The 72089-nt window shown below is 41.6% G+C and overlaps 1 protein-coding gene across 1 annotated transcript; it reads right to left on the bottom strand.

The window, feature by feature from the left end:
* Positions 1-33473: 33473 nt before the first annotated feature.
* Positions 33474-57590, bottom strand: ZNF365 (zinc finger protein 365). Its single transcript, XM_036265466.1, has 5 exons — positions 57345-57590; positions 54643-55398; positions 42413-42593; positions 35126-35163; positions 33474-34414 (listed from the first exon to the last, which is right to left on the bottom strand). Exons 2-5 carry the CDS (start codon positions 55383-55385, stop codon positions 34153-34155), a joined length of 1224 nt encoding a protein of 407 aa, XP_036121359.1. The 5' UTR covers positions 55386-55398; positions 57345-57590; the 3' UTR covers positions 33474-34152.
* Positions 57591-72089: the final 14499 nt, after the last annotated feature.

Raw genomic sequence — 72089 nt, 5'->3', positions numbered from 1 at the left:
CCGATTCCGCACACAGATAATTAAAGAATGCAGTTTGATTGCTCATCGTCTGTTCGAGCTGTGCGTCAGTGTATGGGATTTACACTCTGGCTGTGGGCCATCTCTGAGCTTTCAGTCTAGCAGGGACCTTTTCCTTTTCTCTCTCTACTTGGGGTCCTAGCTCTTTAAATTCTATCCTTATTGGCAGGCTGTTGTCATGGAGAAAAATAACTTTAAGTAGCTCTTTGAAAAGCTTTGAGTTGCTGTTCCCTGCTATTTAAAGATCCCCCAGTAAAGCAAAAAGTACACTCTGCTTCCATGTAAGGCTCTGCCACTCCAAGACGAGAGTGCCACCGAGGCTCGGTTCCACGTGCTCAGAGAAGAACAAGACATGTCCCAAGCACCTGGGGGTCACATTTACTAAGCGTGCCCCCCACCCCACCCCCACCCCCCGCTTGGGAAGGCAAAAGAAAATCAGAAATCAGAACTCCACTATCTGAAGTCTTTGGACAACCAAGCTCCCGAGCTGAAGTAAGTGAGAGAGGCCAAATCTCATAATCCCCGCTTACTCGCCTCCCACGTGGAGAGTTTGCTCTGCGTGTCGTGGGAACTAATTGCAGTAATCCATTTTCTTGACACCTCCTAGTCAAATACTAAGTATCTGAAATTTCTATTTTTTTTTTTCCAGTCCTCACCCAAGGATATTCCTCCGCTGCTATTCAGATAGAATGGAAGGGAGAGAGGGATTGAGAGAGAGACATCCACCTGAGAGAGAGACATGGATTGGCCTGGGATCCTACCTGCCACCCAGGGTACGTGCCCCCAACCCAGAATCGAACCCGAGACCCTTGGGTCCAAGGGCTGAGCCAAACAGGCCAGAGCTAAAACTTTCATTTTAATTCACAAAGGTTTACTAGACACTTAAAATATGTCTAGCTCCTAGTGGGACACTACAGGGATACTGAGGTGCAGAACAAAGTCTCAAGAGAACAAGATTTGAGAGATAAGACAACTCAAATAAACAGATGAAGCATCAAGTGATACAGAATATCAGTGATCCCCAGCTTTACCTGATGATTGGACTCAATCATGAAGCTATTTAAAAACACATATTCCTAGGCCTTTGCACCTCACCTCCTGAATCAGAAACTCTGGGGGCGGGGCGGTTCTGCCCCAGGTGCATGTCTGGTTCTGTAAGACCTCTGACATGAATAGCCTCTGTCGGATCCTCAGTGTTCTCATCTGTGAGACAGGCCTTCTAGATGGCCTTTGTTCTCTGACACACTATGATTTTATTATTTAAAGTGCCAATAAGTATGGTTTAGGTAATACTCAATGTAAAAAGTCAAAGAGGGCTTCGTGGACAATGTGGAACTTGGAGTAGCAAAAAATAAAATCCAAGATGTGCACAGCGGCTCCTGGCAGGGCCTTGAGACTCAGACATCCTTGGATTTGTATCTCAGTTCTGCAACATCTTGGCTAGATGACCTGAGCCATGTAACCGAACCCTCTAATTATCAATTTCTTATCTGTAAAATGGTGGTAATCCTAATGCCTACTTCTTGGAGTTGTTAGTAAGATTCAAAGAGACAGTGCATGCAAGCATACAGTCTCCGCTCAGTGGTTACTATGAGCAGCATTCACCTGGAGCACAAGGTCTTGGGCAAATGCATACAGGCTGTAAGGAGCAAGGCATGTTGGGCCAAGGGAAAGAAACTGGCTTAACTCTGATGGGAGGAGAGAGAAGTCTGGATTGCGCAGCTGGGGTTAGATTCTCCAGTTTATTGTGCAAACCACTAGCCTAAAGACCTCTTCACTCCCTCCAGGCAGACGCTCCTCACTTCCTTGTAACCATACACCATTAAAACAAATCCCTCAACATCAGCTATTTAAGCAAGAGCTTTCTCTCGTCCTGCACAGAAAGAATCCAGATGGTGCCTCCTCGTACAGTTGATCTGGTTATGCCAGGGTGGAACACCCGCAGAATAACCTACTCCAGCAGGGCAGGAAGGCACAAGCCTCTTCTAACCATGGCTTTGAAGGACGAGGGGCTATGTCTGGCATGGAGATGACTTGGCCGTTCACTGGGGTCAGAGAGGCTGGGTGACAACAGAGCACCACTTGGAAGAGGAGTCTGCTCAGCCCCGTGTTCACTGTGGATGAGGTCTCTTCCTGTCTGGAAAGTGAACTCATTCCTCACTGAACCCGTGGCCAAATCTGGTTATGCCCAGGTTCTAGGGAGGGCGGGGTTTATGGACAAAAGTATAGAGAGGTAGTTAGGGATATTTAAGGAGTGGGGAACTAGAAAGTTTTGTCTTCATTTCTAAGTGCCCGAGTATTTCAAAGGAAATCTCATTCTTGGCTTCAATGTATTACATTTGAGACCAAGTGAATCATTCAGAGTTTGTCTTCTTGATTATCAAAGAGAATATGTTGCTCCCTTGAAAAAGTGGATTTTTTACTTTATAAATGAAATATTCCACCTCATTAAATCAACATTGGGTTTGAAAGGATGACTTTAGAGATTGGCTGAGTCTGAGAGATTGTTCCGTCTTTGCATCATTCATTCATCCAGTCTACTATTTACTGAGTGTCTAATATATACGGAGGACTTTGCTAGGTTTGGGGCAGTGATTCACAAGTGAGTGAAATCATGGGTTCCTGGGCCGCCGCTCACAGACTTTCTGTGGTTCTGGAATGGGGCCCAGAATGTGGATTTTCAGCAAAGATCTAATTGATGCTGAATGATCAGACTACGCTCTTAGAAAAATTTGCATAGAGGATACAAAAAATGAATAGGGCAATACGTCTGCTTCAAATTCCCTTCGAGGAGCCAAACACATTTTCCTATGTCCAACTTTCGTCCCTCCTCTCCCCCCTTTCATCCACCCCATTGTCTGTACACTGTACAAGGCACAGAGCTGGCCCTGTGGTAGATAGAAACATGGAAAAGAAAGACCTCTGCCTTGTAAAAGCGTGCATTGACGAAGCTCAAAGAATTAAACAGAGCATAAGCTACCCTGTGACGTGTGTACATCTTACATGACAGACCCACGAGGGGCAAGTTCCTTGTCCCAGTTCAACAGTCCCTTAAATCAGCACATGAGATTAATTTCAAGTTGACTTGGTGGGTGTGGGAGAAAGTGGGGAGGGGATAGGAAAAAACATGTAGATCGCACATGTGTATTTAGCCACTTCCTCTGTTTCAAGCACTGGGCCACGTTCTCGGGAGGAATATAAAAACTAAAAGTGACATGAGGTTTTTAGGGGGGATTATTATTCAGACTGTGTTGGTTGGGATCCGTTTGGTTCCTGGGAATAGTATAACAGATTAATAGTGGTGTGAATAATAGAGGCATTAAAGTAAGTGGCACAACAAGAGGCTGGAGGACGACGGTTCCCGCGCTGGTTCGGCAGCTCCACATGGTCAAGGGCACTGGGTTGGCATCTCTGAGTCTCTTGCCTTTCGATTTTGTTCACAAGACGGTTGTGCAGATCCAGACAGTACATTTTCCGTAACCTCGTCCAAAGCAAGGGCAAGGGAAGAGGCGCAGCCATGAGAGGGCCTCCACTCATACCTGTTCCCTTTGTCATGGAGAATATCTTCCTCATCACATACCAGTATCATCTCACTGGCTAGAACTGGCTCACTGGTCTCATCCTTAGCTGCAAGTCAGCCTGGGAAAAGGGTTGTTGGGTAACCAGTCAACACTTGTTTTTCAACAGAGATGAAATGATTATAAAATCCTAAGAACATATTATTTAACCAGTTACTCAATTGCATGAGTACTTCTGGAATAAAGTTAAAAAAAAAAAGGAATACACATGGCAGGCAGGGGAATTTAAAGAGAGACCCATTAGAAAATAAAAGATGAAACAGACTTAAATTGATGGAGAATAAAGAGTGAAGGTCTTTCAGGTAAAAAAGAAAAATTGGTAATGGTATTAAATGATCTGTGATATCAATAGCACCAAGGTTATAGTCTTACTAATATCTATATCAACCTTAGGATCCTTTTTTTTTTTAATGCTAGATTATTTTTACTTTAAATACATAATTATCTTTGTGTTCAATGTACGTGCGCGATATTTCTTAAGAAGTGCTCCAACTATTTAGACCAAATGGATGCAAGTTAGCCAGTTGCATTACAGAAGTTTCCATTTAGTAATGCGGAATGGAAAGAGACAGGCATATTCTTCCCATTCAAAGCCTTTCTTAGTGAAGTTTTGTGAGAGTCGGTGAGAGGTGTACTGAGGAGGTATGCTGGCGGTGGACATCAGCTGTCGGTGACATTCCAAGATTTGAAGACACCAAAGTATGAGTTAAGGGAACTGCAAGTGGGGGTTGTAATGTGTCTGAAATCTGCCAGTTAGATGGGGAATAGCAACGCCTTTGGTACAGTAATACTTGATCTAAGGTAGTCTCTCTTTTCAAACTCGGGTTATTTTATATCTCACCCTCATGTTTCTTTCCTTTATCAGTCTTGTTCAAGCTCACAATTATTTATTTATGTGCTTGCTTACCTGGTTTTTGTCATCCTCCCCCCCTACAATAAAACCTCCCTGAGGACAGATACATTCTTGTTAACTGATGTATCCCCAGTGCTGGTCACAGGGCCTGTAGACTCTCAGTGTTTATTAAGTAAATGCAGGCTGGATAGATGTTCCTATCTGTTAACTTATTTTCTAGACACTTACTTGACATCTACAAAACAGTCTAGCACTAGCTGTCCTTCCGTCAGGTTCACGTTGTGTATCACAACAGGAATGCCACTGGGTGTGGAGCATGTTCAGCAAACAGAATACATCAAACCAGACATCACCACGCAATCAATAAAAGAAGAATCATTAGTCCAGTACCTACCAAAGTAAGCCAGTGGTTTGGCTGGCATTGAGGGAGCTGATTCATTATCAGCTGTCGCCCCCTAGTGGTAAGGATTAGACTTATCAGGGCTCCACATTTCAGCTTCATTTCAAAAGCAAGTCAGTCTTTTGCAGAAAAATGCCTTTACTACCAAGTTCTCAAACTTTGAATTACATCTCTCTCTGTCTCTCTGTCTCTGTCTCTGTCTCTCTCTCTCTCTGTGTCTCTCTCTCTCTCTCTCTCTCTCTCTCTTTCTCTCTCTCTCTGTTACACACACGTACTATGAGTTGTATTTGTTAACTTACTGGAAAATGTAGCTAGAGATGAAAATTACTTGCTTAAAATTCCCTTTGAACCTTGTTTGCTTCAGTCATTTCAATTGCTTTGGAACCCTTTTCTAAGAAAGATTTTTAAATAGCTATTTATCTTCAAAGTGTCTTAGAGAAGAATATTAATTTTCTATTTAAACATTGGCATGGCAAGAAATAGATCTTCCAGAAAGAAAGAAAACCATGACAAAGTTACCCTAAAGCTTAATATAGATCAACTTTTTAAAGATGAATTCCAGAAAACTACATGTTTTTTTAAAAAATGTTAAATTCAGCCAAACCGCTACTTACAAATCATTAGTTGCAAAACAGCCGGTTGCTTAACTGCATTCAACATTTCCCTACCTCCACCCAGGCCTAGCCCCCAAAACACCCACAGAAACCTATATTTGCATCTATGGGTATAGATGGAGGAAGGCTTTTAAAAATAAACCATCCAAAATAATCTCTAATTCTGAAAGCAGTATGAGAGCAGAGAACACATTTTTTTTCATACATACATTTCAGTGTGGTGTTTGAGTCTTGCTCTTAGCTAAGGAGAGTTTATAGTGAGTTTATAAGATAATTTAAAGTGAGAATATCATCTGCTTATAAAACTTGTTTGAAATGCTAAGTGTGTGTGTGTGAGCAACATTTTTGAGCATCAATTATGTACCATGCATTGAACTTGGCATATAACCTTCCTAACAGACCTATGAAATAGACACAATTATTATTACCATTTTACAGATTAGCCTGTCAGAGATAGTACTTCCCTGGCACAAGGTGATACTTGTGGATACTAATTTTATTGGATTCCAATTAGCTATCCTTTTAGCAGTGACATTTTCAGTTAATTGGTACTACTGAATAAGTAGGAACCTAGTAATTGCAATGACTTTGGTCATCGAGGGTGCTAGGCAGGATCAAAGGCTTCAGGAAATATTTATCTCCTATTGACTGAAAATGAATAAAAATTGTTCTGCCTTAAGAAGTAGGGAACCTAATTAATGCCTTAAGAGTTATAGGGCATCAACATCATTCTTGTTAATGTTACATATTTTATATGCTATTATTGATAACCTGAATATTCTAGAACTTTGTTTAACTAAATCTCAACTATTGCTTGTTTTGTGCTACTTGTTTTTGTTTTCTCTAAATGAAAAGTCTAGTGCCCTGGGCTACCTTTTCAATCACAAACAAATATAATTTAATTAAGGATTTTAGTTACATTAGTACCAGTTAGGCAATATTTTATCCTATTAAATTTGTGTGGCCATTGGAACTTTCCCATCTGTCTAGAAGAACGTCTTCATGGTCTGGAAAATTGCCGCTTGCCTGGTGGGACGGCAAGTAAATGCTAATTGTAGTATCTTCTCTAATACACCAGATGGCGGTGGCTCATTTAGATGTATATACATGAACATCACAAAGATGTTCAGACTAGTGTATCAGTTAGGCTGGTAAAAAAGAAAAGTTAGTCTTAAAGTATTACAGTATAGAAAACTGAACACCAAAAAAAAAAAGCATAAAATGCCATAGAGATGTTAGAATGGGTAACTTGTTTTGTACCAATGCTAAAAAATCATTTTGATACCAATCATCTTTCGTTGAACATTTCAGAATGGCATCCTATCTGAGCACGTCATGAACACACTAGGCTTATGGGAAACAAGAAAGGGTAGACTGAGTCAATATGTTTTAAATGGAATGTATTTGTTTTCTTGCAATGGAAAGATTCAAGCATTTCCCAGAGTCTGGATGGAAATGTGGTTATAAAAAGGTCCATGGTAAATATAAACAAATAAATAACTCCCATGCTAGTTAATGGAATGGATAAAAATTGGGACTGACTTTATTTCTGGTGTCCAAATCATTCCAAAATTCTTTGATTGGGCACACACCATTTTCCCATAGTCTTTGTCAGGTGAGGTTCAAAGTCAACAGCACCTCCATATTTCTAGCTTCTGTGATCCCTTAATTTTTTTTAAAAAAATGGGCTGCTAAGATCCCTCAGCGTTTAGGCTGGCGAACCTTACACAATTTCAGATCTCTAACCTTATTTCAGCACTTAAATCCTAGCAAGCAACAAATGCAAAAGGAATAAGGCATCTATGAGGCAAAAGTAAGAAAGCTTCATTGGGAGTAACATTCTGAAGGTTAAGTTCATCGGTAAAAGTTACCTGCAGACACTAGGAAACCTGGGCTCTGGTCTCACCATTACCTGGGTGGCTCCTCTGTTCGCTCTGGACCTCAGTTAGTTCACCCACCAGACACATAGGCACACTTGTCTCATGTCCAATAGTCCTTCCCACATCTCCTTAGCAGGGCCGGTAGGTAGTTCCACACCTCACTCCCTTCCCCCCAGTCATTCGTTAAGACCTTTTATCTATTGTTTTTCCGTTATACCGATTACCACCCTCTGACACGGCCTTATTTATTCATTCACTTACTCACTGTCTATCTCCCGTTTGCAGGAGATGGGGGAAGACTCTTCCTCTACCCTCTGAGGTTCTACACCCGGGGTCCTAGAAATTAAACTGACAAGACACAGATTCACAGGAGAAAGTGGTTGGTTTCATATGCACGTGAAAGGGCCTCGAGAAGCGAAGTGAAAATCTCAAAGAAGCAGTTAGACCCAGGGGCTTGTATACCTTTTAACTGAGATCAGTAAATCTATGGATAGTGACAGGAAGGAAAGGGGACTTAGGCGTTAAGGGGCAGTAATTGCAGGAAATAGGGATACGGGGGAAACTAACAGAAGATAAGGATTATTTCAGTCAAGTTTGTCTGTTCAGCTTCATCTCGGTGCAGCTGTCTCTCAGGTGATAAAGGCTGTTTTGCTCCTCCTGGTACAGGTGAGGGGAGAGGCGATGCCTTCACAGAGGAAGTTTTATACCCTGCCTTTAGACAGATGAGGGAGGGTAGAGAGCTTTTACCTGAATCTGCTGTTTCTTAATTCAGCTCAAAATAATCTTTAGGCCAAAGTGGCACATTTTGGGGGAGTATATTCTGACCTCCTTTCATCGTCTAGAGACAAACTCTAATATCCACAATGCACGCAGAGCTGTCTCGTTCACCGCTCTAGCCAGAGGAGCCACGACAGTGTCCGCTGCAGGGGAGGACTCAGTAAGAAACGATGAGTACACGAAAGAATACATTTAGGATTTATGCATTTTTGCTCCCCCCTCCCCCCCCCAAAAAAATTCTTTCTCCAATGTCTTTTGTTAGCAGACAAGTTGTGAAAACAAGAGTCTATCCGAGGATGGGCTCTGCAATGCTGACACGAATTTTGTTCTGATTTCTGGTCTACCTCCTTGCTTGGGAGATTAACGTCCCATTCTGCCATCCCTGGGCTGAGGCGGACCCTCCTGCTCAATGTGGGGCCAGTTCAGGGCAGTTTTCTGGCAGAGAAAGTCATTGCCTGCTTTCGGTGTTGGCCCCGATTGCGGACATTCCTGACGCCTCCATTCCATTTGCTTCGAATCTTGTTAATATCTCAGAGAAAATTCAAGGAGACTTGAGCTATTTAAGCCTCAGGGCGAGTTTTCGTCAGGCTTCTCGGAAGAGGAGGCCTTCATTTAGAGCAGGAACCACACACCGTCCTTAGGCATCCAAGGCTCAGGGTACCCAAGACCATCTTCAGATGCATACGTCAGTGGCAGACCAGCCCCACCAGTACCTCTCTGCCCACAACGTAACTTGATTTGCTTTCCTTTTGATTCCCGTCTCCCCAATTTGGAGGGAGGAAAAGAAAAAGGTTTGGTGTTTTGAAGGATCATTTGAGCATCTTAAAACTAAACATATCTTACTCATCATCTACTACATGTTTCCCGAACTTGTCGGAACATAAGAATCACCCAAGGTGCTGGTTAAAAAAACAATTCTCAGGCCTCACCCGCTGATTTGGATTCAATAGCCTGGGATGAGGCCAGGGTTACCTATATTTTTAACAGATGCCACAGGGGATCCTCATGTTCAAGCAAGTTTAAAACACCGATCTGATCCAACTCTTTCAATTATCAAATGAAGAAACTGAGGCTTAGAAAGGCCTGGATGGTCACCTGGGTCACATGGCTCAAGAATCTGCATGTTCCTTGACCTGGATTCTTACTCTTATGCCAACCTGCCTCATGTAAATCTCCATCCCCTTAAAAAAAAAAAAATTAAAACCCACTCACCAGAACTGAGCACCCAGAAAAGCTCCCTCAGTCTTTCCAATGAAAATGTTGGCTAACTTCTTTCAATAGTCTCTCCTTGTGAAACATCTTCTTTATTTTCTAAAAAATAAATAAATAAATAAATAAATAAATAAATAAATAAATAAATAAATAAAATTCATAATGTGTGTGTGGTCCAGATTGACATCCAGGCTTTAAAAGCCTGCAAATGACATCTCGGGACATTCTCTGGACTGGTCTTATGGCTCTGGAGCCAGTCATCATGTCTGAAACCCTAACCTAGATCCTCATCAAGTATCACTTGGCTTATGTGGTGAGTCAAGAATCCAGTGAGGTAGGTGTTTAGAGCAGTTTTTTCATCATCAGGAACTAAAAACAATTACTAATCTGCTTTCACTAATATAGTCCATCTGTGCATGAGCAATTTGTGTGTTTCTTTCCAAAGGACATCATATTCTCCATATACCTAAATGCTTAATACTCCCAATCAAAGAGACAGAAATATCCAGCCAACCCCAGTTCTTATAAAACAGAGCTGAAAGCAGGTGCTTCGGTTGACTTTAGATGACTCAGCCTGCCTTGATGGCCAAAGTTGGTGAGTCATCTGTCTACTGTCTGAGGAAATTCATTTCAGGAACCCTGTTTCCAGAGACCTCCAAAAGCTCACTAAACTCATTAATTAGCAACTCATTGGTTATATTTGAATTGTCCAACACTTTTCCTTCAATCTCAGGTTTTATTCCTCCTCAAAGACATACAAGATGAACTTAGAAATATCAAGCAGTAGTTCCTAATAAGGAACATCCCACATCTAGGGTAAACTTGTACTTACTTTTGGTTTGATTTTCCTGGCATTCTGGACTTTTAGGGGAAACCCAAGATTGGAGTGGCTTTGCTTGGGGACAGAGCCTTACATGTGCTGAACCTCATGGTGAATGAAAAGTGAGTAGAAATAAATGTTTAGTTTGGGTTTACTGGGGCAGTGCTCAGTGTAATCTTAGAACTTAAAATATTTTGGGACTAAAAATTTTTTATACTATTTGGGATAAAGAAGTTATGTTTTCTATCTAGATTCTCTTCAATCTTACTGATATGTTTGAAAGTCTTTCAGGCCCTGAACTTGATCTTAATTGTTTGTTATAAAATTACCTATCTCCTGTCATCATAGTAGTAAGAGTTGCTATTGTTTATTGAGCATTTACTTTTTACCCAGCATTGGGTTAAGTTGAAAATATTAAGGTACTAGTTTGCTCACAGTGGTCTAAAATGACAGTGGTCTTTTAAGGAATTTTGAAATATTAATTCATTGTGTAAGTGAGGGATTTAGAAAGAGAACCCAGAAAATGTTAATGGTCAATCTTTCTGTACTAGACTTATGGATACCAAGGCACCAATTTCAGTGAAATTCTTTCTTGAAATCAGACTCCAAGTTACTCAAATCATAGGAGCAACACTGACCAACCATCATCCCTAAGATTACTCCTCACTATGGAAGATTCTGAAGGTTGAGTCTAATAGAGTATTGATGGACTCAATTTCCTCCTGGAGCTGATGAGCACTTATCTGAGGTCAAATGACATGAAAAATGTTCTCCTAAAATATCTCCTATTTTCCCCTCAGCACCCATCAGTGCTAATCTGGGCAAAGGGTGGACTCCGCCAACACAACCCATTTCAGAGACCATGGCTTCCAGCTTTGACTAACATCCTCTCATGAACAATAGTACCGGAAGCCCTGAGTGGCAAACAAATCACAGAAAACCATTCTAAAAGATAGTTTTAAGATTTTATAACACTTTCTTTTTACAGATGGGAAAGCTGAGATCAGAAGTGATTGAATGAAGATCAAGTGTATATTTGTGACCAGCCATAACCCGACCTTACGTCTCCCATTCTTTCCTCTCTATCAAATCTCTCTCTTTTTTTAAGTGCTATCTTTGGATCTCAATATCATTATTGGAGTCTCTGTTTGCACTGGGTATTTTTTAAAACAACAACAACAACAAAAACAAAGGCTACTTAAGCCTCTAGTTAAAATGGCAGAATGGAAAATTTAAATGGTTATTTTTAGGAAATCCTCCTTAAAATATTGCCCAATTTTACCTCATTCTTATATCCAGAAGCTCATTTTATGTTTTGCTTTGTTCTTATCATTGAAAGATGATTTTTTTGCACATACCCTTTGACCTAGAGCATTATTATAGACATACACTCCCGAAAGTATACTGGGATCTACATTGTGGCAATGATTAGGACCATTAAAAAAAACAAAATATATTCATCAGCTGAAGACTAGTTAAAAAATTACTTGAGAGACAAATGTGGACTATGTTGCTGTTAAAAAAAAAAAAAAAAAAAGGATCCCTTTCAGGATATGTTGTAAGGCGAATCAAGGACATACAAGGTGACCCCATGTGTGTGTTTTTAAGTGTGTGTATATATACACACACACACACACACACACACACACCTTTTTATATATATACATCATATATATATATATATATATATACACATCTTTTTTATATATACATCATCAAGTAATAGGGTGAATAGTGGAAAGAAAGATGTATATATATATGTATATATAATATTCACACTATTACTTGATGATATTGATGATAATTTCATAAGTAATAACACAGATCAAGTGGGGGGAAGGCCATTGTGTGTTTCTAAATCTGGGGCTGTTAGCCAAAATCAACAGATCTGACCTATTTGTGAAAAGAAGTCAGTCTTCCCAGGCAGAACTGCTGGAATTACACCCGGGGAAACGTGATAGAGACAGATGGTAAAACACCTGACTTTCACCAACTGTTTTGGTTTTCCCCTTTGGCCAAACACATTTCGAGCCATTTAAAAGGGAAACACTATAATCACACCTACATGGTAAATTAAAACAGCAGGAAAATGATAGGATTATACTCTTAATCCTTATGACCACCTCCTTAGAAGACGGGTGTGACAGCCACTCATTCAGGAGTACACCTGAGGCCACACCTTGTTTGTCATATTACATCTTGTTTGTCAGATACCTTGTGCTTGGTGTTACAGCAGAAAGAAAAATAACCGAAGACATTCCACCCAACAAGCTAGCCAGGTTAGCCGAGCCTTTGCATAAGGCCTGGAAACTTGGCCCATGTCTCTTTCTCCTTCCTATTTTGGCAGCTTGTATTTTGGTGATGACTGATGAATGATTCTTTATAAAGTATCACCAAGCTAGCATTTCCTGTCTTCTCTGTAGAGTTCTAGTTTTATGGCAAAAAAAAAAATTTAAGGTGAAAAATCTCACAAGGGTCCATCCCATTATATTCATATTATATTATTAATCTTAAAATGAAGGAATCTTGCATCCTCCTCTTTTTAGGAAGATGGGAATCCATGGAAATACAATCTTTCAAAGTCTTTCTCAAAATCAATTTCGGGGCTCTAAAACAAGAGTCTTAAATATGTCTTACTATTTGATCTAATAATTTTACATGTGTAGTTCCGTTCTAACCACCTAATCAAAGACGTAGACAAGATTTAGGTACAAGGATGTTCTTCAAATTATTATTATCATAGTGGAATCATGTTTACCTTGCATAGTAAAAGTTAAATCAGCTACAGCACATTCAGAAGATACATAGTACAGTGTCATTGAGAACAGTATGACAGGGAAGGGGACTAGGAAATGTTGGCAATGCAATTTTAAATAGGGGAGGCTCATAAAAAAGTACAGTTTCAGCAAAAGTCACAACAAGTAAGGTCAGCCAAAAAGAAATCTGGAGAAAGGGAAATTGAGGCAGAGGGAACATGAGTGTAAAGGCATTTGGCTGGACTATGTCTGCCTCCCCTTTTAAAACTATTTATTGAGAATTTGTAGTTGGCACTCTGTGGACTGCCCGTTCAGGTGCACATTTTTCTCTTCGGTTGTCTTTTTTTTTCTTATTGAATTATAAGGGTTCTTAGCATGTTAAAGAAATTAGCCCTTGCCTCATTTATATTGTGAGTCTCTAGTCATAGGTATGTCATATTTCGACATGATTGGTGTATAAAAGTCTTAAATATTATGTAACCTAGGTTTTGCATTTTATTTAGAAAGACTATTCCCATTCCAAGAATAAAGTACAATGTTGTCGTTTTTTTCCTTTTAATTTTATGGATTAAGAAAATGACATTTAGAACTTTGATCCATCTGGGATGCTTTTTTATAATAAATGAGGTTGGGTTCTCGAGATTAAAAAACATCCAAAGGGTGGATTTCTAGATGTGATAAGCAGGCAGGTCGGATTGAAATTAGTTGGAAAAGATCCTGCGAGAGTCAACATTCACAGATGCCAACAGCCACTCTCCGGAGTCTCCTTCCCCAAAGTGCTTCTGTGGCATCCAGTTCCACAGGATGACCACAGGTATTCCACCAAAAAATTTTCCATGTTAAAATACATTTGAAAAACTTGGGATGATTATTTTTAATTATAGAACAATTGGGACCCTTTAATATGTTAATATCATTTGGAGTCTCTAATAAGAGCATTTGTGGCAATAAAACCCTCGTTTCCGAAGGTATCTCAGGAACCAATGTTTCTATCTGAAGCAGTGTTTCCTAGACTTGGTGACGTCAGAAATACCTAGAGAGATTTTTATAACACTGACTACTGAATCTCATTCCTGAGCAACTGAATCAAAATCAGTGAGGATAATATGCGGGGATTTTTGAAGCTCTCATTGGCTGGTGTTTTGAAATCAGTATTGCAGACCAGCCTCTATCAAACAAGTTTCCACTAGAGAATTAACCATACAAATAATTATTTTAATGACCATTTTCTCAGTTTTCCCAAGGATGAAACAGCTACTACTGTTCTTGATGCATAAGAGGAAAGTTAATTCATTGCATACAATGAAGGTATTAATGGTTTATTTCTCTCCCAAAACCCAGGTTGAGAAGAGCTGATCTATAATATCATGCAATAGTTGCAATACAACTATATATGGTGCTTATCCGCACCCCCATCAATCCCTTTATATCATACCATCTCTTCATCTCATATCCCTTACAAACAGAACAATAGATGTTGAATTTGGTAGCATGGATGGGTAATGGGATCAACATTAAATTAAGCGTCATTGAACAGGCAAACTCACCTATAAGCTTTTAAATTAATAGAGTTCTCAGAAATTTGGCCAGATCAATTTTTTTTGTTCTTTCTACATATAATAATGTTTGAATGGTCTGTTAGAAAAACTCATTAATGAGACAAAGTCGTTTGTAATAAGATCTGATTTTTTTCTTATCCTAACCTCATGCCCTTATCTTGTTTGCAATTCTTTCCTCCCACCGGTGTTCAAAAGAAAGCATAATACACTTCAGAGTCCATAAACTTCAATGCATTGTGCAAAACTAAGTGCATTGAATTTTAAGATTAAGAATTATTTTAATAATTTGAATAACCTAATGTGTCATCATAGTGCCAAATACTATGCTTACTATTATAAATATTTCTCTTTCCAAATCAATAGGTTTGTAAGCTCAGAGAGTGCAGTCTATTATATCCTAATTGGATTCACAGAGCTGTGATCTCTTTGTAACCCTAATCCCTATTACAAACTGGAAAAATCATCATTAAATTTGATTTACACATTCCTTTTGGGTAGTGTCACCTACACTTCCCTAACGGCAAAGATTTTCTATCAAAATCTCTTTCTGAACTAAGAATTCTAGACATTTAGAATAACCAAGATGAGTATATCTTACATCCTAGTTGGTTAGTATAAAAGTTAACACTTTCATTCCTAGCTATCAAAACAAACTCTCTGTCAAAGCCTAAATCATTAAAAACCACAATTCCCAAGGCAGACTCTGAAAAGCACTACTCTTGAGAAATGCTCTGTGAAGAAGGGGGTCTTAGGGTCAAATAAGTTTAGGAAATGCTGAAATTCAACATATACCTTAGTATCTTAGCTCTTTAAGAACTCCTGCAGTTTTTCTAGTTGAAATTTTTTAAACTCATGAGATGAGAAATTCTTTTTGAGTATCTTATTTAGTGACATCCTGAGCTTGGCTAGTATTAATGGAACATCTACTATATATGTTAGTCTCACAATAAATTCATTTAACATCACAATAAGTTTCTTCCTAGCTGTTGCCAATGTACTGTGTGAAGAAACCATTCATGAACCAAGTCCAAATATTTCCTCATCAAACAACTAGTCACAAGGAACTCCTTAGGAGACCAGAGGTGTGAGTTGAGAAAGAGATGGCAACCGCAGGTACAGGTGAATGGGAGTCTGAGCCATCTGTTTATGCAACTTTGTCATCAACACTTGCTGGATTTCAATTTCATGGACAGCTCTCTCTCTTTCTTGTGATCATGGAGTGCTCAATGAACACCCAATTTTATTGTTTGATGGATGAAGAAGCACCTAACTCATAATGGACTATTTAAGTTGCATGTTCATGTGGTGATCTCTTTCAGTATTTAATCTGTACTAGGTCCCAGAACAAAGCTAAGAATTATTTCATAAATGGAGACTGATTATTTTCAGAAGGGCATGGCTTTGTTTTAAAATCCTAGGGATCTGCCTTCTGATTCTCCTATTGGGATATCTCAAAGCTCCAAACAGCATCACCAGCTGCCAGGTCTGTTGGGTCATAAGGCTCAAACAGCAGTAGTCCCAAATTGCACAGTCGTCTGGATTAGCAGCAGAGCCTGTTTTATTCTAGGCCCATTCAAAGCTGGCAAACTTATACATCATTACCTAGTGCTGGGTCAGAGCAGCACACTCAAATATGTGTATGTTGCCTTTAAAATCCAAAGAAACCCAAATGTACCTTCCTAATGATAAGGGTGTAAGGTACAGCAATGTGTCATCCATTTCTCAGGAGATATCACATTTGCCAGGCCACTCAACCCTAACAAATTTCACCAAGATGTCATGCCTTGAATTTTATGCAGTTTCTCCCACCCTCAGCATGCAAATATCTTACCAAAGAATCTAAAGTACCTGTTACTTCCTACTTACCTGGTCCAATCAGCCTGAGTCCTGTAGAGTGGTAAGACAACCTTGGTTTCTGTGGACTAGATTATTGCTAAAAACCAGAATGTTGACATAACTCTGAAAGAAGATAATGAAAGTATATGGCTGTCCTGGTAGATAAAAGCAAACTGCTTCTGATGTGTTGGGCTATTCAGAACAGAGGGGGAAAGGGAACCCATACCTATAATATCTGCAGTTGTGACTGCAACAATCCACTGTCATTTTAGATTCAGCTATATCCTACTAGGACCAAACACATGAGTTAATGTTGATATGAAATAAATCAATAGTCCCGCAGCTTTCAAGGGTCAATGGTGGCACTGATCTTTGCAATTGCCTTACGGATGTAGTATGAACTACTGTTTACTGTTTGGGGGAAGCAATTCTAAGAACTTCTACTTGGCCTTTCCTATCATAAAAGCCTTTACTCCAATGGCATGGAAGCCAATAGGGAATGTTGCCAGCAGCTGATTAAATCTATTTCAATCATGCTTTCACAGATTAGCACAGTATGGTTTTGCAGATCTACTAGACCAACTGTAATAGGGATTTAGGTTAAAATTCCACTTTCCACCTGATTTCCAAAGTCCCTACTATAACTGGTGGACCTCAATGGCCTTTTGGGTCCTCAGGGATTTGTATCAGCTCAAGCCAAGTGAGAAGTAATTCCTGAAATTTTGGGGAATTTACTTTACCTACTGTGGATTAACTCTGGCAAATGGGCACAGATTCTTCTTTCAAAGGTTAGGCGACAGATTTACAGGGTTGCAAGATCCTTCATCAAGCTGACTAGATATCCATTCATTCACAAGGCCCTGTGAGCTGGCCCAGGTTGGCAATTACAGATGACAGACAGCATGACAGCTGATGATTTAGGTCTCGGTTACCAAACAAAATGGAGACCTATCTATTTCAGTGCAAGGGACAAGATAAGCAATTAGGTGCTACCAATGATCTCAGTAGGTTTAACCATTCTGCTTACTGTTCTGGGCCTACCACTCCCACAGTAACCACACTTACTCTGTCTCAGAATTAAGTGCTGCCACTTGACTACCACATCAGGATCCTGTCATCTTCACTATAACTGAAGAGCCCTTTTCCATGACAACAGTTCCTACCATCATCTCTGAACTGCGCAGGATAGCCATTGCAGAGTTCTGCAAGGATCACCAAAGGTTTTCTCATTGCCGTGCCCAGTGCCATGTGCAATAGCTCTCTCTGAGAGAATACAGTGACAGAATGGAGAACAGCACACACATAGGGTATCCACTCCAATCAAGATCCCCATTGTGCTAAGCCTTGAGATTCCTTTTTCTACGTTACATCAAAAACATCCTAGCAACTCAACTTTATTTAATGTAGGCCACCATTGAGTCCAGTTTCTGTCAACTAATAAATTGCAAAGCTACCTCCAGTTGCTTGGGTTAACCCAATGAATTCAGAATTTCTGTTAAATATCTCACGAGAAAATGTTGGCCTGTTCCTAACTGGTCTAGCACATTTACAATCCATCCCACACATATTCTCCCAAGATCCTGCCAATGTAGATCAGCCATATCATGTAAGACAGTGTAGCTGGGGGTGGGGCTTAAGAAAAAACAGTAATACCCTGGCCAGTGTGGCTCAGTTGGTTGGAGTGCTGTCCTGTAAACTAAAAGGTCTCAGATTTGATTCCAGTTCAGGGCAAATACCCAGTTTTCAGGTACTATCCCAGGTTGATCCTTGGTCAGGGTATATATGGGAGGCAACCAGTTGATGTTTCTTTCTCACATTGATGTTTCTCTCTCTCTCTCTCTCTCTCTCTCTCTCTCTCTCTCTCTCTCTCCCCCCCTCACTCCCTCCCTCCCTCTCCTTTTCTCTCTCTCCAAAATCAATAAAAGCTATCCTCAAATAAGGATTAACAAAAAGAAAGAAAAAAGACAGTTACTGCTTAAGGCAATGTCATAATAGAGTCTTCAAGCAAGGGGAAATCAGCATCTTCCAACAAGAAAGGAGGAGGGCTCAGTGGGACTTGAGGCATTTAGCTTTACCATGGTCACTTAAATTTACCTATTCCAATTCTCAGGGTCTCAATCAATGCTCTAATATCGCAAAAGATATCTCTTCTTACACTGTAATTCAGCAGCCTGCAGAATCAAACTCTGTAGTTTTAAGATATATTAACAGCATAATTGTAAGAAATAATATATTCTTTTAGCAGTCATAATGATTATTTTCAACCATGCCTTAACCCAAGAATTTAAAGCCCTAAGCTTATAAATTTAGTAAGAATTTGCTATCATCTTTTTATTATTATTCCTACCAGAACAATCAATTGTAGCAGTCACTTGGTTTCCCAAAGACTTCCCCTCAATAAATATTCTGTGCCTAGCAGAAATAAATGAAAATAGATAAATATATATATTTGCTACTGTATGTCATGAACCACCACTATCAGTTATCAATCCTTTTAAATGAAAGAAGCCCGGATTCCCGTCTTTGAGAGTTTGTTTCCCAGAACTGCTTCTGGTACAAATTGCTTTATCAGTCAGCGCTGAGTGAGAAAAACAGAAACCACTCTAGAAGGGATTAAGTGCCTACAAAACTTAATTAGGCGACTAGGTTCTCATAAAACCGCTGGAAGAGCTGGAAGAGAGAAAATTGGGGAAGGCCATCATTTGTTTTCAAGTTCATGGCCAACTTGTAAAAATCAAGATACTACTTCTACAGTCTAGCCCAAGACCCCCAAAACCTGCCAGTGACAGAAAAGATTGTCAAGTATTCTATTCGCTTTCCTTTATTGCTCGTCTTCCTTGCAGCTATGTGAGGTCATGGAAATGTGAGAAGCTATGTGCATCATTTCTGGGTGAAGAAATAGAAATTCCACATGCACTTCTCTAGTCTCTCAATTTCTGTGGCATGGTTTTCTAGAGGATACAAGTTCCAGTTTATGCAGTTGCAAAGACAGTGGAAGGTCCATCAGCCTGGATTCTTAAATAACTATGGGAAGCAGAGAATTCTATTAACCTGTGGAAGACATTAAGTATTTAAAAGGGAAAAAAAAATCATTTTTGTGTTAAGCCACTTAGATTTTAGGGTTAGTTTATTGCTGACTAATATAGACGCTATGGTCACAGCTGCCTATATATAGCACTGAAGTAACAGATTGCAGGAAATCTGGAGGTTACTGCAAAATTCCGTATCTACCAAAATGAATGTATCTGCCTGTTGTTGAAAAAAAAAAAAGAAGAAGAATAGACTCTGTTTCTCTCTGCCTTCCAAATCATATGTGTGCCTTTCTTTGGCAGATCTAAACTGGGACTCAATTTGCAGAGGATTCTGAAAAACATGCTTTCAAGGCTTCTAGACCTTGCTATAGGGGGTTAACAAGGAAGGTGGCAAAACAATGCCATGTTGTGGAAAAAAAGAAACCCTCATGCACTGTTGGTGAGACTGTAAACTGGTGTAGCCACTATAGATAGAAGTATGGAGATTTCTCAAAAAATTAAAAAAAGAATTACTGTATGATCTAGTAATCCCACTTCTGGGTCTTTACCCCAAAAAATAAAAAATACAAATTCAAAAAGATATGCACTCCTATGTTCATGGTAGCATTATCTACTATTTTGTTCATCTATCTTTTACTACAGGGAGGGGTGTCTCAGCCAAGAACCAAGAAGGGTAGAAGGAAAATTCTTTTTCTCCCTATAATAGATCTGATAAATATGAGCAAAGTCCCAACATTTTTATGAAGATGAGCTGATTTTCACTTTTTTTCACTTTCTATGGCAACCCTTTAGAGGTAAAGTCTTCAGGAAAGAAAGCATGTTTTAGTTGAATCAAACATAGCATTAGCAAAGAAATGAGAATGGACATCTTTGTTCATGTATCGAGCAGGTTCTATTTATGAAACGCTATTGAATGTTTTACCCACTGGAATCATTACTGGTATTTTAAAAAATGCCGAATGGGGCACAGAGCACTAAAATAATTTACTACAAGCACTTCAGACAGGATGCACAGTAATAATCAGCATTAGGCTGAAGTATGAATAAACATTTCAATGACACATAATGAGGGGAAAGAATGGTATGTTTAGTTAAAGTAGATTCAAGAAGTTGATGACTAATGTTGGAAATTTTAAGAAAAAATATAAGTAGTCATTTGGTAAAGTAAGTACATTTATTGAGGTTGATTCTCTTGAGTAAAAATGCATATTTCAATATTATTTCCAATAACTCTTTGGCTCACAAAATAGGTCTATTAAATCTCAAATCTTCTGAAATTCTTTGAGCTATAGAGGGACACTGACTTCAAGGGTTCTTATCATTGATTTAGAGAAGCACATCACATACAGTTATTACCTCATGCTATATAATCAGGTCTGCTCAACTCTAACTCTCTCTCTCTCGCCTCTCTCTCTCTCATAAAATTTCAGTGTGAATAGAAAAAGGTTATTTTGAGCTGCAAGTTGTCACCTAATGTTTCAGGATCCGTGACCTCTCGAAAATCTATAATCCATTATTTTTTCTATTTCCTGTAATCAAGAGAATGGAAGTAATAGGCTCTCTCATCAAGATACCAGACATGTATTATTTTGGATTCAGTATTATAAAAACATGAAAATATTTTATATGAAAATAATTCTTTAGAGAATTAATACCTAGAGAAAAATGCTTCCCTTTCTCTTGTTAAAAGAACGTTACTTGAGTAGAAATAATCATTCTTCTGCCAAAAGTCATTTCCTGCATTTGGCTTGCTGTGTGTTGAGCTTATACTATTTTAGTTTTATAGTAATTTTTTTTTTTCTGTAGTCTTCTGTTTGGTCACATGGAAGCCTAAGACACTTGACCTGTGTTGGGAACCTGTCCTGGGGGAGAGATTGAGAGATTTACACAGCTCAGAGCTGGGTGAGTCAAGAAATAGCACCCATAATGAAACCAAAATGAAAAATCAGAGAAATTGTGTGATCAACATAGTAGTCCAAAAGGCAAGATAAGAGAATCCAATTCCAAGTAGAAAGGAGTAATTTGAGGCTGGCCAATGCTTCCTTCAAGAACTACAAACACTAGACATAATATAGAATCACTTGTATAAAGGTATCAGACAGCTGCTGAATCAAAGAGGACAAGAATGGCTAAATTTCTCAACAGGAGAGAACTTCAGCTCTCAGGCAATAACATCACTTTTTCCCTTGGGGCATATACAGATGCTAAAAGATTGGAAATCTGAAATTTTTCCAGACTGCTGTGGGAAAGAAAAACCAATAGAGATTTTAATGGTCTTAGAGGGCTTTAGAGATGTAATTAAAGGCTTGAGAGACCTCAAATACACAACCTCTCAAGACATGTGCCAATTTCTGAAACTGTGAGGGCAGGTGATTAAAAAGCTAAGCAGAAAACTTCTGAGACACAAAATCACGTTTTTTTCATAGAAGAATGTTACTAGGGAAATAAAGAGTTGGACTTGCATGCTAAGCCAAAAGCCTCTGAAAATCAGACAGATGTCCACTGTTTCATAATGCTGAAGAAACAAAGATTAGATCTTCCCAGGAAGAGGGAGACCAATGAACATACTAGTCATTCAGTTGAAAACCCTGAAGGACAACACTATAGTCACAGAAAGAAATCAGAGGTAGACTTAACCTTACCAAAAGTAAAAGTCAGCCTCAACTCAGTTCATTCCATGATTTGTTTAAGATGATTGGTTCCACTTTCATTTGCCTAGCAAAGGAAGGATAAACCCACTATGAATGGGGCGTGGGGAGTATCTTTTTGGAGTTACATACTTTTTATACACAATGACCAGCACTCAATAAAAATTTTATAGATATGCTATGAGTCATGTCAATAAAAATCTCAAGGGAAAAAAACATTATATAGAAATAGAACCACAGGGGACATGGATATTGGAGTTAGCAGACAAGGGCTTTAAAATAACTGATCAATACATTCAAGAACAGAGAACATCAACTTTAAAATGAAGAATTTCTTGGGAAATTATGATCTGTAAGAAGGAATCAAGTGAAAATGGTGGAATTTAAAAATATAACATCTTCTATTATGGGTTTAATAGCTATTAGACACAGAAGACAGGATTAACGGACTGGAAGAATAGTCAATAGAAAATATCCAAACTGAAGCACAGAGAACAGAGGAATAGAAAATACAGGAGAAAAAGCACAAGAGGTATGTGGGACACAGTGAAAGGTATAACACACATAATACGAGCCCCGGAAGGACAGGAGAGAATGAGGCAGAAGAAATATTTGAAGTTGTAATAGCCAAGAATTATCCAAATTTGAAGGGTGGTATCAACACACAAACTCATGAAACTCTGCCACAGATTTAAGAAATAACCATATGCAACACAAATAAAAAGAAAGCCACACTTAGGCACATTGTGACAAAACTGCTGAAAACCAAATGGCAAGGCAAGGGAGAGACTCCAGATACATAGCAAAAGACCAGAAACCAGGCAAAGGCCCTATGAACAGAAGAAAAGAAGATGGATTACCTGGCTGGTCCACTGGGTGGTCCACCTGGCAGCGTATTTCAGAGATGGAGGTGACAGCTCTTAAGAATAAAGAAACAGTGCTAGCCCTGGCCAGTTTGGCTCAGCGGTTAGAGCGTCGGCCTGCAGTCTGGAGGGACCCGGGATTGGTTCCCGCTAAGGGCACATACTTCGGTTGCAGTTTGTCCCCGGCCCTGGTTGGTCCCGTGTGGGTGGCAGCCACTCGATGTGTCCCTTCACGTCGATGTTTCTCTCTCTCTCCCTCTCCCTTCCTCTCTCTCCCTCCCACTCTATCTGTACAACAAATGGAAAAATATCCTCGGGTGAGGATAAAAAAAAAAAAGAAAAGAAACAGTGCTAACCTTGCGCTCCACTTCTTATGGGAAGAAGCCTAAAACAATGATCAGATCCAAGGCAATTTTTGCACTAAATAATTTGAGTCCCAACTGGTTTTTTCTCTACAGATGATATCCAATAAATTAATGTATATAATTTGTTATTTGAGAAAGACAGTAAGTTTCAGGAAAAGTTTGCTCCTTGCTGGATATCCTGCATCTGAAAGTGCTGCTATCCCTAACTTTCTCAGCCAGGAGCCCCGCTTTGGAAAAACTGAGCCAAAGAAGTAGAGCTCCTCAGAGTGTATCAGTATTACCTAGGGGTACCTTTTCTCCTTCTCACATTTATAAGAGTCGATCAGAAATTCTGATAAGGGATGGCCAGGAGAGGGCCAGTAATTGTACCTTGAGTGACTCCCCATGTATTCCTGTACCCCTGATTAAGAATCACTTCTCGATATTGGTGCAAATGAATCAGGCAGAAATCCAAGTGAAATGTAGATTCCAATTCAATAGCCCTGGGGGCGCGGGGGACCTTGTATTCTGCATTTCTAACAAACTCCTGAGTGACGCTGGGAACTGCTGGTCCACAGACTCTTTTGGGAAGCAAAGGTTTAGGCGAACCCCAAATCACCTAAAAAATGGCCGCTCTGGCCATTAACTGAGAGCTGCTTTAGAAGAAATTATCATGAGAGAGGTGTGCCTAGTAATCGCACTTTTGAAATGTTTACCAAAGTATATTTTGAGCACTAAGTACTGTAGTTGTAGAAGATGCTAATGCTGGTTCCCTAAAAGCAGCAGCTCCAAGGCCAAATACATTTAGGAAGCATTTGTTTACATTTCCCTTCCCTGGGAGATTCACAGTTCATATTTGCATTTTAACAATTCTGAATCACCTGCAGTAAGAAAACATTTAACCTGATAATTCATTTATATAACCATTCACATTCCTAGGAACGAGTGTGCCACGGGACAAATTTAGGGAAATGCAGCCACACAGAGCAGTAGTTTTCAAACTTTGGTGCGCATTGAATTAGCTGGAGAGCTAATAGAGACAGAACTTGACAAAGCAGGATGGTCCCTAGGTCCTTGTTTTTTCACCCAGTGTCCCAAGTGATTTTGATTCCCTTCAAGGTTAGAGAATCACTGCTATCGAGTGATTTCAGAGAAGTTTCTGTTACCAACTGGGGAGGCAAGGTTGTCTGTTAGCTCAGCTTCCCTCTTGCAGAAACCTTTGCTGACCTTGGGAGGACCAGCATCAGCTAAGAACTGCCTTCATTTAAGGAGAAACATTCAAGCCAAATAGGGCACCCCCAAAATTCCGCTATATATTCTACATTCCACAGGGATTCCTCCACATCTTTTCACTGTAACTTCCCAGTCAACAGTGTCTATCCCTTAGCCCTGCTCCAAATCAGGGCTCACAAGAAGGATTTTCTCTCTAGAAGCCATTTATTAATTCACTGAACAAATCTTCATCAATCAGGATTTTGGAAGTATTCAGGGAATTAGATGGGCAAGATACTCCCATGAGGCAGGGGTAGGGGACAGTCAATAAACAAGGAAATGAATATATAAGATAATTTCAGATAGTAACCAATGCTATGAAGAAAATAAGGAGTGTCATGGGAAAGAGAATAACTGAGTCAGGGATTCCATTTTGATGCTTTGGTCCTGGAAGATGGCAAAACCCCCAGGGCCATTCAGGGTAATGTGAATCCCAATCCAGAGAGGCCAACAGTGCCCGGGATTGGCCTGCGTGGCTCAGAAAATCTAGCCAGCTATCCCAAATACATTTGCCTAGGAGCAGCTGATATCCCCTGTGCCTACTACAGTGACTTGCTCATACATGCCCTTGTGAATATTGGTGAGTGGTGTTGGATATCTGGATATCTGGATGCATGGATGGATGGATGGATGGATGGATGGATGGATGGATGGATGGATGCATGGATGGATGGATGCATGGATGGATGTGTGATTAGTTCTAGTGATGTTTACAAGAACCATTTGGTGAGCTCTTAAAACTTACCTAAGCTATTGGGCTACATGGAGCATTCACTTTGATGAACAGCTCTCTCCTAAACTATAAGGCAAATGGTGAGATACTCTATACCTGCTCCTGAAATGGGCCAAGTAAGAACACACAAAGCCTCTTTTACGCTACAGAGTCAATAGCCACTTCATTGCCATCTACCTGAAATTCACTCCAGACCACTGAAAAGGAAGTGGTTCCTCTTCCAAAGCTACTTGAAACAGATGTGCTATATTCATCTGGGTTCTTAGTGGCAAGAAACACAAATAGATTCTAGTTGATTTATCAGAAAGGAGTTCATTAAAATGGCACTGTAAGCTTACATTCTCTCTGGGAAGGACAGAGAACCAGGTGAGGAGGTGCTCCCCAGCCAGGAACAATGCCAAACTTATATGATAAAATGGTCCATTGAAAACACCAGAGTAACTGACAGTGGGCACAAACATCGCAACTTGCCGCAACCAAACTGGATGATGGATCCTGCTGCCAGAACTGTCATTGCCAATGCCGCAGCCATGGCGGGGGCTGCTGCTTCCACTGTCTCATCACCAGACTGGGTTCTGCACACTCCTGCCTCCTTGAGTCATTGCTTCATGATCAAAGTCTGAAGCAGACAAGTCTCATTGGCAGTCGAAGTCACAGAGCTTCAGGGAAGGATGGCAAGAGTACTTTCTGGTTCTCTAGTAGAAAAAGTCTCTAGCCCATGAGGTGGGGGAGGGGTCTCCCTGCAGAATAAGAAAGGTTTCAAATGCTGGGCAGCCAAGAAGAACAGACTTTAGACTGCAGCTAGAGTAGAGACTCCCAAGAAAAGTAAACCAAGGGCATTACATGGACCCTGCCGGAGAATGAAAATATAGGGCCCCTAGAACCAAAGCAAAGCAGGTAAATTCAGGTCCAGAAGCAGTACTTAGAAATATGGGTCCAAAGAGGATTCTAGAATCCAGATTTACCAGGAGCACAACTGTTCTGGTCTCCATGTGTTGGGCTCATAGGTCATAATTATTGGTTGGCTCCAAACTTGGGAAGGAAATTTTATTTACTGGCCCATATATCCCCAACAGATGCTGTTGCTGTTTGTTTCTGACATTTCCTTTTCTAAACTTTAATATCCAACCAACTTTCTCTTACGTAAAGAAATGTATTAGGAACCAACTCTGTCAGGCCTTGTGCTAAAAACTTTACACGGATTACCTCATAATCCCAATTACAGAGAGAGACAGAGTCTCCAACTGAGAAAATAAATTGCCCAAGATAACAAAACTAGCAAGTGGCACAGCCCAGGTCTTTCTTCAAGTATGTTAATATCTAGCTGTTTTAACATAATATTAGCTATCCTATAATCCAGTCCTGCCTGTTTTTATCCACCTTTATGTAATCTTTCTTACTTCCCCTCTTAATTTTCTAGTCATAAAAGAAACTACAAGACTGTCATTCTCTGGAGCCTTGGAGATCTTGATTCCTGGCACTTGCCGTCAGTTTTGGCTCAAATAAACTCATAAAAATTCTCAAAAAGAACTCTAGTTGTTTTATTAGGTTACTATCATCAAACAGGTTCTAGTGAGTTCTTTGCCATTTGGATTACTTAATGTAACTTCATAATTCTCTGCTCTGGTTCAATTAAAATTTGTTTTTTAGCCCTGGTCGGTTTGGCTCAGTGGTTGGAGCGTTGGCCTGCAAACCAGAGAGTCCCGGGTTCGGTTCCCACTAGGGGCACATACCAAAAAAAAAAAAATTTTTTTTTGCTTTTTATTTTAATATACAAGAAAGAATTTTTAATTTTTTTTTTCAAGTTCTTGGGTAGGGAGTTGGTAGGGATGAAGGAAGACTGCGTGGTTGTCCCCAAGTGCTTCCTGTATGGCCAAAACACGACATTTAAGGATGCTTATAATTACACTGGGTCTACCCAAATAACCCAGGATAATTTCTTTATTTTTAGGTTGTCTGATTAGAAACCTTGACTCCATCTGCAACCTCACTTACCTTTTGTCATGTAACTTAACATACTCACAGGTTTGGGAAATTAGGGTATAGACATGTGGGGGATTGGGTATTATTCTGTCTACCACTGCTGGTAATGACCTTGCTGAGAAGGATTCTGAGGTCATGTTTACCTTCACCAGGAAAGATAATCATGGCCAATTAGCGATATTTCCCATGGATTCAAAGAAGGAAATGTATGTATTTTCCATCTTACTGTAGAAGTAGGCTGAAGAAAAAAAGGAGGATTTCAAAATATACACTGACATGAGAAGTGACCAGCAGTCCACGTGCTCCAGCGTCAGCCGGAAGGACTCTCACGAGGGGAGTGCTCTAGTGATCTGCCTTCTCTTCCTACAACTAGAGCTACTTGTCCCTTAGCGGCAAGCTGAGGCCCTGCCCAGGCTCCAGGTATAATCCTGTCCTTCATGACCTGTCCCGAATGGCATTACAGCAACTGCTCTGGTGCTGGGTGCTGAACATCAAGATAGGAGAGGACACAGTACCCACAGGATAGGTGCAGACCCAAGACGTTTACCCTCTAAATGAGGAGATAGACGCAAACACACAGGCACACAAGGTGAAATTTCGTTACTTCCTGGGCCTCACTGGTCCTGTGCTTTCTAACTCCGCGGCTGTGCTCAGACTGCCTAAAATATTCTCTCTTCTCTTACCCTCAATGCTACTCTTTCTTCTAACACCACTCTCTCTTTGATCCTCCCCAGCTGGAAGAAGATCCACTTCTCATTGTTCTTTCCTTTTTTAACGTACCTGAGGCTACTGATGTTCGCACCTCCAGAGATACTCAGTGAAGACCCACTCTGTGCCAGGACTGCTCATGACACACTGGGGGCAAAAGATACAGATATGTCCCTTTTCATGGAAATGACAGGCTGGGGGGGAGGCAGAGATGAGTCAAGGAATCACACCATTAGATCTAAAGGGGCACCTGGGATCACTGTGACAGTGAAAAGGCACATGCTATTATAAGAGTTATGAGGCTGCCTTGGGGGAAATGACAGTTGACCTCAAATCTGAAGGCTGAGCAGAAATTAACCAGGTGCAGAAGAGAAGGGCATTCCAGGCAGGAGGAGTACCGGCCGAATAGCTGTGCTGGGGGAGAGCACAGGCTATTTGCTATGCCCTGAGAGAAGCCAGTGGCTGGAGAGGAGAGGAGAGAGCCGGAGCTGTGAGGCTGGAGGAGGTGGGAGAGGCAGACCAGAGCCCAACCCACAGGCAAGCTGGGGGCGGGGCTTTGTTCTGCATCCCAGTAACTGCGTGCCCACCCATTCACCCTTATCCCACTTTGAGCCCTTTTGTTTATGCCAGGGTGACCCTCACTGTATGACTCCCGGTTCCCTCCAGCAGCCTTAGGATTACATAAGAGATTTTAGCTGTGGTGTCAAGTTACAGGCTGACTTAAATAGGAGTTAACAAAAAAGTGGTGCATCCTGAGAAGGCCAGGAATGGCCACTCTGTCTTGAACAAAGAGGAGCTGAGATATGGCATCAGCTTTCTATTCCCTTCTGATAGATCAGGCTGTGGTGAATGCAGTCCTCTCTAACGAAGAGTCCTTAAACTCTAACAGACTTAGATCTGAAACTTGGGAATTCCTCGGCAAATTGGTTTGACTCCGTGATAAACTGGTGGTGGGGGTAGGTGTCTAGAGATGACAGAGTGGTGACCTTTATCCACCCCAAAGCAGCTTGCATTAAATAGGTATAATAATTGGAATAGATATTAAACTGAATTTTATGACAGAGAACCACTGTATAATCGACAAATGCATACATTTAGGACCATGTTCTGGGAAGCTTGTCAAGGAGGCGGCTCAATGTTGTACAAAAAGCACTAGCTGAGATGCAGGAAGACAACATGCTGGTTCTCACTCTCACTCTGTCATGAAGGAGCTCCTGGGCCCTGGACGACTCTTCACGCCACTATAAGCCCCACCGTCATTATAAAGTATGGTGAAGTCATGCATGGTCAGAAGAAAGGCAAGAGCAGTGTAATTAGTACTACCTGAAAAATGCCCAAGGAGCCTCACGTGCCACCCGCCACCCTTCCTAAGTCCAACATTGCCAAGCTCTCCCCCGGTGTTGGACAGAATTGCTGTTGACTCAACTGAACACCAGATGAAATGGCTGGCTCGCACTCAGGAGTCATGTTGTAACAAAAAATGCACCTTTCCTTTAAACATCGAAACCACATTCAGTGAGGTGAGATGCTTCCTGAGGAGCACATGGTTCTGGCTGAGGTAACAGTGCCAGATAGATGTACATCTCCCATTTCCCCAACTGCTGTTTCTGCACCTGCTGGGAGAAGCAAGTGATACCTCCCTACCCCTGCCGATTTCAAAAGCATCTATGAGGATAAATGCGGATGCATGTTATAGAACACTCCATAAAGTTCACGTCGGTGATATAGAATGCCGACTCTAGGCCTGCCGGGATTGGTGCAACACAATGAATCTACGATCACATGCTGGTTGGAGTGAGAGGGAGATTTGCAAGAGAGCAAATGCTCCAGTTCTCTGGACACAGTCCCATTTATTTGCAGATTGGTACCTCAGGTTACAAGTGTTTTTAAGTAAATTATATCCTTGAGATGGCATTACTGCATGCACCCTAGCTTTGTCTCTTGCTTTTTATGGGAAGAGACCTTGAAGCCAAAAGATAACAAACCACTATTCACATGGAAATGAAGTACCCAGTACACCTGGGCCAGGTCCTCCCCCCAGCTAGGATTCCGAGAATGCATTAACACAAGGTTGAGAGTGCTTAGCACAAGGTTAAAAAACGTCCATCTTCCAACTCCCCAACCCCACATAGAATCTCCAAAAATCTGTCATGTCAGCACTAAGTTTCATGAAGGCAACATTTGCAACAATGTAACATCAGTACCTATGACAGAATCCCAGACTTATGTGTACTTTGAAGAATTCAGTCCAATTCCCCAGCCAAATAAGGGTCCCATCCACCATAAAGAAAAAGCAGTGCTGAGACATGGGGCCCACTTTTCAACCAGCTGACCTATTCCTTGTTGAACCTAGAGAAAGTTTTTTTTTTAATGACTTGACATCTGCCTCTGTAGAACGTCCACTCCCTGATTGTAGTAATGTCTTCTGCAGATGCACGAAGTAAGGGATCTTGCATTCGACAACCCTTTGGATATCTGAGGACAGCATCATACCTCCTCTTCTCTCAGGACCTGGTACAAGAGCCCTCAATCACCACCCCAGGCACCTGCCTCCACCAGTGTCCCCATTACAGTGTGAGCAGGACAGCAGGGCCAGGCTATGCATGTTTACTCTAACGGGAAAACCCAGTTCTATCTCAGAATAATGGCCGCAAATCCCTAATGTATCATAGGGCTACAGGTTGAAGATCCCTTTCAGATATGTCCATTTTATTGATCCAGAACATGGACACATATACACACACAAAAAGAAATAAATTTCACCACCTTAATTCCACACAAATGAATTCAATTTTTAGAGTTCCCCATAATTTATATATTTGAAATGACTTGTATTTGGGATTCTGCATGCCTGCCATCTCTGAAGTTCATTTCTCAAGAATCCCAGCTGAGCAGAATCGAGATACTGAGATTTATGTTTTCTAATGTTCAGAGATCATCAAGAATGTCATAGTTATTTCTCAAAAATATTATGACCTGGTGAACCCATTAACTTAAATATAAGTAAGTATAAGAACAGACTGAGGTCATCTCCCTAATAGTTGTTTTTTTTGGTACGTGCCCCTAGCGGGAACTGAACCCAGGACTCTCTGGCCCACAGGCCAACACTCCAACCGCTGAGCCAAACCGGTCAGGGTTCTGATAGTTCTAATAGATGCTGAACAAATGGAGTCTAAGTTTTCCTAATTCCTTGGTTCTTAAAAGGCCACTGGTTGAGTAATTCCGCCAGCGATACACTTCTCTCTATAATCTGTCCCGATCACTCTCTGGGTCTTGCAATGACTAGGATGTATAGCATATGTAGGTTGGGATATATACTGTGAAATCTGTTCGTGGTTTGTGCTAAGAACTGACAAGTTTAAAAATACAGTGTAGGAAAATTACTCAGAGTTATGAAGGAAGGTGGAAGAACAGTGCCAAATGAGCCTGTAACAAGGACTTCTTAGTGTGAACATATGTAAAAAGAACTCTGAGATACAGACATTATGATAAACAAAAACGATCAAGCTATGTTCTCAAGAAAGCTTATAGGTACGAGATCATGGTGCTTATATGTACAATGAACCGTTTATTCATAAAAGACCATTTTGTTCCCTGTTAATGGACCAGCATACTTGGCTCCCCAGAAACATTTCTGCTAGACAAAAACATAGCAACACATTAGTCAGAAATATAGCTTTATTATTATAATATTTCATAATCTAAAAACTTCCTTTTTTAGTTCTTAGAAGAGAATATTCCAACTGCCAGACAACTGACTGACCCTGCAAAATACTGGAAAACAGTGTCTGAGAAATCTGAATTTTGCAGTTAAGAATCTGTAACCTAGTTTGGGGAAAAAAAGAAGGAAAGAACTGTTCAAATAAAGATTTCTTTTCCTTACAAAACAAATTAGACCCGTTCTTCAGTTTAACCTTGACCATGTTTTCCCAGAAACTTTGGTTCCAAAGAGCAACTCTAGGGTTGACTTCTCATGTGGACAAAAAAAAATTTAGAAGACAGACCCAAGTGGGACATGGCCCATGGACACCCCTCGGAGTGAGCCAGCTTCCACGTTTCCATAGCAAATGTGTGTGTCTAAGGAGGCACAATGTACACAGTGCATTTCCTTGTGTGAGGGTCAGGCTTTTGCACTGAAACGTAAAATGTTTTAATATAATAAATCTTAAAATCATTTGTCTTGTGTAATGTACAGAGAGTAGATATGACATTATGGTGCTTTCTGGAGATCACTGAGTACCACAGTCAAAGACCCGTCATACCCTCTAGGCATAGTAAATAAAACTGAAAATGTAGCTTCCATTAAATAAATTAGAAAAAAAGTCTGGTTATACCACCTTGAAAAACAAGTTGTGATTGCACACACATCTTACAGGACAATTAGCATGCAGTACAACCAACAAGTCAATTTCTTAGTATGTAAAAGGCTAAAGTGCAACCATGGTATCAACATGAATAATAAATAATCTTGGGGAAGATTAACTCTCCACATAAATCATTATAACATCACAATTTTTACAGTGTCAGCCAGAACAGTGATGTTCTTTCCCACCACATGAGTGACTCACCCCATGAGCCAAATGGCAAAGTGAAGATTCAAGAATCAACATTTTCACTATAACAGGTTAAAAATTTTTATATGATAAGTTACACTTTTCAATTTACTGTCATTTTTAAGTAACTTCTTTATTACCTATTTTTAATGCACTGCTAATCTGATGCTTATTGTAATAACAATCATAATTCTACTAATGTTAATTAGGTTACAGTTTTAACTTTTAAAATGAGAGAATTCAATTTACATGATCTAATATACATAGTTTAAAAACCATCCACCACAAACACACACCTTTTCCATGAGTATTTAAAAATAAATTAATATACCTGACATATATATTTTATGTTATCTATATATATGTATATGTGTATATATATATATGTATATTCGTGGACATAATTATTCTTGTTTCCGGAAGGATGTCAGCACTTGTAAACTCTGCAGACTTGATGATAACACTAAGTTTTAAAAAACATAAAAATGCACTCGAAGAAAACCATAAAGCGGGAGATTCTCAACAGATGGGTCTTTCGAAAACAAAGGCCATTTCAGGGCGGGAGAGGGGACGGTCTCAGACTCCATCCCACGCGTAGTTTATTTCAGAAACTACTTTAGAAAGCAGTGGAGAGTGACACCTCACAGACCTGGTTGAAAGGCAGGAGCGCCTATTTTCGTCATGAAAGGGCAGAGGAGCAGCAGGAGGTGGACGAGCAGGCCAGCAAGGAGAAGGCCATGCCTGCAGCTAACAGAGGCTGCAGGGGCGGCCGGGACGGTCCGGGGAAGGGCTGCGGCGGCTCCAGGACCGGCTCCAGGACCGGCTCCGGGACGGCTCCAGGACGGCTCCAGGACCGGCTCCAGGACCGGCTCCGGGACGGCTCACACACGCCGCAGCTGCGCTCCGCTGCCATCCAACCACTCGGGCCTTGAACACCCGATGGGTGTCATGTCCTCCCCACCCAGAGCCAAAGAACCAGCTATCACGGAGAGGCTGGCAGCACGGTCTGGGGCGCAGAACACGCAGCCAGAGAGCAGAGGTGTACCAAAATGGGAGCAGACATGCATCGGGGGAGGCAGCCAAACCGGGAACCAGTCCACCGAAATGCGAACTGAAGTTGAACAGATGAGTCCCTGTAGCCACCCAAACACTGATATCTGGATTAACCAGAATACTCTGGGAAACAGTAATTCTTATTTTGGAGGCTTTCGAACTGAGGGGAAGGTTAAAAAACAAGCAGACGTGTTTTTATTTCATTGCTATTAAGAGAATTTATATTCCCATTCCTTGTCTCACACGTTTGAGCAGTGGACACAGATGAATCTTTTCCAGCACCTGACATCTTGGGTGGCCTTGGGTCTGAGAATTAATCACCACTGCACAGAATACCAGATGCAGAAAGTACTGAAGAATTTAAAAGTTGGAGCTTTGTTTTACTAAAATTTTGGGAAAGACTGCTTTCTTTTTTTTAATTCTGTCTGTAACTTGCCTCTTGCTTCTGCAAGGGGCTGTCACCAAATTCTGGCTCACTGAGATTCCCGTTTGTTAAATTCTGGTTAATCCACGCACTTGCATGAACAGAAAGTAAACGTGTCACTCCCCTTGCTTTCCCACTACATCTTCCTAGGAGATGTGTCCCAAAGGACGTTACTGTTGGCCCCTAGCACAACATTCCCCAAAGTCCAGCAATGATGGTTCAGGCCACTCAGCCTTTTAGATGATGTTCACGAGCGATGCTGGTTTCTTTTTGGCCATTTTGGGCCTGAGGTTGCCTTTCCGACTGAACCCCAGAGGCTCCCCTTTCTTCGGCAGTCTGCAGAGCTCTCTCGGGGTCTCGGCCTGTTCGTGAATGGACTTAGAGGGCTGCATGGCGGCTCTGTCATCCCTGGCTTTTTTCAGGTAGCTCCTTCCCTTTGGATGGAAGTGCGTCTTGAGATCGGGATGGTTACACGCCGAATGTGGGTGCCCTCGGCTTCTACAGATGGTCGGGCGGGAGGACAGAGATGAGCAGAAAATGTCTTTAACACCTTAGAAGAACAGTCACACAATCACCCCCACCCCCAAGCTACAGCAGCGACAACGCTGCCAGAAGACAAATGACACACATTGGAATTTTTCTTCCAAAATTCCAGTGACCTTCATGAAGTGATCTCAGGATACGCCATCCTCAGAGAGACAGGACTAGTCCTATTTACCAGTGCTAAGAACTGAGGAACATAAAATGTACATGACGGCCCAGGACAACACATACAGTTGTTCAACGGAGAAGATGGGAGCAGAACCCATATCTCAGGAGTCTTTAAGTGACTCCTAGGGGACTCAGACAAATCTGTAGTACAGCTATTATAAAGTATTTGATTCACAGTATAAATGTACATATGTAATACGGTCCACTACTACAATGATAGTAATATAGAGCTCTTATGGCTATACTACAGTGCTATAAGAGAAACTTATACTATGTAACAGCATATAAATACTCCTACAGTACTATCATACTGCCATATACTACTAGACAACTAGCATAGCTAAAAGTCACACCCACATTTTAGAAAGTTAAGTACATAAGCGGGCAACTGTTTACCTGAGACCCTCAAGTCCATTTATATTATCGATGTCATATAAAATGCAACAGGAAAACATGCAAACATGACCAAACAGACCAAGTATAAAAAGACATACATACAGGCATTTGGGTTTCCTATTTGAAGAGATATCTGTAAGCTAAAGGAAAATAAGAAAAAAAAAAATTACTTAACTGGAAGATTCAATTTGGTTTTCAACTCTTGCTTAGATTTTGAAGAAATTATATTCCCGCTAAGGAACCAGAGGCATACTGCCCCGGCTCACCAGCACAGCCGCGAACAGACACGTCTCCCGCTCCGCCCTGCTCACTCGGGCTCCTCTGTGGCGCCCTGTTCCGAGATTTCCAGGAAGCCAGTATCAGCAGAACCAAAAAATGTCAACGAGTCCAGAGAGTCCCCCGACAGAGCAACATTTGAAGAAACATGTTTTTAGAAACAGGAATGATGGGCCATTATTTCTTGATTGATTCAGAGTATATTTGCAGCTAATTTACTACAGCTGTGGCTGGTCAGAGTGTATCAACTAAGGGGAAAATTGGCATAAAATGTTTATTGCCTAAAATACATCATTTCTAAAATGAGAACATATGAAGACCCACCAACTCCACAGTTGTCCCGAAGGCCATCTATCAATGAAATTATTTTCCACTCCCATTAAAATATCTTCATGTACTTTTGTGGCCGAGTGAACAATATCATTTCCAGAATAAATGGGTAATTATCACTTTGTGATCCAGATGTCACTGTCCATTCTACAGGCCAACCCAGTGTACTGCAAACCTTCTGTTCCTGATCTCCTTTATCAAAAGCAGTGGCAGACAGACAAACAGCAGACGAGGATGACAAAGAAAATGCAGAACAAGGGCCATCGTGGTGTTGCGGCCCAGTGGGGCCAAGACCCGTGTCCCTGCTGGACTCAAATAACCTGAGAAAGTTCAGCATAAGACAGTCAATTCCTGCCCAGCTGGTGTGGCTCAGGGGTTGAGCTTCGACCTATGCACCAAGAAGTTGCCAGTTTGATTCCCGGTCAGGGCACATGCCCAGGTTGTGGGCCCGATCCCCAGTGGGGAGCATGCAGGAGGCAGCCAATCGATGTTCTCTCTCATCGATGTTTCTATCTCTCTCCCTCTCCCTTCCTCTCTCTCTAAAATCAATAAAGAAAAAAATTAAAAAGAAAAAAAAGGCAGTCACTTCCTTGATTCTTCCATCTGCAGCTCGAACAAATCAGAAACAAGTTTTCCTCACTTCTGTGGGTCATGTCCCCAAGAAGGCTTACCTTCTGCCTTTGACAGTCAGAAGTCAGTCAGCATTGTTGTTGACCCTGTTCACGCTGGCTGGCTTTGGCATGAGATTAGTAAATATGAACAGAAAAGGGCACCTTCCTTGCATGAGGCAGGTGGCTCAGCTGAACACTGGTTGGCAGCTTCCAGGAACCCCAAAAGCATCAGCATATCTACCTCCGTGCCCTACTGTCCCATGACCAGCAGTCAGGGTTTCTCAGCTGGGCACCTTTCATAGATTCTAGTACATGTGTAAATTATAAAAAGAAAATGTACAGTGTCTTTCTCCCTTTGAATTCCTCCCTTAAAATTTTTTTTCACTTTGCTGTATGTATACATAGTTTGCTGTCTTATTGCTTATATGTATATGCAATGCCCTATGGACTTTTATGAGAGAGAGAAAGCGTGTACATGTGTATAAGCTTCCCTGCTTCCCTTTCTGGGGAAAAGGCCAGAGAGAGAGAAAGCGTGTACATGTGTATAAGCTTCCCTGCTTCCCTTTCTGGGGAAAAGGCCAACAGTGTTTTCCAATGTTCAGAGGAGTCCCTGACATCCAAAATATTTTCGGAACTACAACCTTAGTACCTACGGATGTCACTAATGAAATCTGCTGGGACCTCAGCCAATAGAAATAATTTACTGTGTATTACAGAAAAGAAAATGCATAAATAAAGACAGGTAAAGATGAGCTACAAACCTCACATAAAGGTATCATAAATTGTGTGTGTCTCTGCATCACATACTGGGTAAAATGCTCACCATGTAACAACACAACCCTCAAAACAACCCTAACAGGTAACCCTTATAATCCTCATTTTACAGATATGGAAACTACAGCAGGAAAGTTAAGTAGCTGGTTCGAAACCTCAACACTTTATCAGTGTTAGGGCTGGACTTCAACCATGAGTCTTCACTCTGCACAGCCTCTCTAAAAAGGGTGTGTTTGTATATGTAAGTATAAGAGCAAGAGAGTGTAGACACAAAAAGTTCAGTGGAATCCATGGCTGGATCGGAATTTCTCCAGTGATCCCACAGATTCTGAGGTTTGGGGTGGAGGTGGGACTGGTTATCACACACCATAGAATTTCATCTGCTCTCCTCCCCATGTACATAGGAAGCCACTGTTCCTTCGGCCCCCAGAGCCTCAGGCAGATGGAAAGGCTCCTCCCACTTAGCCTATCCACCTACCTCCACTTCTCCAAGTCCACTCTGTCTTCCTTGTGTATAGAGACGGGTATGTGTGAAGGTAGGGATCAAGAGTGTCCTTGACTGAGACTCCAGGTTGGAAAAATATACACAGCCTTGCACTGAGAGTAAGTCTAACTATTTCAAAAACACAAACATGGTGTCTCAGGTTGACAGTCAGAAGACTTGTAGACTTGGGGAAACCAGACACCCAGCCCCCCTCAACTTCCCCTTTGGGTGAATAGCAGCACAGTATACTCAATTGTTCAGGCCAAAATCTTAGATTCATTCTTGATTCCTCTTTTCTCTTGCCCACCTAATCTAATCCTTCAGCAAGGTCAAGTGGTCTGGTCAACTCCATCCCAGAACATATTCTATCCCCATCACTTCTCTTTACCTCCACTCCATCCAAACTGCCACCTCCTCTCCCTGCCTCCCCACCCCCCGTTAACAGCCTAGACAATTCCCCACAGAGCACCAGACTGCTTCTGCTAACGCACAGGTCACCTGCTGCTTCAAACCTTCCAGTGGCTTCCCTCTGTGCTCTGGAATAGACTGGGACTCCTTGTGTGACCTACAAGCCCCGGCAAGGTCTGGATCCCTCCCAACTCTCCATCTCCTCACTCCAGTGTGCCAAGCTCGCTCCCTCCAAAGGCACTTACAATTCCTACTCCTTTGCCTAGAACATCCCACTTCCAAACGCCACAGCTGGCTCCTTCTGTTATTCAGGTCACAGTGCAAAGTTGCCTCTTTAGCAAGGCTTCTCCTCAAAGCATTACACTGAACCTGACATCTCAAATATATCAACTTACTTTTTTCTTGATAGTAGTTATCACTATACACAATTATTTTTGCTATTTGTTTACCTGTTTATTGGGAGCCCCTCCTCCCCAAGAGCAGGGACCTCTTCTGTGTCGTTCACAGCCATTTCCTCGGCACTCAGTAAGCGCTGCGCCCCCAATAAGTAAGTGCTAAATGAATTACCGCTAGTCCTAATTTAGTAACCTGCAGGCAATACACGTAATGCTTAAAATAAGATTATCCAAGCTGTTCCGTGACCTTCCGTGTGAGTTCTGTCCGTGACTTTGGCAGATGGGATACTGGGTCACTTTGTGAATAACTCGACAGCATTTTTCAGAGCCTAAAGACAAAACACCTGAGTAAGCACAATACACTTTTAGAAACCAGCCAGGTGAAAAAGAACAAAAATGCTCAAGGGGATTAAGGGAAAGATGCAGATGCCAAAACATTCTTTCAGAAAAGGCACAGAATCTTGAAGCTAGAAGACACCTTAGAAAGATGTATACACCAACCTAGAATCTCACCGCTATCTGCAGGGCATGAGAAAAAGAGGCAGGGGAGAGGAAGGGACCTGGGGTGGGTGGAAGAGGGGGACACGGACTAACACCTTCTGTAGTGTAGCCTTAGCGGAGATGGTGAGAGCCAGGCCAGCTGGGCACGGTGTTCCCAACTGTCCTGGAGGAAGGGGCTGCTGTGTAGGGGAGTAGGTCAGGTCTCTGCTCCGTCCCGGGGCACACCAGGGCCGGGAGCTCTCCTCAGTGCTCTGGACCTTCACTGAGCAGGGCCAGAGGACAATGAAGACATGATCCAAGGCTTCTCCGGCTAAAAGCATCCGAGTTCCTCTGTATCTAGAGCCACAGACACCCCGGAGGCCAGGCTCAGCACTTCCCTTCCATCAGTGAGTGTGTCTTACTATGATGAAGTAAAAAGGAGACGTCCTCAGGGTCTGCAGACTGTCTCATACTGTGGTAACTCTGGGGTCCAAAGCAGAGTTAGAGGAGTCTGCATGAAAACAGGGAAGCCTCTGAGAAACCAAACGCTTCTTGATCTTCTCAGAGAGACGTACGCTGCCTCCACTACTCAGAGTTCACCTCCCGAAAGCCCGACCACGCTTCCTCACGAACAGCCCCCACATCCAAACTCCCTGCTCTGATCTGCTCCTTATTTGAATTAGTCAAGTCTTCCCCGGGTAAATCAAGTCTGATGAAGGCAGATGATGTCACTCGTGTTTGGGACACAGAGGGCATGAACATAAATATTTATCAATTTCTACCATATTTGCTTATATGTATGTATGCATGCATGTGTACATGTGTTGTATGTGTGTACATGTATATATGTTGTGTGTACATGCACATATACATGTAATATTATAGATACACATCTAACTAGAGAACAGAAATGATGTTCAATTTTTCATCACATGGTACAGCATGACAAGAAATAATGACTGGTTATGTCGTATAAAAGGTGTTCAATTTTCAAGTTAGAAAAATAAACTAAGCAGAGGAAGTGAGCACAGAAATATAAATGACAGAGAGAACTAATGGGCTTCCTTTCTTCCTCCTTACCTTCCATTGTTTTCTCTTGAACATCCTCCTGGCTTAGTGTAGTAGAATTTTACACATTTCTTAGCTCTGGGTTACTTAGAAGCCTACAGACTGAAATATTAATGCCACATTTCAATTCTGGAATTCCTAACCACTGGAGTTAGGTGATGAGCAGAGAATGTAGGAGGCCGAAGATCTTACAGAGCATCTAGTCTAACTGCTGCACTTCCTAGAAGAATTAGAAACCCAGAAGACAAACTGTCCAGCCCTGTCAGAAGGAGGGAAAGAGAGATCTGGACGGCAGGCCTTTTCCTCACGTGTGAGCTGTGGCCTCATGCCACGACCTCTCCTGAAACAGGGCAATGTGGAAGGACAGGGCAGGGAAAGACTCAGTGTCCCTCCAGCCAGTTAGTTACGACTGGACACTCTCACGGTTTCCCAAGAGGGTGAAGTGGAATCAAAAAAGGAGGGAAGGTTCTTTCTCAGGAGAGTTACAGGTGGAAAACCATAGACACCCACCCACTCAGAAAATAGTAAGTATGTCTTGTAGCGGAAACTGCTCTGACTACAGAAACCTCACAGCTACAACAATGTACTTCCTCCCAGTCCCCTTTGTTTCTGACCGGCCCGTCCTGGAGCTTTACTCCTGCGTGTACTGCTCTCAGGCTGAGCGCGTGTTGCTGCAGCAAGCACGGGGACGCGTCCATTTCTTACCTTCCCCCTCTCTCCTTCCTTCCTGTCGTCTGTCTCTCCTCCGCCCATCTGCCCTTCATTTTATTCCTTAACCATGTTTCCTTTTAACCTTGGCTTCCAGAATGCTCCGACGAAACTTTTTAATCAACCAATAGTCGTCTTACTAAACTTTTGATTAGCATGTTTCCTATTTCCATATAAATATAAATATACATGTACACATATATGTTCGTATTTGTGGGGGAAAGTAAAAGATCATTTAAAAATCTTCTGGGAAGGGGGTGGGCATAAATAAAATTCAGTAAATAATACAAATGTTATAAATAACCACTTTAGGGTTTCAAAAATCCTTTCCTTGGCTTTGTCGTCAATACCACCAAGGAAATTTTACAGAGGGTAAAATCACCACCCAACCCCTCACCAAGAGTCTGGTTATTTGCACCTACTGTCACCCTCCAAAGAGATCGGGGACCCATGAGACTCTGGACCTTCATCTGGGTTCTCATCTGGACTCTGGTGGTTTCTTAAGCCCCTGAAACTATATGTAAAATTGTACAAAAGTTTATTCCATAAGAGACTATTACCTGTGAATTTTACGGTCTCTTTGAAAATACAGCGAAACCTTGGTTCTTGAACGTACTTCATTCCAGAAGGCTGATTGAGAAGCGATTTGTTCGAAACTGAATCACTTTTTCCCATTAGAAATAATATAAATTCAATTAATCTGTTACAGACCCCCAAATGACTCCCTATTTTAACTTTTCTTATACACATACGATACATATCTAAGCTCTATTCTTGTTCTCACAACTTTCCTTTTCACTTTGCTATCACTAACCTTCTGAGAGCCGCTGGTAAGTTACTGTACGTATTCAATAATAATAAGCAGCAACAAAAGCAAAAAATAAAAATAAAAAAGCCATGAAAATATTCACAGCACAATTTCCTGAGATGTTAACGCTAGTTTAGCGGTAACCTGACTCACACTCACGCATTCTCTCCTTTGTCGCCTGAGAGACGCATGACTGATGGCACAGGCACCAACAAAGTTCTGTTCGACAGCTGAGACATTTTCCGTGAACAACTTGGTTGAAAACAGAATTGCTCAAGATGGGAGACGTTCGAGAACCGAGGTTTGACTGTATACTTAAAGAATGTTTAACCTGCCTGGCCGGTGTGGCTCAGTGCTTGAGCATCGACCCATGCACCAAGAGGTCAGCAGTTCGATTCCCAGTCAGGGCACATTCCCAGGTTGTGGGCCTGATCCCCAGTGAGGGGCATGCAGGAGGCCAATCGATGTTCTCTCTCATCGATGTTTCTATCCCTCTCTCCCTCTCCCTTCCCTTCTCTCTCTAAAATCAATAAAGAAAAAAATTTTTAAAAGAAAAGAATGCTTAACCTATAGAGACTGTTGAATCGTGTTTTCCTCCCTATGAAGGAGAATAAAGTATGTGGTTAAATCTTGCTTGGCTGAGAAGGGCCACAGCTTTCATGAATGTTTAACCATGAAGATTCCCTTGAAGGACTCCAACACAGCACTACCTTCTGATCTACCTGAACACCAAGGCTGGGACAGATGATGTCTTTGGATACTTCAAACTCTGTTATTCTACAAATGCAAATATATTTCTACCAATGCAGCCTGGCGTGGAGTGGGAGGGTGACGAACTGGAGACTGTGCCTCCAGGATTAAGCTTGCTTCCAGGTGTCCTGGGTTCCCCTCTATCGCTTCCATAACACAGGCGTGGCCAGGACAGAGCTCTCAGACGATGCCTAGGGAGTCCCTACAGGGCACTGCCCAGCTCCCTGTTCCTTTGTCCGTGACCCGACCTCACCAAACCCAAGGACCTCCCGTTTTGGCTGGACCCGTGCGGCTTACCACGTGCTCCCTGGCGTCGCGGCAGAGGCCGGCGGCCTGCTGGCTCTGATAGTACTCCAACTGCTTTTCCGCCAGTTCCACCCGCTGCAACAGACTCTCGATGAAGTCCTGCAGCCGAGCTTTCCCTTGAACCTCCTTCTCGGCTGCGGCTTCGAGGAAGTGGTTGAACGTCACAACTTCTCTGCAAGGAAACATGTCAGAACACAACATGGAGAAATGAGGCAGGAATTCATTCTTCAACACATATTTATTGAGTGCCGACTCTGGGTCCAGTACTGTCCTGGGCTGTATGGCCACAGCAATGACAAAAGAGATACAATTTCATTCTAGTGTTTACATTTAAAGATTAAAATTTTAGAAGGGGACAGTCACTATAAAATATATTCTATACATACATATACACATACACATACATATACATATACACATACACATACACATAGATATACATGTATGTCGGGTGGTGATAACTGCTAAGGAGAAATCTGAAACTGGGCGCAAGGGGACAGAGTGACAGCGGGGGGAAGGGTGATGATATTTTAGAAAGCCCAGTCAGGGACGACCTTTTGGACAGAGGAACATTTGAGCAGACACCTGAAAGCAGTGAGGAGTAAGCCAGGCAGACACGGGGAGGGCTCAGAGGGAACGTGCAGATGGGTCTGAGGGACAGCAGACAGGCCTGTTGGTGGGAGCAGAGCGGGGACAGGGGGGGTCAATGGGAACGTGGAGCCAGGTAGGGCCTCATCGGTCACTGTGATGATTCCTGATTTCATTATAAATGAGATGGGAAACCACTGGACACATTTGAGAAAAGTTCTGACATGTTTTAAAAGTTGAACTATTAGGGGAGAAAAGACTATAGGGAGGGAAGATATGAAAGCAAGAGGCCACGCTGTATAATATGAGTCACCATGTCCAACAGATTTTTGAGCTAAGAATGAAACAGCCCAATAAATGCTATCTTGTTTTTAATTATTTTTAATTTGTTTTTGTTATACGTTTCTCCTTTATCCCCCATTGACACTCTCCTCCCGATCCCCCCCGCCCCATCCCCAGCTTTGTTGTCTATGTCCATTGGCTATGCGTACATGCATATAAGTTCTGTGGTTTACCTCTCCCCCCAAACACCCTCTCTTCTGAGGTTTGTCAGTCTGTACCCTACCTCTATGTCTCTGAGTCAATTTTGTTTATCAGTTTGTTTAGTTCATTATACTCCACAAATATGTGAGATCATGTGATATTTGTCTTTCTCTGCTTGGCTTGTTTTGATTAGCATAATACTCTCCAGGTCCCTCCATGTCATCTCAAAGAATAAGAGATCTTTCTTTCTTACAGCTGCATAGTATTCCATTGTGTACATGTACCACAGCTTTTTTATCCACTCATTTACTGATGGACACTTGGGTTGTTTCCATATCTTAGCTATTGTATACAGTGCTAATAAATGCTATCTTGAAGTTGATCCAGGGTCCATTGGGAAAGCTATTTTAGTTGACACGGGAGAATAATTATGCATGTAGCTCTTCCCTAAAAAGTTATGCAAAATACCCCAAACAATACCCCTTTATCTACATAATTCCTTGTGGATTCACAAATCCAGAAAAATAATGCATTATTGTATTACTATTTTACATTTTCTTTTTATTGCTAATGCATGAAAATTAGACTTTGGTAGCCATCCTTGGAGCACCTCTCTGCATGCCCACACAGGTGCATGCACTCACACACACACATACGCACACACACACACACAGATGCTTGGCCTTTTATTCAGGTCAAGTTTCAGGTAATCAACACTACCAGTTGGTGTACAGTATCCCAGCTCTCCTCATCAGATTTGCCTCACTTAATAAGAAATCATAAAGATCCTTCCAGCTATCTCCCCTGTAAGTCCTGTCACCCCCAATGGGGATAATGAAGCCCACAATGTGTGTCTTCAATATCTCTTTCAGCCTTTGAGGTGTGACCCCTCATTTTTCTGGCCGTGCTCAACTTAAGCAGAAGCAAGATTCTAAACACTATGCCCTCCCCTCCAACCTCTTTCATTTAGATAAATGAATCCTATCATTAAAATCTAACCTCATGCAGTTGTTCTAGAGAGTCCGTTACATTCAGTGCCTTCTCTGCATCTGCTCAGCCTCCACTTGATCTTTACTTTCCACAGAGCTCCATAATTTCTTAAGAGTAGAAACTTTAGGGAAGGCCAGCTCAGGAGTCACAGTTTCACAGAAAGTTTTTGCAAAAGAGCTGGTCGTGGCTTCCAGCTCCTTTCTGTCTGACTAGACAGTGAGCTGCTTTTACAATTAGTCATGATTTTTCTCTCACAAATATATTATGTCACACTTGGCCATACTGAGACTTCCTATAGAGTCAAATGTCTCTGCAATACCTAGGGAATTTTATGTGTATAAAAATAGAAAGGAGACTCATTGTTAAAAATGATTCATTTGAAGAACTGCTCATGATAGCAGCCACCATTTTTCCATTTTCCTATCAGGGATCAGACATAAACCCCAATCCTGTAATAATTCCATTATCTTTTAGTAGTCAAAAATTATTCACACAAGAGAAATAAGAGTCCTCTTGGAAAGGATTTTCTTTCATCAAGTTTCAAGGTTACTTCCAGATGTTTCCGTATGAGCCCAGAAGAGAGGTGCACTTTCCAAGCTGTTCAGGCCATGGACACAAGCCAATTTCCAAGCTCTACTGTCACTTGGCTTTGATCTGCCTCCTCTGAGAGTCACCAACCTTCACTAGTAACAAAGTAGCGGAGGACCCGTCTGAGTGCTACATTCTGCCTTTTCATGGCTCCAAGTTCTGTTTGAGGTCCTTTGGAGAGAGCATCTTCACAGCACCACGACAAGATAGCTCCTACCATCTGCCAGCATTAGGGCTTGAATTCATTCGGCATCAAGCCCGCTGCAGAGACTTTCTGGGTGCAATTTAGGTTAACTGAATCATGAAACAGTCTCCAAACTGTACTTACACGGGAACCACAACCTTCTCCCCCACCAGAAACACAGAAGAAAAGAGCCTCTCTATTTTTTCCCATTCATATTGGTTCATGATATTTACTATATTTATCTCATTATAGAAAGATTTCACACTTACTATGGGAAATATGAAAACTGACCTAATTGGAAGTTCTAACTGAGCAAGGGCTGAATCAGCTTTGTTCTCTGCTCTAAGCACTGTACTCAATACATGACACATAATAAATAATCAAAAAAAATATCAATAAATGTTTGCGGTAATTAATGTTTAAAAAGGACAAGGAAGAAACAAAGACCCATAATCCCATCGCCCAGAGGTAACTATTGTCGACATCTTTTCTGTTTTTGTTTTCTCTGTACATATTTACTATTCTTGATCTCTCAGGCTATACTGTTTAAAACATAAGACAGCAACAGCTGACAGCGTAATCCCACAGGATTAACATCTCAAAATCAAGAAAACAATTCTGAATGCATTACAGCTTATGAGTGTGGCTGTATTTTTAAATCATGTAATGTTTTACTACCAGTTCCATATAAAAATTTTACAAATTAACATTAATGCTCCTCCTAGCTGTTCATGGAGTATTATGCCATGTTGGAGAAGAGAAGTATCTTTTTCTAACTTCCCCCTCAGCCAATCATCTTGTGCCCTGAAGCTGAGAAGTTAACACCAATGCTATCCTCATTTCAGTTTAAGGGTGTTTCACATCAATTTAAAAGAAAGAAAGAAGCCTGATGATTTCATTTTAAAAGAGAAGTTACACAAGACGGGGGTGGAGAAATTCATCATGCTGAGATTGTTTGGGTATCTGTATTAGATAAAAACTGTAACAAGGCCCAGTGACTAATTATGGAGTAGCGTGTGTGTACAACTTCAGATCCCTTTTCACATCCTGCTCAGTCTGGATGAACAATATCCAGAAACACCTCTCATTTCCCCAAGGATTCTGGGAATTTCCTGGATGGAAAAGAAAGAATTTAACTACATTGCATCTGTGACCTCTTCAATAATTATATTCCAAACAGTAAAATACCCACTCAATGGATTTTAATGCAACGGAGAATGAAATACTCATTGATAGGATTTCAGATTCCATGCTGCGATTAACCTTTAAGAAACTACCAATTATTGAACTTTGGCATAGTATCAAAGCAAAATACCCACTATTCTCTAAAAATGGTATTAAAATTCCTCTCCATTTTCTTACTATCTATCTGTGGGACTGGATTTCCTTCATCTACTTCAAACAAAATAAGAAATTTGCAATAGATTAAATGCAGAAGGACTAATGAGGAGCAGCTGCCTTCTATTAGGCCAGGCATTAAAAATATTTGCAAAATTTATAAATAATGCATTCTTTTCATTAAATTGTTTTTGGGAAAATTGTTATTTTTCATAAAAGTGTTATTTATGTTAGCAAGAATGGATTTCTTATTGCTATTTGCAAATGAATAAATGTTTTTCAAATTTCTGAGTTTTAATTTCTAACACAGTATCAACAGATAAAATTCAAACACGCAAAAGCTTTTCGGGATCCTCAGAATTTTTTTTTAGGGGTATAAAAGGAAGTGAGGCCAAAAAGTGTGAGAACTGCCACCATATTGGGTGTTAGAGTGATCCAGAACCCAGAACTCTGATGAGGGTGGGCAACGTGGGCGCAGCCACAACTCAAACATTTAATTATCCCATTATTCAGTCACTCAACAAACAGTCATTGAATGCTACCACGTATTGGCTTAGTGCTGGGCACTCATGAACCCATGGCTATATTCATGAAGCAACTGCTGTCACCCAGGGACCAGCCAGCTGTTTCTATAAAGGGCCAGGGAGTAAACCTTTCAGGTTCTGTGGGGCATATGGCCTCTGCCACACTTCTCAACTCTGCCTAGCACATCAGGGCCACAGATTACACACACATGGAGGAGCGTGGCTGTGTAACAATAACATTTTATCTTTTTAATACTTTATGGACACTGGCATTTGAATTTCTTATACTTTTCATGTATCATGAATTATTACTTTTCTTCTGAATTGTTCAACCATTTAAAAATGTAAAAACCATTCTTAGCTCACGGGCTCCGCAAAAGCATGTAGCAGGCTGGATGTGGCCGGTGGTATAGAGAGAGAAGCAGACCTTAAAAGCAACACATACTAAAATAAATACGTAATTACAGAGCTGAGCTGAATGTGACTAAGAAAAAGAGGAATATGATGTTATCAGACAGAAGAGTGGAAAGACTTGTGTGGTTTTATTTTGGGTTCTCAGCCCTGTGATTCAGAATTCGGTGTGAAAGCCGGAAGGGCAAACCTGGGTAGGATTCAACCACGCTGTGGGCACACACCCGCGCTGGGGAAATCAACGCATCCTAGGCTACTTCCAGCCCCATCTTTGACTTCCCATTTATTTTTTAAAAAAAGGTTAAATATGATTAAATCCAAGGTTTTAAGCTTCAGTAAGAAACATGCTTATGTCAAGCAATATTTAATACTAACAGAAAAAAACACCAGCAGCTCATTATTTTGCCAAATGGCTTGCAGACCTCGAAATCTGTCCATATCCTGAGATTTATAGACATTCAGAAACAAACACAATGTAAGGAAGCACTGAGTAAAAAAGTCCCTTCAGTACCATCAAAGCTTTATCTAGGAAAACTATTCGTTCACTCACGCACTCATTCATTTACAAGATGCCGTAAGGTCTGAAACAAAGGTATTATTTCATTTCAGCCTCCTCAATGACTTCCTCTGAGGTGGGTTAAAGACAGGTTCATTCAGAAAAATCGGAGACATACTATCATGTGAACGCCACACTCTAGAAGCAGGCATGGGATAGAGGGAAATGCACGTGGATGCTGGTCTTCTCTTCGATCTCACATAGGCAATGCACTACGCATTGTTCATGAGGGTCAACACACCCATCATCTCGCATATTGTAATCTCCTGTAAATAAACCACTTATTAGGTCTACTCCCCTATGTTTCCAGCTTTCATGGCCTATGTCCCTGGGGCCTCATTAATGTATATCACACAGATGTTTGTTCCAGCATCAGTGAACTCCATTCAGCCAGATTCTTACTTTTGCACATGCTTTTCTTCTGCCAGGGTCCCTCCCCTGCCCTTCGCAAGCTCCCACTCTCAATGATACCTCCATCCTGGGGGCTCTCCTGCTGGGAAGCTTTCCGACACCTGGCTAAGTGTGGCTTAGGTGACCCGCTGTGTTCTCCTGCAGAACCTTGCACCCTATCCCAGCACACACGGCAAAGGACTAGTGCTATTTACCCCATTTCACTACAAAATCCCTGCGTGAAATCAGGGACCCTGCCTGCTCCTTTACTGTGACACCCCCAGCACCTAACAGGAGCCCATCACATAACAGGCTCTCAACAAGTTTCCGCTGAAAATCTTTACTGATGAAAAGATCCTTACATTTCTGTCTTTTTCCTGGGGCATAAAACTGGTAAGTAACCTACAACACAGGTACCTCCGACAGGAGTGAGGGTTGGATCTAAAATCAATGCCTTTCTTCTATTGTTCAACAACACTTTAATACAGCATCTCCTTCCAAAGGCAAAGCTCTACCATGTTATTTAAATTTCATTTTACATTACTGATTTATGAACCTCTTCAGAGGTATATGAAATGGTAAAAATGCCTCCGGCTAAAAATACTTTGGCCATTGATCACAGAGCACTTCAGATAGACCGTAATGTCAGCCACAGGTCAAATCCCAAAGTCAGACGCAACCACCTCTGAGCACCAGGAACCTGGCTGCAAACTTGGAGCTCAGGGTTGGCTCCTGTGCACCCCCACGGGATGGACTCTGCACCTGCCACACATCTGGGACCATAACATCTCCATTTCTGTAAGTCCTTTGCTTCATCTTTTTTTGGGGTTTTTTTTGGCTTCTTTGAATAAACCAAGAAGTATATATTTCTCATTAAGGATTTAAAAACTAATGAGAATGTCAAATTATTTTTATTGGTTCTAAGTAGATCTAAGCCCCTCCAGCCACAAATCTGTGGAATGGGGTGAGGGAAGAGGAGGGAAAGCATGGCAGAGAAAGACAGAAAATGTTGTTGGGTCTCCAAATTTTACCACGTGACATCCCTCAGAGGGCCTGTCTGACATTGGTTCTTCCTATAATTGTTTATGGTCTTCATGGAACATAGCCTGAAAAGAGAGGGCCCCCCCCCCTTTTATAAATGCATTAAAATGTGGAGCAAACCGACCCCTTCCTCTCCCACTGAACTCTACATCTGACATGATTTTTCTTGGCCTGCTTCCTAGCTCTGGATCAGTCTGGAGACCAAGTTGCTTACTCACTGCTTTGGCTCATCAAAAATGGGAAAGTAATTAAGTGGCAAAAGGGTTTGGTTGTGCAAAGCAAGTTACCACGTCCGAGTTGCCTTTTAAAGGCCAGTGCTCCTCAGCCAGCGTTGAACAGAAACCCAAATGGACATTACCTGGGTCAGGCTACCCCTAAACATCTCTTTTATCATACCCCTGATGATCTGTTCAATGTCTAGTTTATCTTTCGGTCTATCCCTGCCAGGAAAGCAGGGTTCATCTGGTTTACCACTAGCTTGACCAGATCCTAGAACACTACCTCGCAGTCAGCACACTCTCAATAAAGATGTCTTCTGCCGACTCCAATCTGGGGAACAGGGAAAATGATGAAGGAAGAAGGGAAAAGATTATATCCTAGCTCATAAGGGAGCAGGATGGAAATTCCAGATGGAATTACAAAGAGGCTCCTCACTGCAATCAAAGGCTGGTGGCAGGTGCTCCTCCCAGACCGGGCTTGGATGTGCAGAGCATCAAGTTAAAAAGCCCTTGTTGGAAGTTAAAAGCCCTGGGCTGGTGTTTTCTGGAAGCTTAATATCATAACCATACTTAATGACGCCACCATTTCCCCATTTCCCAACACCTACGATGCCAGCTGACATTTGCTTTAATCACATCAGAAAAATAAATGATGTCACCCTGGCAGCCCTCTCAAAATAGCAAAGAAACAAGCCCGTTTCAAAATGGGCCGGATTCTGTATTACTTAAGTCTTGATGCTTTGGGCAAATATCACATTTTCAAAAGTCTGGCTGAGATACAGTGAATTGACAGAAAAGCATTCAGCAAGGAGACAGGGAGTTGGGTTGCAGTCTTAGTTTTGATACTAGATTTTCGTCCTTGGATGTGTCACTCCACTCCTCTGGGCCTTACTTTGCACATCTGTAAAATAAGGGTGTTATCCTGAAGGAGACAGAGGGTACCTTCCAGCACCAAAGTTACACAGTCCCATCACGGGTCATCTCTGACCTTCCTGCTGTCCTTCAATGTCACTATCCTCTGGCGACCAATGCAAATTCTGCCCTTTGTCCTCATTCCCTCAGCGCGGCCTCTTAAATAGAAAAATCGGCTCTCTTAACTTTTTATCAACTTGAAACCGTGGCTTGTATGTCAGCACTTGTTCAATGCCCTGGGTTTGAACATGGGCGTGTTCATGGGTATACCGATTCTTCCTATGCAGAGTGTAAGCTCCATAGGGAAAAATGCCAAGAAGTGTATGTTCCCCCACACACCGAGCACAGTGCTGGGCACATCGCAAGTGCTCAGGCCGGTCTTTCCGACCTCACCAGCAGAAGAGTGTGTGAGTAAATTTAGGATTATTGTTATTACACTGATGTTCTCCAAACTCCAGGTGACCAACTGGGCCAGCAATCAGCTACCACCCACAGACATCCCTTCTTGTTAAAGGATACCTCACTGCAAGGCTGGTCAGGATTGATTTACCTGATTGTGGGCAGGCTACCCTGCAGCCCTGAATACTCCTGAATTAGTAAATACCTGTGTCCACAGGACTTTAAAATTACACACTTTGTGAAGACAATAAGAAATTTCTTTTTTGGATTTGCTCTCCAGAAACATATAGATACCTCTCTACAAAGGTACAATGAGACTCACCAGCAGAGATGTACAAAATCGTGCCAATCCAAACAATCTCCTCTGTTCCAAAGCATATATGTGCCTGGCACGATCCGAGGTGATTCCGTCTGTAGATGGCTTCGGGGCAGAACTGGCCCTCAGAGTCATTTATTTCAGTTTGAAAGAAAGAATTTTAAAGTGGAGGGGAAAATCCACAGGCAAGAGAAACTCATGTGAATATTAAATACTAGATGTTTGCTCTTTTTAAACCAAATCTACCAGCTGTGTCTCAAAGGGTCCTGGAGTTTAAGTCCATTTCAAATGGTCCTATAACAGCTGACTCTCTCTCACAAATGGGCTGTTAGAGGTCACTGCTCCTGGTGGGTTCCTTGGCCAAACAGCAGCTTCCCACATCTGAAAGGTGACCTCTCCGGTGGAAGGCACAGCGCTGTGAGGAAGTGGTGAGGAGGGGAGGGACATGGCCCAGCCTGGCAGATCTAGTCAAATCAATGCAGTGTCACTGGTATGGAGATGGGCAGCTGGCTTGCGCTGCACCCCCATTTCAGAGGGTTGTGGGGGTGGCAGGGAGGCTGGACACCGTAGATACTGAGGGCAAGGGCCACAGTCACGCTCTCAAACCAAGAGCTCACTGTCCTTCCTGGGAACAAGACTCTTTCAGTCCTATTTCATGTACAGAAGAAGGATTATTTGAGGCTTGAATACAGAAATTGATGGAACAGGCCAAATGAAGGTTTAAAGAAATGAAGACATTGTTTATTTTATATTTATAAGTTTAAGGCAGTTTCACTGTATTTTCACTTAAAGTGGGTTTTTTAACTGCATTACTTTTATTTTTTTCCTGGCAGTCCAAAAAATGTCACACTAATAATTTACCCTCAGATATACTCACAAAAACGTGAATAAAGATGTATGTATAAGGACGTTAACAGAGAGGCTATTTTTAATAGCGGGAAAATGGAACAAAACCATGCATTCATCAATAGCAAGCTGATTAAACCAGCCATGATGCATCCACACCATGGAATACCACCCAGTGGCCAAGAGAAATGACATAATTCTGTTTAGTGCATGAAAGATGCCTAGAACATACTATGTTAAAACAAAAACAAACTCCACACACAAGTGGCAGAATAATACATGTCATGAATCCACTGAGAAAAATACAGTAACTCTGTGTGTATAAAGTACCTATGACTATATGCACACAAGAAAGGTCTATAACAGTGGTTCTCAACCTTCCTAATGCCGCGACCCTTTAATACAGTTCCTCATGTTGTATGTGGGTGTATCTGCATGTGGGTGGACCCGCCTGGAGACGGACAGAGGAGCCGTGTCTCAGTTCCTAAGACCATCGGAAATAATGTGTTTTCCCATGGTCTTAGGCGACCCCTGTGAAAGGGTCATTCGACCCCCAAAGGGGTCAAGACCCACAGGTTGAGAACCACTGGTCTAGAAGGGCATTCACGGAACTAAACAGCTGTCTCCAGAGGATGGGATGGGGTATCCTCGGAGAGGAGGGAGGACTTTTAACACATACAATTCTACCATGTTAATTTTTTTACAAAGTATGCATTAGTTTTTCAACTGGTCCTCAGGTGACAGCACTGGATTAACCATACCACTTTATCATTATTGATCCATGCATGGCCCACTTTTACTCAAGTTAGTTAACCAGTTCTTTTTAATAATAAAGCCTCCTTGAACACACCACCCAAAATAAAAGTCAGATCCTTGACCATAATCTAGCTCTAACTAGATGACCCTCCCTGCCATCATATTGCCTTCCTAAACTCTAGGGAACCACCACCCCAAATCCCATATCCATTATTCCTTATAGATGTAATAAATAAAATACAACAAATAAATAAATGCAAAATAGTAATCTGCTTACCTTTTAAATCCACTGCTCTTGACTCAAACAGAAATACCCAAAAGTTCATCCTAAGCTTTCCTCTGCACGCAGGGGAACCCCATCTGCCATTTTTCCAGGGGTGCAATGTTAGGCACCCTAGTGGCCAAAACTGGTCAAGGCACTAACTTTCCACCAGGAAATGCCAGAAGCCAAGAGAAAAACATTTTTCATTAGCTATCATTTATCTAAGATCAAAGTAAATCAGCTGATTCCATTCCGTCCTCCTGATGTATTTGGAAAAATATGTCTAGTTGAGCGAACTGGCTTTCCCTCTAGGTAGAATGTAAGCATTTAAATGTGATAGTGAATGATGATCTCTTTAATATGCGAGGTTTCTCAGCCTCTTACCAAATGGAGGAAGTTTTAATTACTACATTTTAAGAGACAACACGTGAAGAGTACCACAGGGCAGAGAAAGTATGAAATCAAGTCAATCTCTCTAACAGAACTCAAATTACTCGGAAACCTTCCTTCTAGGACAGTTTAATTGACCAATTTTTATGTCTTTTCATTCTGTGAATTCTGACCCTCCATTTAAAATTAAATCCAACATTCTGCTTTTGGGAACTATACTACATTGTCGTGTAGACTTTTTTAGTTTGGACTTAAACCATAATTACTAATAAGAAAATGTTTTCCAAGTACAATTCTTTTAAAGTATTAGTTTATCTGATCACCTATAACTTGTGAAAACCAGTGTCAATTCTCTGCAAGCAGGCATAACTCACTTTAGTCTTACATAACATTTTACAAAAAGAAAACTCTCCAACTTAAATCACAGAAGCACAGCAATATCACAAAGTTTCCTCTGGGCTTCCTAATGTCTGCTTCTTCCAAATAAAAATTGTAATTGAATGGATTCTCAGCAACCGACATTTAATTACAGTGGGCGGATCATCCAAAATGGCAAAGAAGCCAAACTTATTTGTATTTAGAGCATTCTTTATACTTGAATCAGACAGCATCTCATGTTCTTGATTTGATTACGTGGAGACTGTCAAGAAGGAAGACTCCCCAGCCCATCCTTTCTGCTCTCCCCTTCAACTCCCTGGCTCACCAGTGCGTGCTGGGGATGGCACCCACCACAGAAACAAGGCACGACTCCTCTCTTTAAAAACATTATCTGTACGTTACAATTTCCAAGGTGAGAAAAGTGAGAAAAAATCAGGTATTTTGACTTACAGGTTGCTGGGTTGCAGACCATACACAGAGAGGATAAATACTATTAAAAGCCCTGTGCCTCCCACATGCAATTACATCAATGAGAAATGCAGCCAAGGTACCACCTGTAAGTAATAAAAGCCGAACCTTGCTTAACCCTGGATGGTAACTCGGGTGCAGGTGCCAAAGCCAAGGGTTAGCATCCGTCCCAGAGCCACTTACTCTTCTTTCCTGAGAAGCTCCTCCTCTGAGTCTGTCAGGCGTTGCCTCAGCCCCGCGATCATCTCCACGGCCACGTCCACCTGTCTGTTCAGGGCCCGCTCTCGTCTCTGCACCTCCTGCTTTTTCTGAGTCAGCTGGACAAAGGCTGCCCGGACTTCCAACAGTTCTGCAGTTTTCTGGGCCAACTCTTTGGTGAGTTTATCAATTCTCTTCTCGATGGTCCTGTCCACGGCCTCGACCATCTGATTGAATTTTTCTCTGACATGAGCCTCGAAAGCAGCTTTGGTGTCCGAGGTGGGGAGTCCGGGACTGGACCGCAGCCCATCCAGCGAGTCGGCTCGTAGGTCCACCGCCGTGTAGGTCTGCACGTACGACACAGGTCTCTCTGCCACCACCTCGAATGGCTTCCTGTCCTTGGAGTGTTCGTGTGAAATGCTATACAAGTTAACATAGCTGGGTTTCTGCTTCACCACGTTGCCACAGCTCTGCAATTTTCCCTGTTTCAGGGGTTCTGAGGAAGTGACGAGGTCTATGTCTTTGAGGGATGGAAAGAGGCTGCATTTTGTCAAGAGGGTTCTCTCCTGGTAGCTGTGACTGAATTCTAGATGGGCCCTCAAGGACGACAGGCTTCTAAATCTGGTGTGGTCTCCGCACCTCGGGCAGCGGAATGGCAGGCACACGGCAACATTCTCAAAGGACTCCTGCCAGGGGTATCTGCTTTCTTCAAAGGCCTTCTGTTGCATTACTCTGAAAGTCCTGGGCAGGGGAAATAAAGCAGGTAGTCTAGATGTGTTTGAAAGAATGCTGCTGAAATGACTGCTGCTGCTCATCTCCAGGAGGGCAAAGGTTCTTTGGTTTCAAATGAAGTCTGCATATAACATCTTATAAAAGTAAAACCTACAATCCTTGGGCCAAAGCCAACGACACCCACTTACTTCTGTCTTGTCTACTGCTGCTTTTGCACTAAACTGACGCTATGGCCTGCAAAGCCAAAAGACTTACTACTTGGACTTTACAGAAAAAGTTGGCCAACCCCTGGCTGGGATAAAAAGGGTAGGTGGCATCCCTTTTTACAGATGGGAAAACTAGGGCAAGGAGGTAAAGTGATGAACTCAGGGCCAAATGGAAAGTGGCATCCGGAAGCAGATTCAAGTTTCCTGTGTTCCCAAATTCAGTACATGAACTGCAAAACCGTGCCCTATTTTACTAACAACTTGATAAGCATAAATACAAAAAAAATGAGGAAAAGTCAGCATGAATTGTCAAAACAGGTCCCAAGAGAGCAAGCTTAGAGACCTTTCCTCAAGAATAGAAAAGATATTACTCAAACTAGGTCCTGCGGCATTAAGCACACAATCAGCTGAAAATTGTTTAACCTGAGATTTTTTTTTTTTGCCCTTAATTTTGTCCTTTAATTATCGCCGTGATGACAGAAATCAAAGTGTTATCATAAGAACAATGGCCCTCCATACTCGATTTACTAAAATATGGGAACCCAATGTGTCAAATATTATTTGATCTAAGTGGGACCATGGACAAGGCTTTATTAAATAGGGTGTTCTGGATGGATTTGTCTTGTCTCTGATCCTTTTTTTTTTTATCCACACCAGAGAACATATTTCCATTTTTTGTTCAGATAGAGTGGAAGAGACAGAGAAACATGGATGTGAAAGGGACACACCCAGTGGTTGCCACCCACACGACCCAACCAGGGCTGGGGACAAACTGTAGACAAGTACATGCCCTTAGTGGGACCTGAACCCAGGTCTCTCTGGACCGCAGGTCAACACTCTAACCGCTGAGCCAAACCGGCCAGGGCTCTGATCCTATTTTAAGGATCTATCTCCAGACATTAAAGACAACCTCTAAAGATGGCCAATGTTTGAACCAGGTAGGTATCAGCATAACTCTTTTAATAACAGGAAGTTCTTATTTCCTTGTAGGAATTTCTTATCTTAGCCCTAGCAACAGATGACTGCTAGCAACCCAATTCTGCAAGCAGCATAATATCTATTTCCTCCAGGAATGATTTCTCCTTAAACGTACGGAGCATCGGGCCCCAAAAAGAGGGAGCTCAGCTAAAGGTCTAAGCTGAAAAGTCCTATTATTGGGCCTCAACCTATTCAAAAGCAGAGGTGCAAATGTTCCCCAGGCAGCTAGGCAAATCTTCCAGGTTAACAAGCCCCCCCCCCCTGCCCTCCCCCCAAGGAGGGAATGTCTTCCTGTGCTACACTGGCTGTTTAACCATCGGTTTTCTGGGATGGGATGCAATCCCTGGTCAAAAATGCAGGCGAGAGGTGAAGGAAGGGGAAGTCGGGATTCTAGGGGGCAATGGGAAAGGGGTGTCATTCTGCAAAGGGAACCGGGTAATCGCGCACTCCGGTAGTATGCAAGCTTTCAAGGGCCCAGCAGAAACTCCAGTCCGCAGGGATAGCAGAAAAGCCCTAATTCCCTCTGCCTGAGCAGGGCAGGAAAGCACCCTGCCTCCGGGGTCCCGGTTCTCCCCGCCCCCGCCTCGCACCATGCGAGCCCCCGTGTGCCAAAGTGGATACATGCGCACACGAGTTCCTGCAGGTGGGTCGAGAAGCCCAACTCCCCGCCACGTTGCGGAGACAGGACCTCCTTTCCGGCCGCGGCCGGCCCCCTCCGCCGCGCCCCCTGGGCCGGGCCGCAGGCGCAGATGGCCCGCAGCCGCCACTTACCAGACTTGTTGCAGCTGCAGCCGCCGCTGCTGCTGCCGCCGCGGCCGGTGCTACTGCTGCGGAGCGGAGCGGTTTTCAGCAGAGCCGTAAATCAGACTGAGCCCGGCCCGCTCCCACCGCGCGCACCCCGGCGCCGGGACGAGCGGCGTCCAGGGCGGAGCGTGGCGCGGGCCGCGGGGGCGGCGCGCGCGGCTGCCGGGGACCTCGCGCGGCCCGAGAGCGGACGCCCCGGGGGTCCTGAGCGCCCGCACCGCCCAGCTGTCGGGAGCACCGTCTCCCCTCCCCCAGCCGCGGAGCGGGCTCGGACCCAGTATTCCACTGACATGCTGGGAGAGGTGCTGAGATCATTCTCCGGGGGAGGGAAGAAGAAAAGCGTGCCAGCCTCCGAGGCTCTGCGCTTTCTACAGGCCATGGCAAGCTTTTTTGCACTTTGGAGTTACTGGGGAGCGGAGAGGGTGGATGAGGATGAAGCATGGCAGGAGGGTCCACAGGACCACTTCATCCTAAGCAACAGGGAGATGATGTCCCAAAGTAACTAACCTGGAGAGTCCGCCCTAGCTTTTCTAGCCAAGTGTCCTGGTCCTAATTTAACCGGCAGAACCAAATCTAGGAAAGTATATGGGGTTGTGCATAAAGCAACAAGACCCCCAGCCGCACCCCTATCTCTAAGGCACACGCCCCCTCCTTCCTCAGAAGCTGATTTATCATCCCAAAGAGAAGTTTCTTCCCTTCTGAGGGACCCCAGTGACTCAGCTTTTTTGCTTGTTTTATTTTTAATCTGTTTTGGAGTATTCCTAGTCTAACTCTTGAAATATGAAATACGTATTAAAGTTATTGTTGGGTTTTCTTGTCAAAAGGATGGGTTGTTCATCTGTAGACAGTTATTTAATGCATCTTCTTGATTTCTCAGGGCATTTCTGATCTCAGAGCTTACTATTACATTTCAACACTGATTTTTAGTTTTTGACAAATTAATCATCACATCATTGTAATTAAGAGCCCAAGTTCTGGAGTCAACCTGATTAAATCCTAGTTCTGGAGTCAAATCCTGTCTCTAGGACCTGCATCAAATTACCAGAGTTTTCGGTGGCTTGGATTCCTCACCTATGAAATGGGATAATCGGAGCCAACTGGGGTGGTGAGGATCAAATGAGGTGAGGAGCTAAAAGCACTCTCTGGCCCAGAGAGTGCTTTAAGCTCCTCACCTCATTTGATCATCTTCATTTCCGTTTGTATTGTTAATATTATTACCACAAGAGTGGGGCCTACACACATAAGAAAAAACAGAAGCCCTGGCCAGTTTGGCTCAGCAGTTAGAGCGTCAGCCCACGGACCAGGGACTCCCTTGTCTGGTTCCGCTAAGGGCACGTACCTCGCTTGCAGTTTGTCCCCTGCCCCAGTTGGGGTTGTATGGGTGGCAGCCACTCAATATGTCTCTCTCACATCGATGATTCTCTCTCTTCTTCCCTTTCTCCCTCCATCTCCATCTGAAGATAAATGCAAAAATATCCTTGGGTGAGAATTTAAAAAAAGAAAAAACAGACAAGACAAGGGGAGCTGACATGTACCCGTTTCAGCGTGGTAGACAATTGTGCTGGGGTATATTCTCTTTGAGAAGAGTATATTTCATTGAATTTATCTCATAACTCTCAAAAATATGTTTACAGTATTCCAAAAAGCAACATATTCAGTAAGAAAATTTTGCACGTGCAATATTCATGTAGTGGAGGGCCAGGCCATCTTGGTCATGTAGCCCATGCAGGGAGGATACCTGCAAAGCCACTCTCGGGCTCTGTGCATCTGCCTGCCGGCAATGCACCAAAAGCATGCTCCCGATAGGAAAAACTCTTGGGTTAAGGCTGCTCCCATTTCTTAGGGAGTATCCTCACCTTTCTCTGGTCCTTGAGTTCCTCTCTGGTGTAAATAAAAAGATGTGGATTTTGAAGGTCTTTTCTCACTCTAAAAATGTAAAGAGTACATATTATTAAATAATTATGGAGAGGTTGTTCTATGGAGGGTCTAGATCTGAGCAAGGCGGGAGAGTCAACTTTGACAGGCATTTAGGATCTTACAATTTATACTAGTTGTTCTCAAATCCCAAATCACCTCCCTCTCCTCCCCACCCACCTCCACCCACACACACACACCAGCAGCTTGAGCATAACCTGGCAATTTGTTAAAATAGAAATGCACATTATCTACTGAAGCAGAAATTCTGGAGGTGGGACCCAGCAGTCTGGTTTAAAAAGCCCTCCAGGTGATTATGATGAATGCCAATTTGAAAACCTTTCAGGAGTAGGGAACATCTGGTCTGTGGGCCCTATAAGGCCCAAGAAATAAATACTAGCTAACATCACACGCCTCACCAAATGAGCCTGACCAAATATAGCAGGCTCATTTTTAAGATGACAATTTTGTGTGGTCCCCGAATGATGTTATAAGTGTCCAAATGGCCCTTAGCAGAAAAGTGGTTCCACACCCCTGGACAGTACTTCTTCATACATTGTCTACAACAAACCAGACGGCATGTTATCTCCACGATTATTATGTTTCTCTGTGCTGAGCACTGTGTTAAGCACTTTATTGTCTCATTTAGTTCTTTCAACACCTGTGAGGTGTGAGGGGGACCTTGTGTACTCGGCTTTAGCCACATGGGTGTCCCTTTATTTCTTCAAAAAAGTCCTGCTTCTTCCCATCTCAGGTCCCTCTATTCCTGGTAATGCCTAGTCATCCCTCGGGGCTCAATATCCCCTGTCCCAGGAGGTCTTCCCTGACACTCCCAGACTAGGTTAGCTCCTGCTAGTCAATTTATCACAACAGAATTTATCACAGTGGAATTGGTTGATTGTGCAATTACCCATTTAATATTTGTGTCCACTATTAAGTTGTAAGCTACATGAGTTAGGGACCCTGTCTGTCTTACTCTCCAATGTATTTTCAGCACCTAGCACAGCGCTGGTCACATAAAGTGCTAAATAAATGTTTATTGAAGGAATGGACGTTGAACAAAGGAATCCCCTTCCTATGTAAGAGGAAGCAGAGGCTCAAAGAAGTTGTTACTTTCCTGCGATCACACACTTAGAAAGCATCAGTCAGGCCACTACACTCATTGTTTTTGATGAAGAAAATAAAATTCTGAAAGATAAAGTGACTTGTCTAAAGTCAAGTAAATAGTAAATAACAGAATCTGGATTAGAATTATTTGTGTCTTCTAACATTTATGCTCTTCTCTGCCACATTATGCTGCTTTATCCTGACCTCTAGGAACTTACTAGTGGGACTTGACAAGGCATACAGATAGGACAAATTAAATTCATAGTAAAAGAAATTAAACAGGATGTAGCTACAGAGCCTGGTGTCATGCCTGGTACATAGTAGATGTTCAGTAAACGTTTACTGAATGAATAATGATCATAGCTCCCACCTTTTGAATATTTACAACAAATCTCATTCTACTAAGCATTTACAAGCATATGCAGTGTTTCTCAAAGTAGGACCCTTGAAGTTTGGGAACCTTTTAAAATGGACTTTAACCTAATGGATTAGAGTCTGTGGGTATGGGTCCTGAGAATCTGCATTTTCACCTATCTCCTTAGGTGACTCATGCCCGCTAAAGTTTGAAAAACACTTCATCCATTGTTCCCATGAACCATCCAAGACAGGCATTGATAGCCCCTTGTGCACAAGAAGAAATGCTGCTGGAGATGTAAGGAAAGTTGTTGAACGCCACACCACAAATAAGCATCAGCAATAAATAGTAAGGATTTAAATCTAATTTTGACTCCAAAGGACTGTGTTCTTTTCACTGCTATGGGAAGGAAGGAGTGAGGAGGAGAGGAAAAGAGAATGGAAAGCAGAATGGAAGAACAGGCAGAAAGGGAGGAAGACAAGGACAGAGAGAGGAAGGGAAGAAGGGGGGGGAGGGAGAAAGGATTAATGGAGAAAATAAATTTTATTGAGAAGGGAAAGAACTCGTCAGATGAGGTTTTCAGAAAATACTTGCTGAAAGACCTAGGAACTGAAGGGAGATTTATGAGCTCCCCTGACCCTCTGCTTACCTGATAACATTCACTAATTGTGGCCAGAGAATGTCCTTTCAAACAGGGTTCTTGAAACAGAGAGGCTATTTAAATAAATGCATTCATTAAATATGGTGATTACATTTGCCTAAAAGCTTCCTTAGGACTGAGCACCCACCCTCTCAGATGTGAATAAGCTTCCTGCCCCCAAAGGTCTGCAAGGGGCTACTTTTTCCATGTCTGCAACCAGCAGCTGTGTGCAGGCAGAGGCCCCTGGGGTGCAGAGCTGAACATCAGAGGCTGTCTTTTGGAATCAGACAAATCATTTCACACACAGAGTGTCAGGTAATTATGAAAATCCAGGGAGGATATGAGTAAAGTCGCTCTGGACTGACTTTAAATATTGACTTTAAGTAGCAGATCAGTTCTCTGCTAAAACATCTTCAGCTCCCTAATGCAACTAATTCATTCATGCATTCATTCTGTTTTTCAATATTATGGTGCACCTACTATATACCAGTACTAATCACTTGCATCATTTAAGCTTCCGAGTTGGAGCTGTAATCTGGCTTTAAAGCCTCCACTAAAATAATCTATGAGAAAACACAATTTCTGTTAAATTTTGTTGGCATGACAACCACCAAGCAATATGGAGAGTGCTTTAAATCCCACAGCAGTCTGTTAGCCCAGTGAGTCTGCAGGGAGCAGGCCATATATAGAGGCTAAAAATAGACAATTTACATCGTGGTGCCCCCCATCTCCAACCCCCACCAAGTAGGAGGAGACTGAGATGCTTTCCATAGAGGTGTCAAATGTGAGCCAGCCAAGAGCATGGGCGAGATCTTCCAGTTTGCAGGTTTTTCCAGCTGGGGGCCTGGACTAGGAATGTGGAGAGTCAAGGTCTAATACCAGCGTCACCCCCTAATTGATCTATGTGAGATTCAGTTCAAGCTGGGCAATGTCTCTGGGCTTCAGTGTCCTCACTTGTAAAAGGCGGGATCTGGGATGTCCTAAGGACTTTCCAGTGCCACCATCCTAGTTGTTAGTTTAGTTAATGAGTTTGTCATTTCCTTGCTAGCATGGATGGGTGCCTAGGGGAGAGAACATGGCAGGCAGTCCTGGTGGTGGTGACGTTTGTCAAGAGGCAATTTGGCAAATATTGTGTCATCTCTTCTGGTAATAACACCTGACGTGTACCACACGCCATGGATGGCTCTCAGTGATTTGCACATAGTATGCCATTTAACCTTCCTAACAAGACTAGGAGAAAGGCAATACTAGTACCCCTATTTCAAAATGAGTAAACTGAGTCAAAGGGAGGTAAAGTAAACAGACCATTTTTAGAGACTGAGTCAATTATATAGCTAGGATATGAGCCCAGGCTACCCAAAATCAGAACCTACATGCTTGGCCAGTAATCCATTGTATCTCTTACCTAGTCATTGCCTGGCTCCCTAAGGTCCCTCAAAAGCTAACTGTTGAATGTGCAATGAGTTCGAAATACCTATCATTCACAAGGCTTCAAGCCCTCTCCTTTCTGGTGGTTTATAATGTGAAGAGAAACCTTTGAGACACGCCCCTAAGTGCAATGGTTGTGGGAGAGCTAGAAAGCATGTTGCTATGGAATAAAATGTACAGAAAAAGATACAGTTAAATAGGGGAATTGTTTGATATTGAGTTTAAATTATGTAATTATGTGAAGAATACATTATGAAACTGACATTCTGTCAAAATAGGGTCTGTTTTCTAGGACTCAGAATCTATAAACTATTTTATTCTACTAGTTTAGGTGAAAATTATATTTGTTTTTAGAGGCAGAGAGAAAAAAGAAGAAAACAACTGTAGACAGGAGAGAATTGAACATGAAAATAAAATATAGGCTCTGCCCTGGCTGGTTTGGCTCAGCAATTAGCGTGTCAGCCCTGGGACCAGAGAGTCCCAGGTTTGGTTCCTGCTAAGGGCATGTAACTCGGTTGCAGTTTGTCCCCAGCCCCTGTTGGGGTCCTGTGAGTGGCAGCCAGTCAATGTGTCTCTCTCACATCTATGTTTCTCTCACTCTCTTCCTCCTTTTCTCCCTCCCACTCTATCTGAAGATAAATGCAAAAAAAAAAAAAAAAAGAAAAGAAATGTGCTCAGGTGAAGATATATATATATATATGATCCAGAAATAATTCTAATGAAAAAAGAAGGATTCCCTCCCACCACTAGCCCCCTATAGCAATACAGGAGTCGTTTTACTGGGCAACTTATGCTAAGATCATAAGGTGAGTTAAAAAGATAATGTTCTTTGGAACATTATTATTATAATGTAAAAATAAGTAGTGTTCTTCAGTCTCTACCTCTTAGTGTAATTTCATGTCATAAATATTACTCCTAATGAATTTTTGCATCTAGATACACTCATATGACCAGGATCCAATCAAGAAACAGAACAATTCCCTGCTTCCCAGAACACTCATTCCTATTCCTATCAACTTGACCCCTCCTCTACAGTAATCATCATCCTGACCTCCAAAACCATGTATTAGCCCGCCTCTGTGTGCTTCATGTAAATAAAACCCTATTGTATGAACCCTTTTTAGTTTTGGTAGCTACTGCCTGATGGTATTCAGAAACGTTATACCAATTTACTATCCTACCAGCAATGTATAAGAATTCCAAATGTGTGACCACCTTCTCTCCAACTCTTGGAATTTTCTGACTTTAATTTAGCCATTCTGGTAGGTGGGTAATGGTAATCTCACTGTGGTTTAATTCAAAAGTCCCTGATGGCTAATGAGGTTGAAGCATGTTTTCACATGTTTTTCTCCATATTTGCATATCCTCTTTTGCAGTGTTTGTTCAAATCTTTTTGCCATGTTTCTCTTGGGTTGTCTGCCTTATTTATTAGTAAAAATTCATACATATACTAGATATGAGTCTTTTGTCAGATATACAGATGGATTTTCTTCTCTATGGTTAGGGCCTTTTATGTCTTGTTTAAGAAATCTCTACCCAATCCAAGATCATGAGGATGTCTTTCTACATTCTCCTCTAAAAGCTTTATTGTTTTGTTTTCAGATTTAGATTGGTAATCCATCTGGAATTAATTTTCTTTTGAGTGTAGGTAGAGTTCCATTTCTTTTTTTCACATATCCAATTAGTCCAGCAACATTTTTTGAAAATAATATTCTCTCACCCATTGCATTGTTGCCTTTGTCATAGATCAGGTGACCATGGATCATGCTCTCTAATTTAGTTCATTGGTTAGTTTGTATAACTCTGTCAATCCCATAACTTCTCACTACTATAGCTTTATCATGGGTTTTGTTCTCAGGCAGAGCAAACCATTCAGCTCTTCTCTTTCTTTTCAATTGCCTTAGGTATCCTTGGCCCTTTGAATTTCCATATGACCTTTATAATCAACTTGTCAGATTCTCCACACACCCCCAAAAACAATCTTGCTAGAATTTTGACTGTGATTGTGTTAATTTATAGATTAAACTGTGAAGAATTGACATCTTTACAACATTGAGCTTTCTAAATATTAAAATTTTATTTCTAAATTTATTTAGCTATTTAATTTCTCTCAAGGATGATTATAGTTTTCAGTGTTAGGGATCTGCAAATCTTTTGCTAGAACTATTCCTATGTAGTTTTTATTTTGATACTATTATAAACAATATGTTTTATTTATTTATTTATTTATTTATTTATTTATTTATTTATTTATTTTATCTTTATTGTTGAATGTATTACAGATGTTCCTCATTTTTCCCCCATTGACCCCCTCCTCCCCACTCCCACCCCCCCACCCCCCACCTTTTCCCACACTGTTGTCTGTGTCCATTGGTTATGCATATAAGTTCTTTGGTTTATTTCTTCCCAATCCCCAAACCCCTTCTCTTTGAGGTTTGTCAGTCTAGCAACCAATTTGTTCTTCTTAATCCCTTCACCTTTTCCACCCATTCCCCCAACCCCCCTCCCAACTGGCAACCAACAAAATGTTCTCTGTATCTATGAGAATGTTTCTGTTCTGCCTGTTCATTTTGTTTGTAGATTCCATTGCTGATAGATATGTATTCATTGCTATTTTCTTTGTTCATATATTTTGTCTTTTTCTTCAAAAAGACCCTTCAACATTTCATATAATAACAATTTGGTGGTGATGAACTCCTTTAACTTTTTCTTGTCTGGCAAACTCTTTATATGGCCATCAATTCTAAATGACAGCTTTGCAAGATAGAGTAATCTTGGTTGTAGGTTTTTGCATTTCATCACTCTGAATATTTCTTGCCACTCCCTTCTGGCCTGCAAAGTTTATTTTGAGAAATCAGCTGACAGTCTTATGGGAACTCTCTTGTAGGTAACTAACTGCTTTTCTCTTGCTGCTTTTAAGATTCTCTCTTTGTCTTGAACCTTTTGCATTTTGATGATGATGTGTCTTGGTGTGGGCCTCTTGGGGTTCATCTTGTTTGGGACTCTCTGTGCTTCCTGGACTTGTATGTCTGTTTCCTTCACCAAGTTAGGGAAGTTTTCTGCCATTATTGTTTCAAATAGGTTTTCCATTTCTTGTTCTCGCTCTTCTCCTTCTGGCACCCCCAAGATGCGAATGTTGGCATGCTTGAAGTTGTCCCAGAAGCTCCTTACACTATCCTCATTTTTTTGGATTCTTTTTTCTTTTTGCTGTTCTGATTGGTTATTTTTTGCTTCCTTGTATTCCAAATCGATGGTTTGCTTCTTGGCTTTATCTACTCTACTATTGAATCTGTGTAAATTATTCTTTATTTCAGTTAGTGCCTCCTTCATTTCTGACTGGTCCTTTTTAATGCTCTTGAGGCCCTCACTAAATTCATTGAGCATCCTTATAAGCAGTATTTTGAACTCAGCATCTGTTAGGTTGCTTATCTCCATTTTGCTTAGTTCTTTTTCTGGAGTTTTGTTCTGTTCTTTCATTTGGGACCTGTTTCTTTGTCTCCTCATTTTGGCTGCCTCTCTGTGTTTGTTTCTGTGTATTACTTAACGAGAGGTATGGGACTATTTGAGACCAGATGCTGCTTGTTGGAAAGAATTTAGGAAAACCTGATGCAGGATCCAAGACAGGCCAGTCCTATGGTTAAGCAATTGGCAACATCTTGGGTGGGCCTGAAAGTTGGGTGGGGCGGGGCCTCAAGGAATCACCAGGGTGGGGCAACCAGAGTGAGCCAGGTTGCTGGAGTCCCAGATATGGCAGCTGTCTGCCGCCCCAGGGAAGGGCTCACCAAAGGAACAAAGACCTCTGACAGCACATTTGTCCCGGAGAAATCCCCCTCTCCAGTCCTTGCTCCAGTGCCAAACAGCTCAGGTCATCCCTGTATGTCTCTGGCGCCCCTCGAGCTGCCTCCCCTCCAAGCATAGAGTAAGCAAATCCGATAAGTCTGTGTGTGGGCCCTTTAAGAGGAGCTGCCTGGGGCTCCAGCCGCCTCAGCCTCCCTGAGCCTCAGTTCCTGCTGGTTTTTCCAGCCAGAAGTCATGGGGATTTTCTTCCTGGCACTGGAACCCTGAGCAGGGCACCTGGTGTAGAATGGAGACCCCTCAGTCCTCAGGAAGGACCTTCCCAGCCGAGGTGTCCTCCTGATTTTTATCCGCCACACGTGGGTGTGGGACCAGCCCCTCGGGCCTCCGCCCCTCCTACCAGTCTGGATGTGGCTGCTGCTTTAATTCTGTAGTTGTAGGACTTCCATTCAGCTTGATTTCAGGCGGTTTTGTATGATGATTGTTCTGTAGTTTAGTTGTAACTTTGATGTGGTTGTGGGAGGATGTGATACCACTTTTACCTACACCGCCATCTTGGCCGGAAGTCCTAAACAATATGTTTAGAACATAATTTTGTGAAAATAAAATATTATGTGAATAATACATAGAAATAAGATGATTTTAAAATAATGACCTGTGTCTATAACATTGCAGATTTAATTAGTTCAAATAATTTATAGATTCTTTTGGATTTTCTTGGCAAATAATCATGCTGTCTACAAATAATGACAGCTTCTTTTCTTCCTTTCAAGTCCTAATACCTTTTAAAATATATATTGCAATGGCTAGGACCTCCAGTAAAATATTGAGTATAAGTAGCTGGCATTCTTGTCTCATTTTCAATCTTAGAAGAGTTTTAATATTTCACCATTGGGTATGATGTTTGCTGGGAGGGTGTATAATATTTTTTTATTTAAGAAAGTTGTCATTTACTCTCAGTTTGCAAAGAGTTTTTTAATATTTCATAAATGAGGGAGAGATCAATTTTGTCAAATTGCTTCTCTGCATCTATCAAGATATTCATATAACCTTTCTCCTTTTTTTATGTTAATATGGTTGGGTAATTTTTAAATGTTAAGTCAATCTTGCATTTGTAGAATAAGCTCAATTTATTTGTCACTAGATTCAATTGTCTACTATTTTGTTAAGATGTTTACATCTATTTCACAAGAGATTGGTCTGTAATTTTCTTTCTTATAATATCCTTGGCAGGTTTTGGAATTGTGGTTATACTGATCTCATGAAAGTTGCATCAGACAAAGAGTTTTCTTGTTGTCTGTATTCTGGAAGAGTCTGTGCAAGATTCACAGGTTGTTGTTTTTTCTCTTAAATTTTTGCAAGAATTTACCAGTGAAACAATTTGAGCCTAGAGTTTCCTGTGGGGAAGATCTTACTATAATGGATTAAATATATTTAATAGATATAAACTATTCAGATTTTCTACTTCTGACAGGTTTGGAAAGTTGTATTTACTAGGAATTTATTTTTTCACCTAAATTGACAGATTGATTGGTGTTAAAGTGTTTCATCAAGCAGTTGACATTATTCTAGTTATATATTTTTAATTGATTTTTACCTTGATTCTAGTGTGGATAAAACACACTGTGAATGTCTTTAATTTTTTAAAATTTGAAAATATTCAGATGAATCTTTTGAATAAGCCCTTGTTTATAGGTGTCTGATGACTAGGAAAGATACTACAAGTGCAATGATAGGTTTGTTATTATTTCTGTTTATTTATTTATTTATTTATTTATTTATTTATTTATTTATTTATATGTGCCCCTAGCGGGAACTGAACCCGGGACTCTCTGTTCCGCAGGCGGACACTCCAACCACTGAGCCAAACCGGCCAGGGCATTATTTCTTTTTAAATCGCATTTTATTAATTGTCCTTATCTGTTCCCAATCTTTCCATGTAGAGTGAGGTAAAGGTTCATTTCTTTAAATTACAAGATGAAAAGACGGTAGGATGTTATTCTTTATAATAATATTTTGATATGTCCATTGCTATCAGGAAATGAAAATCAACTCCATTTTACATCTGTTTCTCCTCCTACTTTATAAATACTAATTAGTATTCATATCACTAATGCATGATGAGTAAGATCTTCCAGAGATTATTTACATACTTCCTGGTTTCTGGGGATCCATTAATTTATCAACCTAGTAGATTGGCCACACAGGAGATGACTAACACTTGTGTTAAGTTGCATGATGAAATAAGCAAAGCAAGTAGGATTTCCTGACTTGAAATTTTACGTAAGAAAGAGAGGGAAAAAGGTTGTGCTTGAAATTGTGTTCAGATATTATCCAGGGCTTGACTATCCAATTTGCATCTGCATATAATATATTTCTAAATGTGTATCTCAATAATAAGGTAATATTGAGGTATACGTTCCTATTTTTCCTCTCATTGCCAGCTTGTGGCTTTTCAACGAAAGACAGATTCTGTGACATCATTTATTCTTCACTCAGGCATTGTTCTACTCCATATGATCCTTGTATGCCGAGTCCCAGACATGGAAACTGATTTTTTTTTTTAACACATCACATTCCTTCTGACCTCAAGAATATGCTAGAAATGTTCAAACCTGTAAGAAATTTTATGAGTTTATTGGAGCCAAAATGATGACAACTGCTGGGAAGCAAAAATCTCAACAGACTGAGAAAATGCTCTGGAAAAATGGCAGTTTTGTACCTTATTTTATATATTACAATCAAAAGAGGAGGCGTTAGTGGGATACATGAAATCCCTTGGTGATAGATTAGGGAAGCAAGAGAAAGCAAAGTGGGGGGGAAACCTCTAGGACTGGATAAAAAGTATAATGATAGACACCTGCTTCTTTTACATGAGTGGGTACAGGATAGTTAACAGCCAACAATTAACATGATAACAATAACGAAGAGGGGATTTGTGGTTTCAGCTCTGGTGCAGTGTGGTAAGGGGGTCTGGAAAAAAGGAAATTACTTTGTTATTCCCAAGGCATGTTACCAGGTATGTTATCCTAAATGCAAAAAAACAAAAAAACAAAACAAACAAACAAACAAACAAACAAAAAACAACAGGCAGGCTCAGTTAAGGTGAAGATTGACCTTCATTAGGGAAAATACTGCCCTAGGACATGACTACCTGCCATGAACTGCTTTTAGTTAAAAAGTTTGATTTCAGACCATTCTATGTGCTCACTTTAGGTCTAAGTTTGTAAGACCACCACACAGGCCTCAAGTTTGTCAGGTTTCGTACGTGGCCCCTTTTCATACACAAAATCTCCCTGTAACCACCTGCAAATGTCCTAGACCTGGGTCCTTCTCATCCTTAGATTAAGAAAACTTCCCCCACCTGCTAGCTTTATTAGTTCACCTGAGTTATTTTTTTATTACAGAATCTTGTTTGCTTCCTTCTTAGAATTGAGCAAAAGCTGTGTTATCTATTCTATTTTTTCTTACTCAGGATCAAGAAGAGTTTAATTTTATTGATCTTTCCCATTTTGAAAGCATTATTTATCTTTAGATGTTTTTTATCTTTGTAGTCATTAATTTTTTTTCTATCTTAAAATTCCATATTTTGGTTTATATTGTTGGTCTTTTTCAATGTTCTTAAGATGTGTGTTATGGCAAGATGGGGAGGAGAGTGGGGGGGGGATATCTGTAACAAAAATAAATTAATTAAAATTGGGGGGAAAATGATATGTATTATTAATCCACTCCTTTTTTTGCTGTTATATTTCTTTAATAATGAAAGCATTTAAGGATAACACTTTCAGGTATAGCTTTTGCAGCAGTCTCAGGTTTTGATGTGAAGTGATCTCCTTGTGTTACTTTCTAGATAGTTCATAATTTGTTTTGAATTCACCCTTAATCCAGTGGTTACCTAGAAGTGCGTTTATTTCTTAGTGTTCAAATGTTATCAGTGGGGAGTCTTCCATGTCCCCACCGGCTATTGGTGAAAGTGGGCTTTTTGTGATGTCATGAGGAAAGGAATTTTCTGAGGCTCGCGTGGGAGAACGAGTGATATTTAGATGCATGGAATTAAACTACTGAGTTTCCAAGGTCCCATCTCCCTCTGTACCACCAAGGAAAAAGTCCCATTTTGTCTTCAGCAAAGCTAGGATTAAATCCACTGCCCAGAGCCTCTGCTCCATACTTGCACGGTCCAGTCCAGCATTAGCTAGCTTAGTTTGTGTTCCCAGCTGAAGTCCATTGCATGAGGGGTCTGCATGGTTGTGGTCCATGCGGCTTCTAGGGCCATATGGCTGTGGAGGGAACACAGGAGAGTGCAAGAAAGCAGGAGCAAAGCCACAGGAACAAGAGATCATGTATTCCCAAATTTTTATGGGCTTGCATTGGTTTTTCCCCTCTAACCAATAATCTTTGTTCCCAGGTTAGACTGACAAGCAAGTATTTTCCCTATGGCACCCCAACTCACTGATCATGCACCCATCTTCCCCTTTGTCTAGTTCCTTCCCCCAGTGATCTATAGGGAATGGGCCTGTGGTTCCCTGGAGTGTGAAATTGCAGCTTCCTGGTGAAGCTGCCCAGATGGCCATGCTTGTGATATGTGGCCTTCCCTTTGCTTCTTTCTATTATTAATATTAGTCACTAGCTAATTACAATGGTAACACAAGTAGTTAGAATGTAAACATATTTTATTATGTATTAGTTGATATATTCAAAAGATAATATATAATAATTGGTACCCATCAAACTTAAAAATGGAACACTAGCAATATCATTGAAGCATACCTCATGCTTTCTCTTCTTTTCTGTTGATCAATTTGAATAACCCTAAAACAAAACCACACTATCTCTTTATCCTGGCTTAATAGCAACTCTTAATAACTGTTATGGCAATCCCCTATGTTATTCTATTTCTTAAAAAGTGAGAATGTTGCCCTGGCCAGTTTGGCTCAGTGGTTAGAGCGTCGACCTGCGGTCCGGAGAGACCCGGGTTCGGTTCCCACTAATGGCACGTACTTCGGTTGCAGTTTGTCCCCGGCCCTGGTTGGTTGTGCGGGTGGCGGCCACTCGATGTGTCCCTTCACGTCGATGTTTCTCTCTCTCTCTCGCTTCCTCTCTCTCCCTCCCACTCTATCTGTACAAAAAAAATGGAAAAATATCCTCGGGTGAGGATAAAAAAAATTTTTTAAAAAAAGTGAGAATGTAAGGAAAAAATGGCACAGTCAGAAACTCCAAGGTCATGTCCCTCAACAAAAACACTGAAAATACTGACAAAAACTGTCAGAATCAACTTTATTAGAACTCTGGAAAATAGTCAATGGTTTACAGCAACCAAGAAGACAATTAGGAAAAGCACAATTGAAACCTGGCAGGAATTGTGTGTGGCATTTTAACTCACCCTTGCCCCGTTCCTCCCTCCCCAGCTCAGTGGTCTGGAAGACAACAGCCTTTTGGGGAGCACAGCTAACCTTGTTCTCAAAGAATTGTGGTT

Source organism: Molossus molossus, unplaced genomic scaffold, assembly GCF_014108415.1.
Source record: "Molossus molossus isolate mMolMol1 unplaced genomic scaffold, mMolMol1.p scaffold_m16_p_17, whole genome shotgun sequence".
NCBI classification, from domain to species: Eukaryota; Metazoa; Chordata; class Mammalia; order Chiroptera; family Molossidae; genus Molossus; species Molossus molossus.
The sequence above is the reverse complement of the archived record's forward strand: the minus strand, read 5'-3'. Positions and strand labels throughout refer to the sequence as shown.

Excerpts from the sequence above, each read along its gene's own strand:
- ZNF365 (XM_036265466.1), bottom strand. The coding sequence starts at position 55,385 with ATGCAACAGAAGGCCTTTGAAGAAAGCAGATACCCCTGGCAGGAGTCC. Across the intron at positions 35,164-42,412 it reads GCGACGCCAGGGAGCACGTG|CTTACAGATATCTCTTCAAA; the intron begins GTAAGCCGCACG and ends ATTTTCCTTTAG. Across the intron at positions 34,415-35,125 it reads AATAGGAAACCCAAATGCCT|AAGCCGAGGGCACCCACATT; the intron begins GTATGTATGTCT and ends GACCATCTGTAG.